A 62,637-nucleotide genomic window follows, 5' to 3' on the forward strand; every position below is an offset into this window, starting at 1 on the left:
TATTTTCATTCAAGAAATAATGCTAAATTGAAGTTGGCAAAAATTAGGAGTTTGTCGTACGAATAAAACACAACAACGATTGTTGGTTGCATTGGAAGGTCATTACAATATTACTTGATCTAAAGAAGGCTTGGGTCATGTGTTCAAATCTTACAAAAACATATCAGTTGAGTGAATATTGGACATTGATATGCGAGCCAATTTACGGCTTGTAATTTTTTGGGCGAAATTTCACTTGATTTCTGTTAATTTCCGAATACATCTCCTATACGACGTGCGACCGAACTATCATAAGAGACCAAATCAAATTCAATGAATCAAATCACAGTTTTAAACCCACTCAAACCACACGTGGTGTTATGTTCTGCTACGTTGTGTTATGTGTACTTATATTAAATCTTCTTCTACTACTTGCACTGACAGACCGATTTACGATTCAGTATGTTGTATTGCAGGAAATTGTATTTGTTTATCAAAACATTTGACACAGATTACTAAACATAGCAACTATAGTCAACACTAGGATGACATTTTACCCTAACTGATAGTTGCCATACATTACACGTGGCGGTGGACGTGTTGAATGCATAACCACATATTTAATTTACTTATTTCTTGCTGAAAACCCGAAAAAAAAATTAACAGATTGCAACAATCAATATATTGCTCTCAGATATCAAAAATCAATCATTCCAGTGAATATTTTGATCTGATCACTTTACTACACATTTGTAATCACTGTGACATTACTTAGTTCCTATAAGTTATTCTCTCAATTGCAGGAACTTATCATGATAGAAGAGTATGGTTTAGAGTTTAAATGGCTTCATCAGTAATAAAAAAACTTCCTAAATTTAGGGATGGTTTTCCTCATTGTGCAAGAAGAAATAAAGTTGAAATTTGGCGAATTGTCACCAATATTGATAAGAAATAGCAAGCTATAGTAGCTGTCGTATGTTCTTTTGGAGGAAATCAGAGAGCTGAAAAGGCTGTATCTGAGTTGACAGCTGGTCAGCTTCATAGCAACGATCATATTGCAAAGTTGTCGGAGATCTTGGACAGGGTTTCCAAATCTGATAAAATAGGTGATGCGTATAATACATATACTGTTTCTTCGGATTGAATAAACTTTTCGATATGAATTGACAAGACTACATGATAAAATGTCTGAATTTGATATGAAATTACTTGATGCTATATTAACATTCAAAATATTAGATATTGCAACTCAATCAAAAACACAATTAGCTTCAATTTTGGCGAGGGAGCTGAAATTTGAAAGAACGAAATTGGCTCAAAAAGTTTTTTTTTTATAATAAATATTCAGATGGTGGTGTCATGGATTGAAATGTATTCACTCCAGACTCCAGTTTTAAGCAGAATTGACAAAATTTCGTCGAAGAAAATTTGCTCAAAAGCATCAAGATTCCACAAATACCTTAAATCGCTTTGTCAAATTATGACAGATCTCAAGGCGACCATATGTGATTCTAAGTTGCACTGATAAATGCCCCCATAACACAACAATTGGATCAGAAATAATTAACACAACATGAACCAAAACTGTATGCAGATGGAAGTAGTTGAATAACTATATTGTCAGGTTAAATGAACATTTGAGAAGATATTCAAATTTTCCCCAAGAAAGTACAGTAGACAAAATCTAATGATTCCTGCTAGTTCCTGGGAAAATTGTAGATTTGAACTAGGGTTGCTGAAGTCAATATACTCTTGTTGCCAAATATGTCATCAATTAAACAAGCAGTAACAGTTGTTGACATAGGTGATGTGGTAAATGTGATAAATGATGTGGTTACAATTTTCGCATTCCAAGAAAACTTGAAGAGATTGCTTGAAAATGCAAATATTAACGATGATAATTTTTTTTTATCGTGCAAGACGCTAATGAGAACATGTGAAGCTTATGTCATACTCAAAAAAGCTTTCACACGCCAAGGGCACGAATCTCTAGCTAGCAATTGGTTTTCACCAATTATAATCTAATCTTTGGTACATTTACACGGTCGATTAATTCCCCAATTCCCCAGACATATAGCAATGCTGTTATCGTGAGGTCTGAATCCTCATCCACAACTGCAAACAAGTTCATGCTTCACTAAGAAAATATTTTTGAATGTACACACGAAGCGTTCACAAAAGGGGGAAAATAATTTAATAACCGTGATTTTTTGGCGTGTGTGATATTTCCAATATCATTGTTAACACTTCACCTACATTCTCGAGTTACGGAGTTTGTGAAAGGCATACGTGTAACCAAGTGTTGAAAACACGCTGCACAAGATTAGAAATGATGTGTGTACTGATTGAGAAATCTTCATGTAGATTGCGGAAGATTAATTCAGGTGATGGTGAAAATTCTATCATGCAATGAATGTCGAGGAATGATGATTATTTAAAACATCAGGAGCATTTACCTGACATCGTCGAGCTTTAAAATGAACCTGAAACCATCAATGAAGATTCTACTGCAGATCTGATTAACACCAAATCCAGGCAAATGAATATAATCAATCACGTAGCTAAAGTGAATCATCAAGATCAGCGTTTCCCAAACTTTTTCGGCCACGGAACACTTACACTTTTTATCTTGCCTCGCGGAACACTAAAAAAGATAAAAGTGTAAAATTGATAAAGAAAAATGGAGTAACGCGGCGGTTCCCGAAGGGTGTTGCCAAATGCGCCACGAAAACTAACAAATTGTGTTAAACGTAACAAAAATATGATTGAATATTTTACATATTGCTTTTAACATAAATGTTTTATTGTTTCTCATTTTAAATGCTGTGTATATGAATCAACAAATTCATTTTACCTTTCTATGTCGTTTACTTTCCATTACGTAGTGTTTGCCACTAATTTTCGTTCAACAGAGATAGACGTACTGGCTGCAACGTCGCGAGCTGCAGTATATTTATCTGCTGAATCGAGTTTAGCGAACTTGAGTATATTTTCTCAGCATTTAAAGGTAACCCAGGCAGAGATGGTGGAAGAAGCATTGACCATTTTCCTTTGTTCTTTAGACATACTTGTTTGCCTATAGAAAAACCAAAAGGATGTCTGCAAACTTGATAATGAACTTAACAGTCAAAAAGCTAGGCCGACGGTTAACGAAAATGCCACTACCCCACCTCAGTTAGTTAGTCGCTTTAGGTCGACAGTGACGCGACATTGAACGGTCAGTTGGGCGACAACTTTGCGATCCCTAGATCGCCATGGCGACCCATTTAGACGTAATCTTTATTTATTTTCTACGGAACACTGAAGACGCTGTTATATATTATGTTTGAGCTCACTTCTTGAGCTCGTTTACTCTATCTGCTTTTGGGATGTATTGTTACGTCACAATACTGATTAGTGTCGTGAGTTGTTTTCCACTGTTTAGTGGTCTTTTGTTCTGAACTAAGTTGACGGACAGTCGTCCGAATAAATCGCGTGCAGTTTCGTAATGAGGCTGTGTTCATTACTTGTTATAAAGATATAACAGACGCTCGCGGGACAGTAGTGTTCCGCAGAACACAGTTTGGGAAACGCTGATCTAGATCATCTATTGCCTCTGATGCTGTTAATATTCTTAGCAGAACTGATTTTTTCCAGAATTTAGACAAACAACAACAGCTACTTAGTCTGATTAAACTCCAACGTTTTTTGGAGATTATGTAGATTTTTTCCTTGTGAAAAATAGAAAACTCCAAAGCTGGATACAAAATACGATTAATTAAATTCAAATTATGGCGCACTCGCACCTTGCACCGCAGTGTTAAAAGGCTGACACAGTGAGGCGTGTGTTTTGCCTTTTTCATATATTTTCATCAAACAATACATGCTTTTATTTACTTATTAACAGTGTGAAGGATGATGTTGTTTCGTTGTCCTGGCCAAAGCGGCACCCGCAGTACGTCGTCCAATCGACGATCTGACAAGTGAGTACGGAATTTAATTTTAGTGTAATACCTTTTAGATACACTGTCAGTGGCGCAGCCCGGGGTCTCGTGGTCGAATTTTGTTTTGCATTGACATGACACGTTTAACATTAAATATCTTAATAACAGCGATGCTTACCTGGCATATCAAGCAAATTGGTTTTGAAATGCGCGAGAAAAAAAATCTTTTCCCTTCCAAGCACTTTGGAATGTTCGGCCCTCGTCGCAAACTTCCCTTTGTTTCCCAGACATTCTTAAATTTTAAAAATAAACTTAACTTATAATTACAACCAACGATGGGAAGTTCATCAAGTAAACGACCTACAACTGACACTATTTGCTATAAAACAAGCGACGTACAGCGGCACTTGTTACCTCATAAATCCAAGTGGATACAATGCATTTAGAATCAATTTTTGTCTTATGAATTAAAAGTCATTCGAGGGCCGCAAAAAATCTCTTCGCGGGCCGCAGTTTGCCGACCCCTGTTGTGAAGATTCATTGCGTACTGTCAAAGCTATCGTGCAACAAAACGATGGCCATTAAAAGCATTGACATTAAAACTGGATTTCTACAGTGAGAGGAGCTTAAACGAAATTTTCATGTTATGCCGCCCAAGTAAATTGTAAAGTGAGAATCGGATGAAAATTGAAAAAATGTGCATGTGAACTGACTGATGCTCCATTGAAATGGTTCGACGAATTTCGAAATTTTATGTTGGAGAATGGATGCAAGACTACTCTTGCATATTCTGCAGTTTTTGATTGGCATAATGGCATTGAGTTTGTAGGATTTTTCACTGTATATTTTGATGTCTTTATGTGGTCTGAACGTCTAACTCTAACTCGAAAAGAAGATAATCACGAAAAAATCAGAAACACTCAAAGTAGGCAATGAAGAAAAATCGTATTTTAAGTAGAGGCGTTGGTCTTCAAATAGAAAGAAATAAGAATACAATATCATTGGACAAAATTTATACATGTCATTTGTGAAACATTCAATTGCGTCATCAGCGTAAGACTATACTTTGAACAAAGTGATTAGGAAACTAAAATCAAATTCATAGGATTTGAACTTCTATAATTTGGGCTCTAACGAGTATATCTGAAGCTGGTCTATTTTGTGGATGTCCGTTTTGTCGAAAGTATTCGGCCGCGAAAGCATTTGCTGTGTAAGCAGGTGTGGATATATATGATAAGCTTATTTAGCTCATACACTATACAGAAACCTTGTAGAAATATTGATCTTGAACATCTGCCTATCGAAATTGTCACTGATAACCGTTCTCTGAATATCTGATTTTATCAGTTTCCGAAAGTGAACTAAATTCTTCTGAACACCTAATGTCAAAAACGACAAGAGGATGTCTGAGCAACTGGGTATTAGCTGCGTATCGTCGAATAATTTCGTATCGGTTTATACTACGGGAAGGCCAAAACGAAGCAGGGGTGTGCACCAATCTTTCACAGCAGACATTGGTACGTGCGCCACTTCGTCTGACCGAAAACGCGGAACCGCCACAGAGAGTACAAATTTGGATAAAGTCATTGCATACAAAATACGAATCCCATATAGCCCAGACGAATGTTTAAAAATAAATAAAACTAAGAGCCTTCCAGCAAAAAATACAAAGAAACTGATCCGGTAGTTTATGAGAAAAGCGCACACAAGAACAAGAAATACTAACAAAAAGCGATGCTTAAATGACAAATACCTACATGATTACGGCCAAAACGAATGGACGGGGATGCAATCTGTCTAAGTAGACCACCGGTACGTACGGTTGTTTTCACCCCTACAGCGAAGGCGGAACCGCCACAGGGTGCGCGATATTTCATGACGTCAACTCACACGAAACGAATTTCATAGAGCCCACAGAATTTTTGTAAAGAAATAAAAGTAATAGCATTCTAGCGAAAAACACAACATTTGACCACTAAATATTTCAAAGTAATTGGTCCAGTGCTAACGAGAAAGGTGACTTTCTCATGACAATAAGCAGAAAGTACCAAAAAAATCCATATGTACATTTAGTGTCCAGAAAAGGGAGGAAGTGGATGCTTCAGATTAGAAGTATATCCCACCGAAACCACCATATGATCAAGTAGACTAAGTATTTTACTCATGACTTCATCACGCAAACCCTGAAAATGAGACCCAGCCTAGGGTTACCATATCTGGAAAGACAAAATCCTTGACAAAATTTTGATGAGCTACGTTGATAAATTGTGCAACCAAAACACTTATATTATTGTATAAATTCACGATGTAGCCAAAGGCACAAGATGTCGTCACTTTCTCGTGAGAATAGAATAAATAAAGAACAAAACGAAAGAAGAAGCAAAAGTGTTGCCTAATCTTTAGCACTAGTGACTAAATCCTAGCACGGAATAAAGTAAGTTACAGGTAGTGCAACCAAAATACCGATTACAAAATACTGGCAATTCAGGTCATATGTGACATCACAAGTATCTGAATGTGACGCAATCCGTATTGCACAAAAAAGCTTCCATGTGACATATCTCTGAAAAAATAGGATTTTGTGGATGCGCAATATCTGAAAACTCAAGAATTTGTGGCAGGATTTTTCTGTATTCGAAAATCCCTGGCATTCAAGAACTTTTCAACATTTCTCCCTGACGCAAATTTGACCACTAAAATCCTGGACATGTTAGGGAAAAATCTGGCGTGTGGCAACCCTAACCTAGTCTGAATTACAAAAAATGATTTCAATATAAGTACTCCCATTAAATCGATAGCATGAAATCTCTCTCACACGTTTTAAGAGATTAATCTAAAACAGTAGTTCTTCGACTAACTGCGGACCCCATATTATTCTCTGAAGTAACCGCGCACCCCCACAATTTTCAAACCGAAAAACACAATAAAAAAACATAGAATAGAGCTATTCAGACAACATTTAACCTAGCAGCCACTCCTCACGTACGCAATGGAAATTATAGCTTACCGATTTATTTCATGTGATCTGTTCCTTGCTTTCTTCTTGATTTGAACAAGTGTAGAAAAACCCATGTACACATAAGTAGACCTACCATACGTCCCGGTTTGGCCGGGACAGTCCCGGTTTAAACGTCTGTCCCGGTGTCCCGTCCTGGTTAGCAAAATGTCCCGGAATTTTACTTTAGTGAAATTTTCAATATTAACTCCAACCTGATGCAAAATTATGAAATAATTCCGTTTCAAAAGGCATAACTTTGCTTTAACTCGAGGCTTATTTTAATATCTTAATTTTTTTTAGCTTATTAGGTTGAGTAAAATATCGTGCATAGCTTGAGAAACCCTTTAGTTAGGGAATGATGAGTGACGTTTATTGCGTCATTATCCTATTGACTTCAATGAAACTACAGCAATTGCTGCATTAGAAGCCATTTTAGGTATGCTTGGAGTTGGAGAAGGCATAATAACTTCCATTTGGTTTTGTTTAAGTCATATTATGCTGCAAGTAATCTAGAACTTGAGATTCTGTAGAGTAATGTAGTAGGCTAACAGTACGGTGAATAGATTCTTTTCACAAATAAGCGCTAATTAAAGTGGTTTAGAAAGGCTACTTTGATTAGCCTATAAAAACTCAACTCGTTTAAGTGTTTCGCAACAAATTTTATGCGTCGCAAAGAGTGCACCAATTTCACACAAAGTACTACAGATATCCGTTCGATTTTTTGGGACTTTAGAATTGGAACACAATTAGTAAAATTAGTGAAAACATAAATCTCACGATTTCAAAAGATTGCATAGGATCAGAGAAGGGGCGCGCGTGCATAACAACGCTGACTGAACAGGGGTCGCGGGCTTGGTCAATTCAAACTGATTCAAACCAAGCTAAAAAACCAAACTACTGGGGGGAAAAATGTTTAAAGAATAAGTTGAAACAAAAGTAGAAATTTTGCTTGTTTTAAAAAAATAAACCGTTACCCTTTCGTCCAGTTATTTCATTCATAGTTTTGAGTTTGACCCGGATTATGCCCAAGAAATTATGGTAAGTCTACACATAAGTAGCCTATGTGGAGACGAAGATGATAATGATTTTATTTGTAGTGGAGTTAACAACTACTTCTTTTTGTGCTATATATGTTCATGAATATGATATCAAACTGATTTTTTGTTTTGCACTACTTTAAAAGCTACTACAAAAAGTGCAGATGTAATGGAAAAAATGTCAACATTTTTTTATACGGAAGGCCTAAATTAAGATAAGTCGTTGTCGTGTTCTGGCTGTTTAGCCATTTTTCTGCTAATAGAATGAATGTGAAACTTTACAGTACCGGTAGTCTGACGAGATCGCTGAAATGCGGTCACGTAACCACGGCATGGTGCAGATTTTTTAATTTTTTTAGCGACAACAACAATTTTTAAACATTTTTTTCACAACAAGAAGAAGAAAATGCAAAATGACAACGTTAGCTTATAACGCAAACACTAAAGGCTCTTGCGCCCCCCTTTTATTCCCCAGTTTGGAAACCACTGATCTAGAACGTGTGAAAGAGGAAAACGTGTTATTTTGCATAATCGAAAATTACGAAATTATCAATTTTGTTTTTGATGAATGAAAATAAAAGATATCCCCCGAAAATAAGCCCTAGTGGTATTTTTCGGAAGAAAACTGATATATCACCCAGTCTTATTTTCGGGGAAACACTGTATGTCACAGGATGACATTGTCAAGGTAGTAAGTACTCTTACGTCTCATGTTCTAAAAAACTAATGGACTAATCGTTCGTGACCGCCACCAACGCTTTATTAGTTACTGGTACCGATGAGCATGCGACAAGGGATGTCCCTGCGCCATCCTCATTTGCCAAACTCTACAAAAATTGGGCAGTACCATGTATATGGCAAAACACGAATATTTATATATAACAACGAAAATTAGAGTGTAACCGAAGCAATTTTGACTCCTATTGCCGTCAAATCGAATAATTTCGAACGCCTACCAACCTCGGATAGAAATTTTAATTTATCATTTCTAAAATGCGACATAGTTTACTCACTTCTATTGGACCTTAATTTCCAAGTACCTCAAATTTGACCTAGCAAAGAACAGATCAGAAATATCACACTGCACTACTGCACATTTCTCCGATTCCAATATTGTTTGATATTTATAAACATGAAATAATGTGTGTATTTCATGTATCTATTATATATGTCTGTATAACGCGATATAATCATGAAGTTTCAAGAAAAATTTGATTTACAATAACTATATTTATGAAACATAATATCAACAACATATATAGTAAAGACTTACTCACCAATCATTTTTTGATTCTTTTTAAGATCCCGACTGTAGTGATTGTTGCGTTCTCACATATTCCAAATGCTGCGCCACTGCAGAGATGTTTTCTTTTATACAGGACGTAACACATTGCATCGAATTTAGGCTCATTAACCCTCTGTGTAGCGATAGACAACGTTAATATTATCTGCTTTGATGTAAAATTCTGTTAGGTCCTAATCGAAAAGCCTGATGGCACTCATGCATAACCTACCTCAAATGGCATAGGGAGGAATTGAGAAGACATATCCGGCTGACTGGATTTTGTTAATGAATCAGGAGAATTTGATAGATGGTGCCGCTTCTTTATTTAGTAGTAAAAGAGAGGTTTAAAATAAAATATATATTTTCTTTCCCTGATTTATTTATTCAAGGAATATATAAATACCGGTACATATAAAACACAAATCTGATCATTTCACTCGAGCGAACCACTGTCACGGACCATAATGTCCGTGTTTGTATTGTGTTGAATTTTTGTATTTCTCTGTATGGTATTTACCAGACTTTTGGTTGGGGCAGTTTTGACCAGGTCTGGACTCCTACCGCCCAATACACGTGTGAGAGAAAATATATCTCTTGCATCTTTCTCCAATTCGGAACTCTTGAGTCATTTGACTTATTTACAACCACAGTAGCAAAAACCATCTGTGACACGTACGAATTTAGAAGTAAAATTTGCCACTTCGCTTTTAGAGACGTTTTTATTGAACTCACGCTAAAACCTTTAAAGTTTAGACGAAGTTTTGAGTATTTTTTTTTTTTTTTTGAAAATATTAATAGGTTCGAAATTTATCAATTCTATAAAGTGATGATAAATAAGATATGTCAATTTCTTGGCTTGCTTTTTCTCGCCTGGTGATTTTTTTCATGCAATTTTTCCAGAGCCCCAACTAGAACACAGTAGCTTACTAATAACAGATTTGCAAGCCATCGCCGAGACGCAATGAGCAGTGAATAGGTTTTGTCGTTCGGAAAAGCCAATAATGACATAAAATTTGGCTATGATAACAAAACCATTAAGAAAGCCACTAAGTAAATATTAACTGAAGAGCTACTAAAGAAAATGTATACAACAATTATCGAAATGAATGTTAGCTCTTGAAGTCTTCGAAGTGTACTTAGAAAAATGGACGCTGGAGGCACATCATACTTACGGTACTTGAAAAAAAAATTAGGACGACGGTTAGCACGGGAGTGAATATCAACAACAACAAAGTTCAATGCAATAATATAAAATCAAGCAAGGCTTCAACTTAATCCATTAAATCATGTGCATCACTGGAATATATTTAAAATCGTATCACATCGGAACGGTTCTAGTGCGAGGGCTTTGAAATCGAGTGAAATTCACACCAGATTCCATGCGGTAATCATAGGGTTGCCAACTTCGTGTTAAAACATTTTGGGACACCCTAACGACTAGAATTTGAAAATTGATGAAACAAAAGCTTGTGAATCAGGAAAGACATCAAAAGAAACAGTGTGCGCTGTGCCTCGAAGAGTGATCATCCCGCGGCGTTATTTTCATAAACTCGAGCCTCTAAATAATTTTAACTTGGTCAAAAAACTTGAATGTTGATTCTTTGAGGCATAAATACAAACTAATCAATCTAATCCAGTAGATCTCAAACTTTCTGAGCCGCGACCCATTTCTATAATTTAGCACGTCTCGCGCCCCACCTCAAAAATAACTAGCTCACAATAAGATACAAATAACACAGTACACACACCCCAGCTTTTCATTTTAGGGGGGTGTTTTGAAATTTAGGGGTGGTAAATAAGTTGCTATTAGCTATAAAACTATATGTATCGTTAAAAATTGGTATGTTTTTAAGAAACGATATACATGAGGGTTCCCCCAAGTTGATTGACCGCGAGCCAAAATACACAGCAGAATAAAATTGGAGGGCCAGAAATAGGAGCGACAAAAAGTGCGCGAATACACGGCTGGGGTTCAGGGCGTGCTGACGCGGCCTGAGAAAATTTTGAGAAATTGGCACCAAAATAGGCTCTAAGCTTGATTTTAGATACATCTAGCATCGCAGTTTGTTATGTAATAAAATTAATATTTATAATAGTTAGCTGATGGAATTCCCGAAAATAAATAACAAGCACGGCTTTCAACAAGTAATTTGCAACTGATAGTGACTAATGAAGTTTCTTCCTCATCTGGCATTGTATGAATGGCTACTTATGGCTTGTTTTGTTACACAAAAAACATCCCAATGTATATATATGAACGAAAGGCCATAATTCAGTTTAATTAAAACGCGGCTCCAATTCATTACATTGTATTCCAAATAACGCAGTAAAGTAATTGTCTGTCAGTCTCGACCAAAGTTTTGATTTGTCAAGGTTCATAATTGTGTTGTTAGAAAGACTGATGCTTGAAAATTACCTTTAATATCAGGAGAAATGAGGTGTTTGAAATTTGAGGGGGGGGGGGTGTCCACTCCCTAAATGGGGGGGGGGGGGAGGGAAATCACTGAAATAACAGATAGTAAGGCGAAAGTATGTTTTATTCAAAGAATACGTTGAAAATGCGCGGACGGAACGTAAATAATTGTTTTTGGCTGACAAAATAGTAAATGTAAATATCCAAAATAAGGCGGGCAAGATCAAATAATCTAAGGAATATTTTTATTGTTAATCAGCTTCACGTCCTCTCAAAAATTGTCTACGTCCCCCTTGTAGGGCGCGCCTCGCCGTTTGAGAACTACTGATCTAATCCTATGTTCACCTTTACTTTAACCTTCTTTCTCTACTTGTCTTTAACTAGGGTTATCCTATTTTTTTGATTCCAAAGCGGGACGCCTTCTGTAACTTTACAGTTTCCGATTTTACTACATAGGTCTACATTTAAGCCATCCCGGCTGTCTTCATTGACCATATTGTCATCGAGAGTTCATGCGCATATTCTCTGTCTAAATATCGAGTTCAGTTCGAAAAATAGAAAGGAATAGACGCTAACGATACAAATGATCCGAATTTAGGTTTTGTTTATGTACAGCAAAAGAAATATTAAATGTTGAAATAGCCTGCCGTTTTCGAGCATTGAGAATGTTGAATGTTGCATTCACGCGAACGTCCGAACAGGATCTATTAGAATTGATTTTACATGTGATACGTTCGCTAACAATGTTAGCGGGAAACAACGAAACAAACAAAATAACGCATTCACCTTCAGTAAGTACGCCAGCGTTGCGCTACAAAGCAACAACAGTAATGAGAACATGTTCGTGTATTATGCTGGATGGCTGAACGCAAAAGCGGGACTTTTGGCTGACTTGTCGGGACAAGAGGCTAAAAAGCGGGACTGTCCCGCCTAGAGCGGAACGTATGGTAAGCCTACCCTTAACCGACTTACAGCTACAGAACCGCTTTCTTCAAGCCGTTTTTGTCACCATGCACATCACATTTTGTCTGATGTCAACGTCTAAGATTCAATCTAACCAATCTTGGCAAACATCCTACTTACAATTAGAAAAAAGGACATAAGCAAATCAAATGACTTTAATAATTTACTGGATATTACAAAAGCAACAAATATTAGCTATCAATGGCATTCATACACAAATTCGTAATCTGCCCTATCTTGGTGCGATTCGCATTCAAATTCCTTTGACCACACAAGGAAAATCCCACATGAATCAGCAACATCAACCAGAGATATCCCTTTTCACGTAAAATGAATAACACATGTTTTCTAATTAATTGTTCTAGTTAGTCTCATACAAAACTTAATATCTGTTATGTGCTAGCCAACCAAGAGTAACTGAAGTGATGTGAAGGTATGCCTAAGCGATGTAGAAAAATGGCCATTAGCATTTCTCATTCAATCAAGTTTATCTGTATTATTTTAATTTATGAGCTGTATCCTATTGGTACAGCGCAGAACAATCTGGATGCGTTCAAAATTACAGTGCAATTTATCCCTTTGAAATCAAATTGAAAAACAATTTAATCCATAATCAAACCCCAAAGTTTGTGATTTGATGAAACATAGAAATTTTGATTTCTTACAGATGCAAGATTGAAATAAATTTTAATTGCCCCGTTTCCGACTTACATAAGCAGCATTGAACACACACTGAACAAGTCTTATTTAACTGGAAATTTAACAATTTAAAAACAATACGCTGAGTATATGATATTATAGAGCCTATGTCATTCCCATTCTGTTGTGCCTGGTGGCTTCGATGTCAGATCAAGCATGACTCGAGAAATTCCAGTCACATTTTCAAGTTGCTTTACCATTTCCAGTATAATTTCCTCTGGTAGATGTATTCCGGGAGTAACAGCAACGCCTGTCATGAAGTCATTTGAGACGAATGGCCGCAAAACAACAGATCTCTGACAAGATGGCGATCTTATCATCATGTCTCGATCAAAATGCAAAGGTACCAGAACCACAGGCATCTGTAAATAAAGGGGAACTACCTTCAAAATACCAAAGCAAAACTTCTATCGCAGCGTTTCCCAGCCAACAAGGAATTTCTTCCTAGACTAGAATTTTATTGCTTTTGGAAGGAAATTTTACTTTTCATTTGTCCGTGGTATCACTATATTTTAAATTTATTCAGTGTTATTATAATTGCTATTTCTGCACAGTTCATAAATAAGGTATTATAATAATATATTTGAAATAGAAGTACTACTGATAGTTTAGGTTTATTTAGAATTAGTATAATACTTATTAATGAACTATTCAAACTGTACAAAAGTCTGATTGCTATTTTTTTCACACATAGTTCATAAATAAATATTATATTAATACTAAATAATTAGGTTAAAAATAGTGGTATCTATATATTAGACTTATTTAGTATGGTTATAAATTATAATATTTATTCATGAACTATTCAAACTGTACAAAAGTCGGGTTGCTGTTTTCCCAAATGGTTTTTGTGCAGCGGTTAAGGGTGGAATAAAGAGGTTCAAAATAGGCCAAGTGAGGTATTAAGTATCAAAAATGTTTGAAACTTATGTTATTGAAAAAACTGAAATTTAACCACGAGTTTCATTTTCAAGATGATCAGACTCTCTTCCAAATTAGAGGCCTTTTCATGAGAATCTTTCTCCATTTTCATCAAATAATGAGAATATAGATTACCTGAGCAACTTTTTCTAGCAGCAAGTTTTCTTGAAGAACTCGGTGAGCCAAGAAATCACATTGTCTAAGTGTCGATAGTACAGGAGATGACAAAACAGTTGGTGTTATATCCTGAAAAACAAAGACAGTAACATCAGTAAAGTGATTGGAGTCATCTGCATTCGATTTAAAAAAAAAATTCAAAAAACAACTTTTTATGAATTAAAATTTTTTTTCGTGTAAATTTCCTCCACCTAGTGGTTTCGTGATAGTATTACAAGTTCAGAGAAATCTGGTATTCAGTGACATATTATTAACAACACTAAATCTATATGAAGCCTTAAGCATGTTAGAGGTCGCTTTTGACTCCATTATTACCACATTGTTGACAATTTTTTGATATTGGAGTAATCATAGACTGCAGTCGGTCATATATATTTGGAAATGCATATTCTGAGAATTCAGATGAAGAAAAAAACTATCGGTTTCTAAGCATGATTCGCGAGTGTTGCAGGTAAATTTGATTATCAGTGCAAAAAATTCCTTCCTAAATAATAGTAGCATCAGCAGATGTTTATATTATCTTGTTCAGAGTGAAGGCAAGAAAACAGAGTAAAAAAAGAATATCACTAACAGAAAAAACAAATGAATTATATCAGAAGAAATTGTAACAGACCTGAAGTGGATCCTTTATTGCTTCACCAAATATGAAAACAACTCTATTTATATTGTGACAAATTCTTGGTATGATTTTTGCAAAATACATAACTATTTTCCAATCGATTGGTTGTTGAGATGAAGACAATCCAGCTACATAACTATATGTTCGACCATCACCCTAAAATAAAACAAATGTACGGTCATTTGAATCACTTTTGATACAGGAGGGCCAGATACAAAAGACTGGTAGAAACTGCGGGTAACACCTTTATTTAACAAAGGATTTCTAGTAGTTGCAGGCATAAAAATTTTGTTAATTGATCTTATGACATGGATTGTTCGCTTCGCACAAGCTAGCTGTTAAGGGCATCGTAACATCACAGGCATAGATAATAAATTATTAAATTATTAAATAATTAGATAATAAAACCCAGGTATAGACTTTGCGAAGCAAAGGGACTGGAATTACTAGCACACGCACAGACAAGTTCAAACTAAATTAAAAACTTGTTTCGCGGGCTGCACACAATTCAAAATTGGCAATACGCCACGGGCCACACAATTTTCTCCTTATGGATACAGGCTGCACACCCTGATTTAAAGAATAGGACCAAAGATCAATCTTGAGTATGAAAGGGTTTATATAGTGCAAAATCTCCAGTAGATTCTTGGAATAATTTTAATTAAATACAATCAAAAAAGTGTGGGTAATAAATCTTAATCTTATTATTTCAACAACTTCGACTTTGTGAATGATTAAAATGATCGAAATGGTCAAAAATCGATCAAAATTGTAAAAATGTCATATATAAGTAAAAGTACTATATGGAATAAAATTTATAAAATCATCCAAATAAAATTTCCATAGCCATAACATTACTTTACCTGGACTCCAACTGTTTTTATTGGCAGTAAAATAGCTCTGATTGGATATTGTGATGAATAAACGGCTAAATTTTCTCTGTCCTCTTCGCTTGTGGCAGAATGCACATGCTAGCAAAATGTCGTGAAAAACAAAATGATGTTATAGAGTCCATGAAAATATAATTTGGCTGATCTTACTCGACAGTTTCTCCCTTCTATTTCATTAAAATATTATACTATTTTTCTAAAATTAGCCTCCAGAATAGATAATTTTGTAAGAAAATATGAGCAGAAATATATTCTGGCATAGATTAGATTTGTAAAAATAAATGCTAGTACCACACCAGCATGAGTCCACTATTCTCACAAATGAACTCCCAGCAAAATATGTAGGCTATCACCCCAAAACACAAAAACTCCAATGGACAAAATTAGATCGCTACGAAAAAATGAGATCTAAATAGCTATTTAATATGTTGAAATTCATTTTACTAGTCGCAACTCACCTGTAATAAAGCATGAGGCTTCTTCACACTATTGCTATAATCAACTATAAGTCGAATCAATGTTTGTGTTTGTGAAAAATCAGGACAAATGAAAGGATCTTCTGCACAAATGACACGAATTGCAAGACCTGGACCAGGGAATGGATGTCTGGGAGAAAAAAAAAACTTTTGATCAAAACCTGATTTAAATTTCTATTTTGTCTCTCTTAGTAATCTCGTTATCTATGATAAGAGGAATATCAGCGGCTCCAACTGATAATCAAAATATTTTCATTGGAATATCAAAATAGTATTATTTGGGTTAATTTCACACTTGGAATGGAAAATGAAACAATCTTGGAATGAAGAAAGAAGTCAACATCAAAAAGAACTCAGATATTACAACAATAAAGCATAAAAAACATTTATTTCTAATTTATTTCGATGCAAAATGTTTCATGATCTAAATGAAAAGAATTAAGTATGCCTCGAGCATATTCATAATAACATTAACACATAGTACCGTGTACATAAAGAATCTGCTAAACCGAGTTGAGATCCAAGTTTCCTGACTTCATCTTTGTGAAAATCTTTCAAAGGTTCAATAATTCTACCTCGTTCTCTCAATAATCTCACAAGATGAGTGTCATTATGATGTGTTTTGATAACATCTGCCCGATCACTCGCCAAACGTGATGCCGATTCAATTAAATCTGGTCGCAGTGTACCTGCAGATAAAATTCAAATGCAGTATAAAAAATAAATAAAAAGTTTCAAACATATGCAAAATATACCACAGTTCACAACTTCACATGCCATCAAATGAGTGTAAAAACGATCTGTGATGAAATTCCTGGTGGAAATAGCTTGTGGTTCCAATGTAGCTATAAGGAAAATACAATAAGTACTTTCATACCTTGAGCAAGAAAGCATTTATCAATGGTTAGTCCTATTTTTTCAGCTTCTTCGTCAACAATTTTCATGAAAGTATCACCGATTATATTTCGTTTTTCTTCTGGTTCAAGAGTTTGAGATAGAACTCTGGATGTGAACCTTAAACAAAAAAAATATAGCAAGATAGTATTTGGTATTATCTCAATTCTCAACCAGTTTGATGAACTTTTTACCGGAGTAATGATCATCATTTTTCAATTTCTATTAAGTATTTAACATTAAACCATACAACAAAATATGGGAAGCTACTTGAAGGAATATTTTTTTCATTGAACTCTAATAGGTTAATAGGTGACGGATCATAAAATGGAGGTTTGAGAACTTGGTCACAAAGCATTCCACCACGCCCAATCAAATATCGTACAAAAATATAAATCTGAGGATCTGAATATTATTCAACCCGTTTTACAAATCTGATATTCAATATATGAATAAAAACAAAACAAGAATATCGATCGAAACTGCGGTTTCAATTCATGACTCTATAGTGACACTGCGTGTCCCATCACTAATTAATTAATAACTCGCTAATTATACAACATGATTCATCTAAAATCAATAGGCTTCTGGTTCGAGATATGATGAATGCACATGCAAACTTTGGAGCAGATTCAACCTCTCCTTCTTGAGATATCGCGTTCATCTAACAGACAAACAAACAGACAAATACCAATTAACATACTTACCGATCTTAAGATCGATAAGTAATAAGTAATCTGAAATGTTAAATAATCACAATTAATAATATATCCTAGACAAATGCGCCGCTTCAAATCACACATATTCCAAGTGATACAGACTTATTATCACTCACTTCCGTCCCTTGCCACCATTTCTGTTGTCTGTGAGTTCCATACTTGAATTATAAAAAGTATGAGCAGCTTTGACAAGTTTTGCATTGATACCAGCTTGTCTGAGAGATTCAATCACCATTGTTGACTCATTTTTTCTCATGAAACCATTATCAACATGAATTGCTACAATCTGATAAATAAAGGAAAATTGATGATAAAGTTTACTAGTTCTAGCATATTTAAATTTTGGAAACATGTCCAAATAATGATAAATAGCCACAATAATTGTGATTCATCCTCAAACAAATGTGTGAAGTTACTCACCTGTGAATGAGGAAGAGCTTTATAACAAAGCGCAGCAACGACAGCAGAATCAATTCCTCCACTAACTAATATAAGAACTTTAGTAGTACCAGCTATCCGACGAATTTCCTCCATACATGCTTCTTCTCTGTCTTGCACAGTGTAATTACAAGATAACCCTGTAACAGATGATGATTTCATTTAAACAGAAAGCAACACTCACGAAGAATTATAAAAAAGGCACATGCATGAAGTTTAAAAAATTTACTCACATAACAAGGCTATGTTATGTTTTTATTGATACTAAAGTTTGAAACAGGGTTATACTGAGAAGCTTTTCAAGTTGACAAACATCCCAACAGAAAATTGAAAAAGACTTGTGTATGGTAAAGTTTTTGATATGATAGTTTGGAGTTGGCATCAAAGTCAAAATTTTTTCGACCTGCCATGGGTTACAATTTTTGTAAATTCAGAATGGGGAAGTCGTTTTTTTGAATGGCTCATAATTTGGAATCAATGCAAAATATATATAAAGATATATTCCAATACAATCAAAATCCCCTGCCAAGTACTTTCATAGGTCTATAGGCCCTATAATCTCAAGAATGATGGAACACAATCTATGTTGTATATGGGGTATAAGCAAACAACAATTTTCTTGGAAACAAACCTGCAATTTTTGTCAAAAAAGTAGATAGGATTTGAGTTCCATGTTTCGTCAATTCAACTTCAGGATGAAATTGAAGTCCGTACAAACCACGAGATTCATCGGCAATTCCAGCAACGAGGTTGTTAGATTTTGCAATTACTTTGAATCCTGGAGCAACTTGATCTATAGTGTCACCGTGTGTCAATAAAACTTCCTACAAAATAAACTAACATCAAACAATGGTAATAAGCAGTATTTCTTATCCATAGAAGATGATACACACTACATCCTGGAACTATTCATTCCAATTAATCTCTTCAAGATAGTTTTTGATGCCCGGTCGGCTCAGATAAATGCAGTTTAGAATGTTAACTGATATCGTTGTTCAATACGTCTGAGCAGCAGTCACTATGACAAAACTAATGATATTCTAAAAAACAATTTTTTTTTAAATAGAAACCTCCGCGTTAAAAATATGGAGATCAAGAAGCTTTGGAAATAAAATTACTGTGAAAGTCATGTGGAGTGTGTTTAGAGATGTGTGCCTTAACACTAAGCTTCAGGAAAGCTGCTTCAATATTTGGTTGGTTGTGTCAAATAGGATAGGATAGGATTTACATATATTTATCCCGGGGGAGAGGAAAGCCGATAAGATGGCTTATCCACAGCCTCTCGTCCGGTTACCATTCCAAGTCGGGTATGGGATTAGTTCTATTGATTGTTTTCGGAAGCATGGACTTGGTGGTGGAGGAAGCAGTAACCGACCAGCGGTTACGTGAACCACCCAACGACGGCGAGGAGTCCAGCAATCCTCTCGCACATAACCATCTCTGCCTGGGATTCGAACCTGCGAACCCACGCAGAGTAATTAGAGGTGCGGTGGCGAGCGTATTCCTAAGGCTTAGCCCGTTGAGCCACACCGCCGCGCGTTACAGGCTAATGTCAGTTTACCATGTCACAGAATTTTTGCGACCAAGTTGAGAGTTGTTTAAGAAAAATAATTCCTATATTTTAATGCAGTAATATTGGGAATAAATATTACATGTTTAACATCCCAATACACTGAATAATTTCATTACCAGTGAATGCATTATAAAAAGAACAATAATAATTTTATATTAATTTAATACATAATTCTTCGTTACTTGACATGACAAGTGATAAAGTATTCATTTCCTGTCTAAATGCTACTTCCTATCATGACAACCTGTGATCAATACAATGATGTCAAAAGCTATCTATTATGAGCATTCACTAGTTCGAATAATCCGACTAAACATTTCAAATTTAATTGATTTAAAAACAAAATTAATTTTTTAAAAAATTCTATATTTAAATTTCCTTTGAAGATTTCGCAAAATTTGTTCATAAGCAAAATCAAGCTAAAAAATTCCACAAGAGAGAAGACAACAAAAATGTAGTTCTCACTTCAGTTTCTGAGAGTCCAGTAAATAATTTACAAGAAACATCAATTTGAATGTCATATTGCCCATCTTCTCTCATTGCTTTTTTCTCCACTGTTCCACCATGGGCATGATTCATGAATTGCATCCCATAACAAACACCAAGAATTGGTAAGCCTAGGCTAAAGACTGCATGGTCAATGTGATATGGTTCAGCATCCTTCACCTTCAAAAGTTCAGATAATATTGAACAGTTATATTATATCGATAAACTATAGTGGGGTATGTGTATATATATTATTATTATCATACATAGCAATAAAATGAGAAAACAGGCAATAATTAAACATAAGTACTGAAAGACTGGGGAATATGTTTAAAATCAGAATACAGCTCATAATATCGTAGTCATGAGACTCACACCAATTGTGTTCTAGTTGCTGAACTGTGAATCGGATTAAATTGCGTCTAACTGTAACAGGATAAAATTGATCAAGAAAACCTAATTCTGTAATATTGTATAAAATTTCAAAAATCATTACAGCACTGATTTTAAGCACTAGAGTACTCACATACCTGCATACTGATCGGATAATACTGTGATAATTTGGCTAAAAGTCATTACAATGAGTGATGTGAACTTGTGGTAGAATTTACCAATAACTTCTTACTTACAGAACTTGGACTTCCAGATATAATGATTGCTTTGTAGCCCGCATCTTTGAGATCCGCTGCAGGAGTTCCCAGTGGTTTCAGGTCTGAACATACAGATAATTCACGCATTCGACGGTCGATAAGTTTTCCGTACTGTGAACCCCCATCCAGTATAACAACTTTTTCAGGAATCATTGCGTTAACATTAATCTAGATTAGCCACTGTACTAGGAGAACTAGGCCTTCTATGGCAAAAGAAATGTAGGCAGCACTTCGGAATCAACAGGGTATATATATGGACTTTGGGAACCAAACGACCGCAGCGACGCCTTGCGTCTGTCAATCAGGATCATTTCCTAACGGCTGATCAATATGAACTGTAGAATTGATATTACAAATGTGCTTTGAAAAGTTCCATTATTATTATTACTTGGAGCCCCATGATCAATATGAAGAAAGCTTATTCTAGCCATGTTTTAACAATATTCATATTTCGCACGAGATACATAATTAAGCGGGAAACGCATTTTCACAAGTGCAGGAATATGGATAGGATTCACATATTATTTCAAGTGAAGAAAGCGATAAGACGGCTTAATCATATGGCGAACCGCGTCCTTTCGTTCGGTTACCAGTGCATGTCGGGTATGGGATCAGGTACGGTAACAAGTTATTTATTTCAGATACATGAACTTGATAGTGGAGGAAGCCGTGACCACCGACCAGCGGTTACGTGGACCACCCTACGACGGCGAGGAGTCCAGCTACTCTTGCACGTGATTACCCCCCACTGGATTCGAATCTGCGAATCCACGCCGGGTAATCAGAGAGGCGGGAGCAAGCGTATTCTTAACGCTTGCACGATGCGCCACACCGATGCTGAATGTTGCGCAGCAGTTCAGACCCCATTTCACTTTGTCAACTTTTAGTTGTATTTCCGGAGTTTAGGTAGGCCTATATATAAGCAAAGAACTAGTTGGTTATTTTGTAAATTTGTCCCGGAAAAGCTGCGATTAGCTATCAGTACTTTTAAGTGTCAGGTGAATAAATATTTTGAATTGAATTGATAGTCATGAACACATAATCCAGTTTGTAAGCACCAGTTTGTAAACTTGGATTTTTTGTGGAAAGCTCCCGCCACTAATGCAAAAATACGAGATTTGAGAAAAGCAACCCCGTCCCCGATAACCCCCGATAGCGTTTAATCGGGTTTGGCACGCCGGACTTCAGCACAAAATTTGATCTTATGGTATATCCTGTCAGGTTTTTGCCATCATTACTTATCGATTTTAATCGGTAAGTATGTTGATAGGTATTTGTCTGTCTGTGTGTCTGTTAGATGCACGCGATATCTCACGAAAGCGAGATTGAATCTGCTCCATATTTTGCATGTGCATTCATCATATGTCGCACCAGAAGGTTATTGATTTTGGATGAATTATGTCGTATAATTAGCGAGTTATTAATTAATTAGGGATGGGACACAGGGTGTCACTATGAAGTAAGAGAGCTTTTTGGGGGAATTCCCTAACTTTCGATCGACAAGTCTTCGGTTTCTGACCGATATTCTCGTTATATCATTTTTTTCTGGTTGAAAAATCAACGTCGTTTTGGATCGCTATGACTCTTAAACATACTCAAATCCTTCTAGAGTTTCTTGGCATCAATTCTTGAAACTACATTGTTTTAATATTTATCAATGACCTTCTGAGCAATCTTGTTTGTGATTTACTCATATGCTAACAGCACAACTCATTTTTTTTGTTGAATGTGAAGTTGAATCCGATTCAAGCACCGTTACTAAATATTTAGCAACAGACTTATAATCTTTATTCAGAACTGAAAAGAATTGAAATATTTGTATTTTATCATTTACTTAGTTCCACCAGGAAGGATGTTATCTTTAAATTACTACTGAATGAGGTAGGTAAATAAATGTATTAGGAAAACAAGAACTCGGATTGAAATATTAATTTGATGCTGAGTTTTGCATTCATTCGGAACAAAAGTTATTATAGCCATCAAAGCAAATAAATTGTTAGCTAATATTTCTGATAATTTACCTTTGAGTCAACCTTCATCTTTCATTGAATCATCAGCTGGAATGGAAAGAAATGGAAGTAAAAATACATGGAAAAAGTTTCTCACTTTTATTTGATATAAATGTCCTATCGTTTCTCGCGTTTTTGATTCTTTAGTTTTCTAGTATTTTTGAATAATGGATTGAAACAAGGTCAATTTTTGATCAGTAATGAAATCCATGAAGGATTTTAAAAAATGCTATTGTTTGGTCTATTATGGAGCCTTTAGGAAAAAACGAAACTGTGAAATTTCATGGTAATGGTGACACCCATTCATAACAGACAATTAGACAGTTTCCCTTTGTTGCTAGGGTGGTATTTTCGAATTTTAAACGTCGTTCAGAGTAAAATGAAATGGTAATTTTACATTGTTCATTGCTTTTGCTAACAACATCGAGTAATCGAAGCTCCAACGATCATAAAACAAACAAAAAAATACATGATGTTAAAATGCCACCTTCGAATATAATTGATTCGATCTGCTTTCATTTTTGTTACCATTGCCCAGTGGTGTTTCTGGTGGTATAATTTCCATCGTGTAAATAAAAGGCGGAAGTCTACTGAAGGTTTCAAAACATAACATTGCTTGGAGTTTTTCGATATTAAATCCACCATTCATCAAATTTCACAAGAACCTGTTGATTCATGAAAATAGCGTCATCATTTATCAATAAATCCAAGAATTGAATTAATAATATATTGTTGCTTGGATCATACTGCTCGAGGACGAGGGATTTAGTTGTCTATACATAGATTTTTAACAAAATAATAGTGCTTTACCCCATCTAAAAATTTAAAAAAATACTCTGTTTATTATCAAAAAACACGGAGTTATACATTGGAATCAATAATCGTCGGAACAAAACACATGTTACTTCTTTTATCTATAAATTGTAAAGTTATTGTCTGGTCCATACATTGTCCATTTGAAATCACTCATTTTTGACGCGGCGCAGATAAGCGTTGTAAAAAATATTAAATCGCCATTTCAGGCTTATGAATATTCCAAGTAAAACGGGACAACGTCGCAAACTATACTATTCAATGTTGAAATGCAAAAATTTATACTTTTGAAACGACCGCCGAAAGAATTTTAAGTTTTGTTATAATCTTGCTGAGATTACAAAGTTGTCATCAACAAGGCTGTGACAAGCGTGTTGTGATGGAATGCCTGATCAGTACCTCAGGCGACTACGTGGGAGTGTCAATTGCATTGAAAACATTTTCCTACAGTGCACTTACATTCGATTAAACGGTTTACGGGATATTTACTGGTTAAGTTTATACTTCTAGTGTCAAATGAAGTGGAATAACTGTGAAGCGTAAACAATTATTTATAAGGTTTGAATTGGAATGAATAGTAATGGTACTCTGGTTGTTGAGTATTTTTGATCAGAGTTTTCAGCAATATATTGTGAGCAAATAAATAAATATCTAGTAATATGGAACCGTCATCACGCGAAGGTAAGAAATCTATGTTCTCAACTATCTGCTATGTGTTTCTAAGTATGGCTAAAACTTCATATATATGTGTCATACACATCAAGGCTATCAAGTTAATTGTTAGTGACAACTGACAAGTATACCATTTCTGAAATTGACTTCCTCATGCGTATCACTGATATCACTGTGGCAAATAAAGTATTAAATAAAAAGTATGCTTGATAGCATTTTTAAAAATTAAGGAAACAACGAGAAAACGGTAGGAAAATATGTCATAACCATATCATTAACTAACTTATACCACCGATCCCGGTTGTCTCAGAATGTGCTATATCATTGATAGGTTTACACAATAAATAAATATATATACCAGATAAAATGTGCTGAAAGTTTTTATATGAATTTCAAATTTCTACTGCAGTCAATTCCTCTTTTATGAAATCAAATACACGGTTGAATCTAGATGAAGGACTAATATTGCACCGTACCTGATGTTTTTGCTATAAATAAACATTTTTAGATGTCGCTTTAAAATCAGCTGAAATAAAAAGCAATGAAGAACGGAAGAAACTTTTGAGACGAATCTTTCTTTTTAGCATAATTGGATTTTCGTTGGACATCAGTGGATTTACAGGTATTTATTTCTTTTATTCAAGCTAAAAAAGCACACAATTTTAAGCCAAATGTTATATTCATTACATTCCAATATTGTTACATTACATTTATATTGTTGTTTTGACACATAGCGTTGTAAATTCTACTTGTTGGGCAACTAATTTCATTTGAATTCCTGTATATAGGCTGCTTAATATTTTGTCCCATAGACCCACAGTTTTCCGGTCTTGACGATAGGAGGAATTATTGAAAATACAAGATCAAAAAGTATTACGTGTAAATTAACCTTGGAAATGTAGTTATCAGTACCTTGTTCTCATGCTGCCTTGATTTCATGCTGCTTGTCGTCTGCAAAATAGTCACTACACGTCTCGTTTCTCGTGTCCGGTGTTCAATTTGTAGTCTATTTAGTTAAATCAACGCGTATTATCAAATTAATGTGGTTTTCAGCACTGCGAGATCTTCAAACCAGCATCAATGCGGAAGAAGGCTTAGGAAGTATGTCCTTGATGACAGCGATGGGTTCGAGCATATTCTGCAGCATCTTCGTGGCGCCAATAATAATTAATTTTTATGGCGTTAAAGCTGCGTTAGTAGCGTGCGATATAAATCATTTTATATTTGTACTTGCTAATTTGTATCCAAGTAAGATTAAATATTTTTAATTATTGACTAGATGTTACTTTATTTTTGATTCTAATGCATTCTAATTTTTTTTTCATCGTATCTGATATTGGGTATGTACTCATATAAATAGAAACAAGAGATTATTGCTCAAATGTATGGATACGAAGGTCAAGTGAGTAATCGCCAGGCTTGTCCATGGGACATATTTTTCTGTCCCATTCCCATCCCATAGCAATCATGCCCATTGTTAAATTTAGGTTTAGCGTCTACTAAATAGGACTACATGTACGAAGAGGCATGCAAAACAACAAAATTCACGGACTTTGTTAACTTTATATTCATAACTATATGTCCATCAGCCCCTTCACGTATATTTTTGATTGCTGAATATATTTTGCTCTTCATAACTAACATGAGAGCTATGCTTAAATATATGGACACGAAGTCTATAACGAAAGGTTCAACCATCATTTCCCTGAAAATCATACGGTTTTCGTATCCCACGTGTCCCATGAGAAATATAAATGTGTGCTGTCCCATCCCGTGGGGCGTTTTCCATAGACAAGTTGGTAACCGCAGAGTAGCAGTACCGTTTGACAGTTAATTATATATACGTACGATCATTATTAATATGTAGCAGAGGTCAGTTTGGGTACTTCTATTCCTAACTACTCGACCTATTACGAAAACAACCCTAAGAGTAACAACAATATCTATTTTGCCAACTATTCTAAGTCACAATTCGCGTCCAAAAGTGCAATTTAATCTTCAAAATATATTTATTTTAGCCTGGTATACAATGATACCGGCATCATTTTTGACTGGAATCGGGATATCTCTTATGTTTATATCGATGCAAACTATGTGCGTTTATGTCGCAAAAGAAATGTCTCTTCTTTCGCCGATATCAAAGAAGAAAAATTACCATGGAGTATACTTTGGAAAATATTACGCTGCAATGGGAATATCTCGGGTGAATATTTATTTAAAACGGGGGTCGACAACCTTTTGTCGCCCGCGGGCCAAAATTAGGGCTTGCAAGTCTTGGAGGGCCGCACATATTTTCAGAAAGTTAAAAACCGAACGGATGGCCGATGTATCACAATTTTTTCACACAGATCAGAAGTTGAAAGGTCAAATTTTTAGAACAACTCTTGAACTCAACTTAGTCGTCTTAATTGAAGAAAAAAAAATACAAATGACATTTAATGTGACACTTTCTGTTCCATCACGCTTGATACATTTTCGACATCAGGCGGCACACTGTATGAATTCAAGATTAAAGCATTTTCTAAATATAGGAATTACTAATCCGAGTTCGCAGCTTGTTCTTAGTAATGTTCATTTTTGAAAAGAATTGTTCGCACGCATACGTATACTTCCAAAAACATCGATGCGAATTTTTGCGCATGGATTGTAAAATTTGAATAGAGTTTTCTCTCAGGTAGATAATTTTTATAACAATCAAGGAGTGATACATCTTTTCAATAGAATGTAGATTTATTTCTTCATTGCATTGCATCTAAAAAAAATTGAATATTTTCTGCGCCATTGAACCCTTGGCACTTAGAATCAACTTATCTGCGTTTTGTCGCCTTTTGTCTAATTATATTTAAATTATAGGCTCAATAAACGAGTAATTGTGAATTATAACTTGTTAGGTTATATTTAATTTAGTCTACATGTGCCTTACAATAAATTCTGTTACTTAAAAATGTAATTGTTGAAATAGCTGTTTTGTTATTATAATTCTGTGAAGCGTCGCGGCCGGATTATTTCACTCCGCGGGCTGTATAGGTTGCCGACCTCCGATTTAAAAATTAGGATTTTATGTTTTAGAAGTGTACCATGAGAAATCTCTCCACAAGACAATTTTTGAAGTGAAAGTTAATCAATTTTGTTGCTAAGTAACCCTTCAGCATTAGGAATTAGAATACCAAGTCCTGGCGTGAATTAAAAAAAGTACAACTGAGTAAAATACGATGTTTAACATCAGCTATTTGGAAGCGCGCTCGTTTATGCTATATTGCACGGAATGAAAGGATTGTTTGATCTTGAAGAGGAAGGAAGACAAAATGGTTTTAGCAATGATACAACATCCCAAAAAAATTATTCCTCGGGCGAGGACTGGTCAAAATGTGTCGCAAACGACTGCCAGGTACTATTTTTGATAATAATATTTTATCTGGCATTGTGATTTTTGAAAATAAGTGTCTTGCTGTGTACCGTACTGTCATTACGCTTGCGCGTGAAATATATATATAGAAAAACCTTCTTCGAACTATTTATATCTGAGGTACAACACATAGTGATTAAAATGGCGATTCATTTTATCAGCCAAGATTGAATGAAATTTTGCTTCTTAGTAATTTTTTCGTAATAAAACTGCAAAACTAAAACAGACAATAACTTCTACCTTATCTCTTATGGAAACAAATTATATATTTTTATAACTACAGAATATAGTATATTCTGTTCAGTACGTCGCTAATTGAGTGAACACTGTTGAATTCCAAGGAAATACGTTTGTTATTTTTGCACAGCTGGATTATATTCACGACAAAACAAACGAAAAATTAGACAAGTTCAAACCGAAGGGATTTTCCCTTCAAGTACTGTTGTCTATATTTGGTGTAATGCATATTCTAGCCGTTATAGTTCACGGGATTCTGGTGCCACAAATTCCATCATCATATGTTGAAGGTATTGAACAAAAATAATATATATGCAAACTTATATAATATTTAATAAACTACTTCGTATAATTCGATTATCCATGTTTATTTTATTTTTGCCTTCATATTTACTTTTAGTCGAGACAAATACTGGATAAATTTTTCGATTATAAAATGAGTTAAACGGCTATTCAGAATGCGCTAAATCGAAAAAAATGGAAGTTGGTATAACAGCTATAAAATGATAGTAAATTTTTTTTATTTCTTCTAACAGGAATCAATTACAAATGAATTCTCACGATCGCATGTAATATAGTTTTGATACGTATGCTAATTTGCTTTTCAGGTCACAGAAAGCCGTCATTTTTCAACGCTTTGAAAGTTCAACTGCGGGACACATTTCATCGCTGGACATCGTTATCCATTTTGCTCATATTCCCTGTTAATATTACAGCTGGCCTAATGATATCCTACGCGGCATCGGAGTTAACTCGCGCGTACGTGTCTTGTACTTTAGGAGTGGAAAAAGTAAGTATATTCAATCATAGCAATGATTCCTGTATAGTCTTGAAAACAAGAAGCTTTAATTAAGAATTTAAACGTTTTCCGTAAATGTCAACAGGAAAATACTTCTACCGACTAACTTTTTATTGTATTCACAAATTGTAAAGTCCTGTGCCAACATAAATCAAAACTTATATATGTAATCGTCATTAACGTAAATTGTCGCACAACTCAGATGGCAAGAAATTATTACTACCAAAGTACTATGCCTTACTTGATCAACACTTTTGAATCACCCAAAGGTTGGAATCGCAATGGTTTCATACGGAATAGCAGCGTCGCTAGCATCTGCTGTATTCTCTCGGATTTCTAGGAAGATAACTCGGGCTATTCTACTCATTGGTGCTCTAGTTATTGATGCTGTAAATTTTGTGGTTGCTCTTATGTGGTATCCGACTCCTTCTACAGCCTTTGTGATCTATATCCTGGCGGCTATGTTTGGAATTACATTCTCAATGATCATGAACGGCATAACAAGTAACTATTATTTTATTTAATTTTATAATTATTATTGTGTAGAAAGCCCCAGTTTTCACTGATGGTAGGACACAATCACTATTAGTTTGACAACGTCATCAGGTTTATAAACGGTTACAGAAAAGGGCACTTTTTATCATGCATTCGTTATTTCGTGTTGAATAGGTAGTTGAACAAAGAAATATATTGTCCGAAATAGCGCGCAAGTTCATTAAAATAATAAATTTATTCACGACTGAGTTCGAAGAACTGTTTGATTTCTTAACATTCAGACGCTTTATTCTTTCAATCTCAGGAACCACAGCAGTTCATCAGAAAGACTCGGTAGCAATCGGCTACTCCGGGCAAACATTAATGATTAGTATTGGATCAGTTATAGGATTTGCATGGAGTGTTCCCCTTTGTGTGAAAACCAAAATTTATATTCTTATTCCGTACTACATACTCGCCATTGCTTCATGGGGTTTAGCTGATTTCAAACTGAGACCTCAAAAAGTGTCCACGGAACAAGAAGCAGAAATATAATATTTGATCCAAAAGTGTATCGAGCAATATATTGCTAATATCAAGTTATAATGCAACTCTTTCGAAGATACCTCGATTTATTTAGTTGGAGAGTAACAATTGTGTGCGATATTTCTATATAAATAAAATATAAGTAAAAATACTGAGGAATTTAATGATAAAACTACGAACAGAAAAACAACTATTAAATCTTGATTCGCCCTTAGTATTTGGGTATTGAATGTCGACATCATGAAATTATACTTGATTGTTCGACTTGTCAAGCCACAGTCAAGACTTCACACTTTATGGGACGTGTTTTATCATAGTATTAAGACGTTTAGTAGGCGTATCTTCGGATAAACGATAAAGTAATGAAATATCGTAAAATAGATAAGGCTGTTTCGTTGAAATACCCAAAACGACAATGTTTATTCGCTGTAATTATCTCTGAATGGATAATATTTATGCTTCTTGTCCCAAACTAAATCAAGAGCTCTCCAGTTTTGATTCAATTTCAGTATGCTATCCATATCTTCCTCGTTCAACGTGAAATTGAATATATCGAAATTGCTCTCGATTCTGGAGGGCGTCACACTTTTCGGTATGACAGTCACACCACGTTGAATGTTAAACCGCGAGATGACCTGGGCGGTGGTTTTTCCATGTCTGAAGTAAACATTTCGCATGTTATATCGAAAATACATAAACAACCTACTGTAGTTAATGCAGATATCGGGATCTTACTGGATATGTAAAATGTTTAAAAATATGTATCATAATTTTCGGTTTGTAAACGAATGAAATGCGAAAGATTTTATTACTTTTGTTAGTTATAGGGTTATATAAAGTTCGATAATTTTGCAGACTACTGAAGAATAATTTAACGCAAATTTTAAATTTCGTAATACCGTAGACTGACAAATCCACCAAAACAATATAAAGCTATGGGAATCAAAAATTAATAAGCTATAATATACGCAGAAGTTTTTCTGCAACGGTAAAAAAAGTGTTGCCAAGCATCAAAATACCTTTTAGCTATGTCAACAATCGTCGGCTCGTCGGGTAAGCTTGGTTCATCAGGAGATGCCCAGTAACGATCGGGTGATCCAAAAGAAGTGTATCCAACAACAGCGATGTTGTGTGACTTACAGAATTCAATCATTTTATCGTGACATAGATATGAATGACATTCAACTCGATTTACTGCCGGCACAATGGAATCTCCATTTAGTATCCTATTCAGCTGATATTCATTAAAATTCGACACCCCGATGGATCGTACTTTCCCTGTAGACAAGATTTTCTCGAGTTCTTTTCCATGTGCTCATTCAACCTGTATCGTCGTATATGTGATCCCCATTTTCATATTTTGGGTGATAAACATTCGGTCTACTGCTTTTGTAGCCACAAGGAATATGAATCATATACAAATCAATATAATTCAATCCAAGATTGTTGAGAGACGTGTTGATTGCCGGTAGCACGTCAGCCGGTTTGTGGAAGGTATTCCATAACTTCGTTGTGATAAAAATATCTTCTCGTTTTATAACATTTTGATTTAACTTTTCTTCTAAAGCTGCGCCAACTTCGTGCTCATTTTCATATAAATATGCACAATCGATATGCCTATATATATCCAGCATCGATGGCTGTCTCAACGGCTTCTTTAACCTTGTTTGGCGCATACTTCCAAGTTCCCAGCCCTATCGATGGCATTCTTTTTCCCGAATTAGGAATAATTTACATTAATAATTCGACTTACTGCTTGCTTCTAAACACTGCATAAATATTAAGGTTTTATAATTTTATTTTGTTTTTTTTTCAAATAATAATGAAATGAATAATTTGCATCGTATTCAAACGAATTAGCCTCTTTTTACATTGGAACAACATAGTAGAATGAATAGACTATTGGACCGTATATATATCGTCACGCTAATAACCGAATTGCGTGAGTCATTTTTAGCAATTTTGAGAAAAACGTAAAAAACTTCCTAATGATATTGTTATGCCATTGAGAGTCAATAATTTGCCATGGTTCAATTTTTTGATCGTAGCCGGATTTAAGTTAATTTGTATGACGCAGTTAAGTGACGTCATAATGGCGCACTGTGAGGCAGAAATGTGTCTATGACTTGGGGACATACGCAATTTTGCAACTTTACTATATGCACCAGTCCTGAAAACTAAACATTCCAAAAACGAATGTAATTCTCAGTATCTACAATGTCTAATCCAGAAAATAGCTATTCAGTTTCAATTACATTATTTTTAAGTTTAAAAATATATATTTCATCAATATAACACGTTCTGCACACCCACCGAAATAAGACTAAGATTGAATATAAAGAATAAAACAGCAATGCACCCAATATAAAAGCCAACCAAGGTGAATTGGACTCGGACAGTGAATATCACAAGTGCACGTTCTCCTATACTGTAGTGTAAATTTAAATTAATACGCGCTAAGCTAAAATCCGAGATGCAAAAACTCGAAAATACTTCGCCGAGGTTATTTTGCCTTTGTGACGTCACAATAGTCCTGCGGTAACAATGATAATTCATTATGACGAAACAATTGCACAAATGTGCATGTCATACTAAATCTCCATTTTTATGGGTTTCGGAATTCTTAAAATAAAATCTGAGTTAACAGACAGGTGCGCAGCATTACATAAATACCTATTTTATAAAAAACTCAAAATCGCCAAAAATGACTTACGCAATTCGGTTATTAGCGTGACGATATATATTATATAAGCTTCGTGGGTGATCAACATTGAAGAAGCACCTTGATTGCCGTGTGGTCTAATTTTCACCTTCTAAATCTTCAAGGTACTACTGAAATATATTTTGCTTTTGTCATAGTCGGTACATGATCAATATACGGTAATACCAGACGCACATGTAATGCTTAATGATGCTAGACCAGGGTGCTCCGAGGTTGCGAGGTGGAAGAGCCGCAGTCGGAGAAAACCCAAAAGTGATCAAAACATCGCGAGTTTACTCAATTCACATATATTTAAGAATGAGAGGTTATCGTTCTAATCAGTTTTTCAAGAAAACTATATAAAGCCTTTAGTTATTTTAAAATTGCTTCCCGAGAAATATCGCACTGTAGTTTAATGTTGTTGTGTGTAAGAAAATACGTTTACTCTCAATTCACTCCGGTCACCTTTTTTCTACACTCATTGTATGATGAATGTATTACTTGTGGCGTGAGCAGGCCTGGTGCTACCGTCAACAACCAAATCCGTCTGAGTTGGAACCTCTATGGTGGCCCATCGTTGTCACGCTTAAAATTGAAAATAAAAAATAAAATAAAAAACTTAAAATAAAAGTGAAATAAAAAAATAGTTGTGAAAAAACATTAAAAAAAAAATAAAAACGAAAATAAAACAGAAAAAATTATAAAAAAAAAATTAAAAAAAAAAACGTGAATAAAAAAAACAAAAACAAGGGTTGACAACGATGGGCCGCCTCGTGACCCATCGTTGTCATGCGTTTTTATTTTGAGAAATATTGCTTCGGCTTGGGACCAACGTTGTCATGCATAATCCTACGCGCCCGAAAGGTGTTCCCTGGGTTTGTCATTGACATGGTAGTCAATATAATATATTTTGAAATATCGCAGACATCGATCCAAAGTACTCAAGCTCCAACCATATCACGCATTATCTCTTAGAAAATTGAGCATTTCTTGTCTTTTTAATCCGTCTTTAACGTAACTCTTCACCGCAGCTTCCCACTGCTCATCATGTTTCCACTCGTCAGACATTTTTAGATATGATCTCAAATGTACCGGTACCGGAATATCTGTAAGTCTTTTAATTAAATAAACAATCAACATGTTATTAATGTAGTATATTCACTCTTGATATGAAACCATTAGGCCTTGGACGTTGCCATAAGACATGCAGACATGTAACACAAGAGTGAGTTTGTTGGTTAATTTGAATATTGATGTTCAAACATTCAACTATTACAGTACTTGAATTTATTTAGTCTCACGCACGGTAGGTAGTCTATCTGTCTATAACAGGGCTTCCCAAACTAGGGGCCGCGGCTCTGGAAGAGGCCGTGAAACGAATTTTAGGGGCCGCAAAGAGAACACCAATTTTACACACAGTACCATATATATTGTACTTTTTTCAGACTCTTGATTCAAAATACAATTATTATACAAATAGTGTAAAACAAAGATTTCAAGATTCCGAGTGAATACACCATCATAATACCGTGTTTTCCCGAAAATAAGACACTGTCTTCAATTTTCTTTCGAAAATAACAATAGGGCTTATTTTTGAAATAGAGAATAATGAGATTTTATATTATACAAAATATGAATACCAATTTCCGTTTACTTATAAATAGCACGTTTATATTTAAAATAACTGCTACATATAAATTATTAACCATTTAAAAAAAGAAGAAAATATTTTTTGCTATCGACTGGGACGCAGTGGTTCTCGAACTTCATCGTATTGTGACGCCCTTCAAAATTATGCTCAAGTTGCGACCGTGAAAATACGTATTGATACCTTTTAAAAGACCTTTTTCGCAATGAGTTTCATATGAACATACAAGTAAAACTTAACGACAGTCAGTAAAATCGCATTTAATGGGCCTTGGTAGGGAAGCCTGCTTTATATAAATAATAAATCTCAAAGAAGATGGGAGTGCGTTGCGCAAATAATTTTTATCTACAGAAAACTGAATTTTCAGAAATTTTTCTATTATAGCAACATCACAGGTAAGATCGATTTTCTCTTTCTTTTTTCCTGTGAAAGTAGAAGATATGGGTTGTTTGAAAGGTTCACGAATCACGAAATTTTGCGACGTCCTAGCAAAATTGAAACGACGCACTTCCACGAGATTGAGTCAAAAAAAAAGTTGCGCTATCGACTAAGTCTTTTTTAAAAGCGAGCGCTTATATGGAAAACTTTTTTAAAATTCAGGCTTGGTCTAATATTCGGGGAGAATGGTAGAATGATCGCGCTTGCATAACTATGCATATTCTGATCGTGAAACCCGATTTGCGGTTTGCATAACAATGACGGCTTTAATCGTTAAGCTAGCGCTTTCCGAGGACGATTTGCTGAGTGCGCCTCGAAACATATTACACGTCATATTTATTCTAAATGTTTTATTGTTTCAAATGACGTGTTATGAATCAAAGTCATTTTGCCGTTATATGTGTTTACTTTCTGTACGTAGGGTCTATTGTTACGTAATATAAGAGATAAACCCTACATGCTGCAATTTCGTATAGGCTGCAGTTTATTCATGTGCTGAACATAGTTCATCAAACGTGAGTGATTTCTTTAGCATTTGGAAGATAAACCAGGCAGAGATAAAAAAAAAAAAACGTTAATTTTTTGCCTTTATTCCTCGGGCATACATAATTAAAACCCTCAAAAGACATTTAGTACATATTAACGATGACAAAATTGTGTTTTGTTTCGAGGCCTTATGCTAAGTTTGATCAATAAGAGTGAACAGTTCGAGATAAGGACCATGCCGTCGGTAGCCAGACATCGTAATTCATCATTTAGGCCTGTATAAACAAACATACATTGAACCTTGCTATGCAGAAAAAAGCATTCGTACCCATTACATTACACGAATAATTGAGAAACGTTAATCTGAATAAATATGGGCTTGTTTTTGTTATGTTATTGAGTAGACATGTTAGAGTTGAGAATTAGCTGTGCCAATAAAACATCAAAAATGCATAATTCGAACTGTTTGGCATTATTTATCGTGAACAAGGGCCGCGAAAAATTTTAATATATTAAAAGGAGCCGCGAGCTCAAACGTTTGGGAAGCCCTGGTCTATAACAACATCTAACTTATAATTTATTTATCCCCAAAAATTTATTTTGAAGTTAGGTTTAAGGAGCACCATTATCAGCAAAAAAAGTTTAACGCACCATTGGCTGTATCCTCATGACAACCGGTACCATGCTGGTAATTAATATTACGCACAACCTGTAACTCGCTACGCTCAGTCCATCCCTCGATTCATTATATTCTACTAGCTAGACCAGGGTCGGCCAACCTTTTTGGCCGACGGGACACATTTAGTTTACTAATAATTGCGCGGGCCACTTAACATGGCAATTATGTTCTAGTTTTGCTACACTGACCAAAAGTTAATGAAAAAACAAACAAAACCCTCGCACCAAACTTTCTCAATAATAGAAACAATAAAAAAAAAAGATACAGTGAAGTCAACAAAGTTTTTTCTACACGTAGACATTTTAGTGTGAAATTTGGCACTGTTTTTCGCTAACAAGTGTTACGTCACGATCCACAAGATCCAAGTATTATTGTTTGGCAATAATATTGTTGCCACATGTGGGCGCTGTTAAGTCGAGTTCGCCGCCATTAATGGATATTGCACCATACTTTGCTGCTGTTTTGCTGCCAAGTCAAGTTTTTAAAGTTTCTTTGTGTTGGTATTATTGTGATTTAATTATTGCTGTTTATTGTGTTTATCTTGTAGATGACTTAGACATCTAAATAAGTTAGTTACTGGATTTTATTGGGTTGTTGCCCTTGGTGTTAAGATATTGTGCCGTACATTTGTTACTGTGAAGAAAGTGTACTGATGTTTCCAGAATGTATTATGCAATGATTTTTGGGTAAGAATGCTAGTACTTTAAGTTGCATAATTTGAAGTTCACTGATGTATGTGTATTAAATATTGTCATTGTTAACAGATTGTGAAGTATTCTCGTGGATTCACAAAGTTTTCTTACCCGGTGTCATAAATATTATCGGTATGTTATTTATATTTGGATCATTGCTGAATTTGGTATTATTTAGTTTTATAAGTGTTCTAAGACATGTTATTTTGTTTTAGAAAACCGTCTTCCATCTTTCATTTCCGTCTATTGTGATGTTTGTGTATTGCTGAGCATTTCATGTTATGCTATCAATTCTTCGAATTACAATTTCATTACAAGTTTTCAACAATTGGTTGTGTTTGGACAAGGATTTGGTAGATGCGTTTTCGATTTGTTAGTTTTCTCTATGTGACACCTTGTGCTACCGGGTCACGTTGAAAGGGAGGTTACATAAAGTTTTCGATAATATAGGATTATCGATATTGCAAAGCTTTGATAAGATAAAGCTTGAAGAATAATATAATTCTGGATACAATCTATTTAATGAACAAAGCAACAACATAACTTTTGAAGATGTCAAGTTCAGACTCCAGTCAACGTTTGATTTTTGAAATATTGGAAGGTCGACTGAAAGACTTGTATTTAAGGGTCGAATCCCTTATGATGGATCGCAAAAATGCTGTTTCTGTTCAGGAATTGTCGAAGCACATTTCTGAAACATTTCAGGCACTCATGAAATTCTGTAGTGAGAATCCATCTGCAATTTTTGAGCACAATGCAAATTGGATGGAAAGTATTGAACAGAATCAGGCAGAATTTGATAGTAGAGTGCAGCAATGGCTGCTGGCTGTAGTCAAAGCAGCAGCAGATCAGTTTTCTCAATTGGAGAAATCAACACAGTCTAGTCATCCTTCAAGTGCAAGTTCACGATCAAGTTATCGAAGAGCAGAAGCTAAAGTAAAAGCTAAATTGGCTCGATTGGAACTTGAAAAGATTAAACGTAAACATGAGCTCCAAAACAGAATAAATCAAATCCACCAGTCAATAGAAATGTTGGATTCGGAACACAAAGTTCAAACGGCTGATGCCGAAGAAGAGTTTTGGGAGCAGTCCACTAGTTCAGATCGAATGAATGTTGATGTCACGGATAATCGTTTTTCGAAGGATGTGAGACATGTGGGTTCAGAGAAGGCCAATAGAAAAGTGCTAGAAGTTGGCATGGTAGCCAACAAAACCACATGTGAAAGCTTACATCTTGTGCAGAGTACACCTGTTTATGCACAGTCTAACGTTGGCTGTGCTGTGGGCAAAATTGATGCCGGTACTCTGGCAATGGCTGTTGAAGATTATCCTGTCAATACTGAATCAAAATCTGTACTAGATGATAAACCGAGTGCTGGGGTAAATGGCCCTGTAGTGCCTCGAGTGTTGGATTTACTTGTTCCAAGCAAATTTGAAGATGGAAATCAGGACAATAGAATTCCTGCTATGTATATTCCAAATCAGTCAGTGGTTACAAATAACCCTGATCAGGCAAGTGTTAATAAGACTTGTCAACCGGCCAGTGGTAGGCCTCCGGATTCTTCTCAATCATTGTCAAATGATGTTATGACATTGATCAAGCATTTGAATAGACCAAAACCCGAAGTTTTATATTTTTCTGGTGATTCCACGAATTATCATATGTTCAGGCGTAATTTTGCTGCTCAAATTGATGAAAATGTTGATAGTTATGCTGCCAGCAGGGATGGCCATTTCCGAATACTAAACTATTCCGAATACATTCTAAAATAATGTTTTCGAATCTGGAATTCCGAATACATTCTAAAATCGAAAACAACACATTTTTGTTTAGTTTATTAAAACCCAGTAAATTAGGAAATAAGCTTCAATAAAAATATCAGAATAAAGCCACAAACCAACAATATATGTACACAAGATAATTGATAGTTTATAGCTATCAATATAAAATAATATCAATTTGTGACACAGTCAGTTTATTAAAATTATTCACTTTGTACAAATGACCATATGAAAAGATAGCCAAGGAGTTGTCTGACGCTTTCTATCATTGGTACCATGATATTATGATAATAGTCAAGTCTGTTGACAAAAATACTACTTGTATTCAGATAATTGTGTATATTTTTTGAGAGTAATAAAATTTATTGGCAATACAGGCAACTGGAACAAGCAACAACAATCGAAAATCCATTATGTCTTTAAAAATTCTACTATTTAAGCATAGAGTATTCTACTACCTACCAGTATATTTGTATATTAATTTATGTGAACCATATTGTTATTATGTGTGACATATTGTTGTGTTTGAAATTAGAAATAAATTAGTAGAGGATAAATGACCACCACTGCCAGCCGCGCAGCCAGGATTTCCGAAATCGGAAATTCCCATTGCCGCCTGTAACACCCAAAGTGACTTTGGTAACACCCACCGCGATTCCGCGCTCGTTAATAAAAGAGCCGTCTTTTCAGCGTATAATGATCATCCTGTTACGTAAAATATTCAATCCATGACAACTACGAGTTTCTGAAATATCTTTATATATTAATTTAATGTGTCCAACTTAACTCGCGGTTGCTTCTTCTTACGTCAAAAAAAACATTTCTATTCGGTCCACGGCGATCTGTGACCTAAAAGTACGAGATAAACTGCCTGATGTATTTAATTTTAATACGTATTTTTGCAATCTTGCCAATTCGTTATCGCCGTTAGAAAAATCTCAAATAATGATATAAAATCCCGTTAAGTGTAGAGTATAATTCATTTCATACAAAGAATATAAATATAAAGTTTAGCAGTAAATTGAAAATACGTATTCATCGCCGCGACTATGCCACCTGTTAAAAGAGTCGACTTTTACAACAAATAATATAACAATATATTTTTCTGTTGTGCAAAGTGATGAATTCGTGACCGATACGGGCATTTTTAAAATGTCTTGCTTCATTATTAATTTAATTGTCTTCAATTTAACCTGCGGTTGCGTCGACAAAATAAAATCCTCACCACTCTTATATACCATTGCAATCCGCGGTCATAAAAATAAAAACGTGTGGTAAACTGCCCGATTAAATAATGTTTTGATCCGTATTTAGATGTACTTGTTAACAGTGTCTCCGCTCAATCGAAATGCTGCCACTCTGATTATTTTTAGATAAAACCGTTCGAAAAATCCGTAAATCTTCTGTAACATCTCGGAGTGAAATTTATTTCATCAAAATAAAATTGATTAAATATACTTTGAAAATATTCGACGGCAATTTAAAGTAATGGATAATCAGGCAAATCCCGCCCTCAACTCGTGACGATATGTTTCTAAACGACGACCAAACATAATGTGTGCCAGAGGCACACGAAATTCTGCGATTTTCACTGCCTAGAAAAGCGTTTTTCAAATTTTCCCGGGCCTCAATAAAACTTATATTGTTTACGGTTTTATTTTCAGTATTTTAAATTGCCGCTTTTCAATCAAAAAGTTGCGTTGTCTTTAGAAACTCGCCGCCGATGAACGTATTTACCAGATTCACAATTCCGTGCGCGTACAAAAATAAAATAATTGTCTTCGTTACGTGGAACAAATTTGTGGAAAATTTTCGTTTTAGAGAAAATAACGCAAACGTAAAGGCGTTTACAGCCTAAATAACACGTTACGCTGATGAGTGATGAAAACAATCACGCGCAAGTTTCTATCGAGAATATTTTCATTCAACGGAAACGTCTTGAGAGCGGCGTCGAAAATGTGTGACGTCACACAAATATCCGATATTCTTATGAACGCTAATTCCGATATTCGAATGACGAGATATTCGAATACATTCGAATACTTTATTCGAATTGGCCATCCCTGGCTGCCAGATTGTCATATCTACTCCAGCATTGTACCGGAGAAGCACGAAAGCTCATTCAGTCATGTGCCAAGCTTGATCCAGAGGAAGGATACCAAAAAGCAATTAAACTGCTTGAGAAAAATTATGGTAGAACACATGAGGTAGTTCATTCATGTGTGAAAAAGGTGGTTGATGGACCACAGATAAAATTCAATGACCATGAAAAGCTTAAAGAATTTGTTCGCACATTGGAAGATTGCAAACTCACTTTGAAAGGCATAAACAAAGAGAATGAAATGGACAATCTACAAATTTTGGCTAGAGCATCAAATCGCCTATTTCCTAGTATGAGAATGGCTTGGAAACGTAGAGTGGGGAAGATAATAGCGAGAGATGAAGAACCATCTTTCCAAGATTTCATTGAGTTTGTGACTGAAGAAGAAACTGCAGTCAATTCATCCTTTAGTCAAATGATGGATGATTATGTGAGTGTTGTTGAGAAACCAATGAAAACTTCTCGAATTAGAACAATGGCACACAATGTCACCGAAACTGTATCAGAGAAAAAGATGCAGTTGTCATCTTCAGGTGAGCATACAAGAACTAAATGCATGTATTGTTCGATGCCTCATGATCTGTCAAAATGTGAAAAGTTCAAGAAGAAGCCGATTGTGGAACGAATTAAATTTATGAGGGCACGTCGACTTTGCTATATTTGTCTGAAATATGGACATGTTGCCAGTATGTGCAGATCTAAGCTTTCATGTGGAGTGGATGGATGCACTGCAAAGCATAACAGACTTATTCATCGTTCATTTCAGGAAAATAATGAACCTGATCAAGAACAGTCTACTATTGGTGAGAAAGAAAACATTTCTCCAGCTTCCATGCCAGAATCAAGCTTGTGTCAGGCCACAGAAAGTAATAGGTCCGTGTATTTTTGTATTGTGCCTGTGAAGGTATCCGGTAATGACCGAGAAGTGGAGACATATGCATTTTTAGATGTTGGCTCAGCAATAACATTGTGCTCAGACAAACTGATTGACATGCTTGGATTACATCGGGAGCCAGCTGATATTTCATTAACAACTGTGAATGGTGAGTCAAAGATACACGGGGGGTCAAAAGTTCAATTGCGGGTTGAATCTTGTGATGGCAAGGAAGTTATGGATTTGCCTGAAGTGTTTTCAATTGACAAATTACCTGTGAAAGCAAATGCTCCGTTATCAATGAATGACAAGAACAGAATGGCACATCTAAGAGGGTTGAATTTATCTAACATTGACAATGCTGAAGTACTACTAATGATTGGTGCCAATGTACCAGAAGCTTTTTGTGTACAAGAAGTGAGACGAGGTCGTCCAAGACAGCCTATAGCTTGGAAAACTCCATTTGGTTGGTCATTGATTGGTCCAAAAATTGAAAGGTCAGAATTGTTATCTTTCAATGTCAATTTTATAAAAAATGATCAAAATGACTTACTGCAAATGCAACTTGAGAGAATGTGGAAAACAGATTTCATTGATTCACAAAAAATGTCAGATACTGCTATGTCTCGAGAAGATAGGTATGCTCTTAATTTGATGCATGAGGCAATTAAATTTGAAAATGGTCACTATCAATTACCTCTATTGTGGCGTCCTCATGCGAGAACTTTGCCAAATAATCGTGATTTGGCTATGTCTCGATTGTCAAGCCTTAAGCGAAAACTGGTTCGCGATGATGATCTACGTATGAAATATGTAGAAATAGTTCAAGATTACATAGCGAAAGGCTATGCAGAAAAGGTGACAAAATGCAATTTGAAAGAGTGCAATCAGATATGGTATATTCCTCATTTTTGTGTTGTACATCCACAAAAACTAAAACCAAGAGTTGTATTTGATGGAGCATGTCAGTATCGTGGCTACTCATTAAATGAGTCTTTGTTGAGTGGACCAGATTTGGCAAACTCATTAACCGGTGTTCTTATGAGATTCCGCCAGGAGCGGATTGCTCTAGTAGCAGACATAGAGGCGATGTTTCATCAGATTAATGTTGATCCGAAAGACAGAGATGCTCTCAGATTCTTGTGGTGGCCTGGTGGAGATATGTCAAAAGAGCCTATTGATCATGGAATGACTGTACATTTGTTTGGCTCTAAGAGTTCACCCACTGTTGCTAACTTTTGTCTGAAAAGAGTCGCCCAGGACTTTGGAGGGGAGTTTGACACTGATGTTATCGAAGCCATTGAACAAGATTTTTATGTGGATGATTTGTTAAAATCTGTGTGTTCTGAAAATGATGGCCTACGAATGAAACAACAGCTTACTGAAATATTGAAAAAAGGTGGATTCAAACTAACGAAGTGGCTTAGCAACAGTGAAAAAATACTGAATAGTATTCCTGAGGATGAGAAGGCCAAGTCTATATTGAATTTGAAGTTTGATGAAACACTGTCTGATCGTGTTCTTGGTGTGTATTGGAAAGTCAGTTTTGACTCATTTGGTTTCAATATAGATATGACATCACCTGATGTGATGACCAAAAGAACTACTCTATCGCTTGTTAGTTCGTTATACGATCCACTAGGCTTTGTAGCAGTGGTGGTGATAGTTGCAAAAATCATGCAACAGGATTTATGTAGAAAACGTCTTGGATGGGATGAGCCCATTCCTGATTGTGACGTTGCAAAATGGACGAAGTGGCTTGAGCAGCTGAGTGCTTTAAAAGATATTACTATCAATCGATGTGTAAAGCCCAATGGATTTGGAAGAGTTGTAGTGATGCAAATACATCATTTTGCAGATGCTTCCTCGGTTGCTTATGGTGCAGTGGCTTATTTACGCCTGGTTAATGAAAATCAAGATATACATTGTGCATTTATTTTTGGTAAAGCAAGAGTGACACCATTGAAAGCAATTTCCATACCAAGACTTGAACTGACTGCTGCAGTTTTATCAGTGAAAATAGATCAGATGTTGAGACGGGAACTTCATCTAGGTAATGAATGTGAATCTTTTTTCTGGACAGATTCGACTGCAGTTTTGCAAAGTATAAGAAATTGCAATAAGCGTTTTCCGGTTTTTGTGGCAAACCGCTTAGCCAAGATTGATGGAGGATCAGAAGTGTCACAATGGCGTTACGTAGCTACAAAGCAGAATCCAGCTGATGAAGCATCGCGGGGCATCAGTGTAAAAAAGATGGCCACGAAAAGCAGATGGCTCGGTGGGCCTGAATTTTTGTGGAAAGATGCTGAGCAATGGCCTCAGCCTGTGTCATTGCCTCCACTGCCTAATGAATTTCAGCTTGTAAAACAATTGCAAGAACCGGTTTGCATGTTAACAGATCAAAGTGCTACTAATCGACTTGTGGAGCAGTTTTCTGATTTGCATTCGCTGAAAAAGGCGACTGCTTGGATTTTGCGATTCATTTCATTTTTAAGAAGTAAGAAAAGTGGGGAAAACCTACACAAAGGACCACTGTATGTTGATGAACTGAGGAGAAGTGAATTTGCTCTAATTAAATATGTACAAAGGCAGTCCTTTGGTGAAATCATAGATAAATTGTCAAAATCTTCTGATGGATGTATTGATGCTGGAAAAAGGCTGTCATCCAGAAACATCTTGCGGAAATTAACGCCAATGTTGGTGAATGGAATTTTACGTGCTGGAGGACGTATTGAGAAAGCTCCAGTTGAATTTGATGTCAAACATCCCATTATACTGCCTTATGACCATCATTTCACCAATTTGGTGATACTCCAACATCACAAGGAGGTTGGACACTCTGGAATGGGACATACTTGGACATCACTGCGACAAAAATATTGGATTATCAAAGGCGGGGTTGCTGTCAGAAAAGTTTTGGGGAACTGCATATCATGTCGTAAACGAAATGCACCTCTTGGACAGCAAATTATGGCTGATTTGCCAGATGCTAGATTGGCAGTGAACAAACCTGTTTTTTCTGAAGTTGGATGTGATTTTTTTGGACCCTTCTTAGTCAAACAAGGCAGATCAAATGTGAAACGATATGGATGTATTTTTACTTGTATGTGCACGCGTGCAGTGCATATTGAAGTGGCTTACTCTTTGTCAACGGACTCATTTATCAATGTTTTACGAAAATTCATTGGACGACGTAGTAAGCCAAGAGCTATATATTCTGACAATGCTGGAAATTTTCAAGCCACAAATAAAGTTCTTCGTGATGAAATAAAGAAGTGGAATCAGCATTATATCAATGATTTCTTGAGTCAAAGGAACATAGAATGGAACTGGAATTGTCCCACTGACAGTAAAGCAGGTGGATGCTGGGAACGACTCATCCGGTCAATAAGAAAAATACTTGGAGGATTGCTGAATGATCAAATTCTAACAGATGAAAAATTACATGTTCTTTTTGTTGAAGTCGAATCAATCCTAAATTCAAGACCTCTTTGTCCGGTGACTTTTGACGTGAATGATGAAGAACCACTAACTCCTAATCATCTGCTGCTATTGAGAGGATCACGAAACGAATCGCCAGGTGTGTTCACTGAAAAGGATTGTTACCGCTTCAAATGGAAGCAAGTTCAATACATGGCTGATCAATTTTGGAGAAGATTCAATAAAGAGTATCTTCCAACACTTATTGGAAGACAAAAATGGACTGTTCAAAAACCAAATTTAAAAATTGGTGATATAGTTATGATTTCTGAAGATGCACCTCGTTGCCAGTGGCTCATGGGGCGAGTTGTTGAAGTGTTTCCTGATAAAAATGGGACTGTGCGCCAAGTTAAAGTTAAAACAAAAAATGGCTTTCTTAAAAGACCAATAAACAAATTGTGTTTTATTATTCACACTTCACAGTGATGCTTAAATTGTGAACTTGGATATTGTGATTTGTGAGGTGACGTAATTGAATTTGAATTTTTTAAAATGGCTCATATCTAATTATCCATTTTGGAGGGGAGAATGTTACGTCACGATCCACAAGATCCAAGTATTATTGTTTGGCAATAATATTGTTGCCACATGTGGGCGCTGTTAAGTCGAGTTCGCCGCCATTAATGGATATTGCACCATACTTTGCTGCTGTTTTGCTGCCAAGTCAAGTTTTTAAAGTTTCTTTGTGTTGGTATTATTGTGATTTAATTATTGCTGTTTATTGTGTTTATCTTGTAGATGACTTAGACATCTAAATAAGTTAGTTACTGGATTTTATTGGGTTGTTGCCCTTGGTGTTAAGATATTGTGCCGTACATTTGTTACTGTGAAGAAAGTGTACTGATGTTTCCAGAATGTATTATGCAATGATTTTTGGGTAAGAATGCTAGTACTTTAAGTTGCATAATTTGAAGTTCACTGATGTATGTGTATTAAATATTGTCATTGTTAACAGATTGTGAAGTATTCTCGTGGATTCACAAAGTTTTCTTACCCGGTGTCATAAATATTATCGGTATGTTATTTATATTTGGATCATTGCTGAATTTGGTATTATTTAGTTTTATAAGTGTTCTAAGACATGTTATTTTGTTTTAGAAAACCGTCTTCCATCTTTCATTTCCGTCTATTGTGATGTTTGTGTATTGCTGAGCATTTCATGTTATGCTATCAATTCTTCGAATTACAATTTCATTACAAGTTTTCAACAATTGGTTGTGTTTGGACAAGGATTTGGGAGATGCGTTTTCGATTTGTTAGTTTTCTCTATGTGACACCTTGTGCTACCGGGTCACGTTGAAAGGGAGGTTACAACAAGTTTGTCAATATTCGCTGAAAAAGACGATGTAGCAATGCGAAGCGAATTTTTCACGTGACTGTCAGAAATTAGTGATCACACAGGGGATTTGACATGGTTCATCTGTGAAAAAACTTGCTTGTACGAGTACGTGCTGCTAAATAATGAGGTCATTAAAACTGCCATTCTGCCCAAGTGTGTAAGCTACTATTTATGTATCGATATCTTCCCGTTGGTGATGGCACTCGTGGCTCGTTTGAAAGAGCTAGCAGAGCGCATTTCAGGAAAATGAACAAATTGTTTGTATCAAATCTTCATTCATATTAACTACATCACTCGAAAAACAGAAGTTTTACTCAATTTTTTTTTATTTAATTACGAAAATATAGCGCGGGCCACTCGAAACTCCTCGGCGGGACACATGTGACCCGCGGGCCACTGGTTGGACGACCCTGAGCTAGACTATCCGTATCTCCCATTCGTTTCATGAGTGATTGCATGGGTGCAGGTACGGTCAGACGGTACAGGTATCGCAAGAGTGTCCGGGCAGCTGAGCAGCATTCTCCAGTTCAATTACCTTCTACACGTAAAAACAAATTTCTCGAATTTTCGTACTCAATTCTATATTCTCTTATCATTGTTATAAATATATTAATTCTAGTTGAACTTGTAGCATGAAGAATTTATAGAACATTTTCGTTTTGAATTTATTGAATATTGCTCAAGAAAATCAGTAGTGAGTTAGAAACCCAGCAAACACCGTTTGTGCGCGTAGGAATATGCATGACAACGTTGGTCCCAAGCCGAAGCAAATTTTTTTCAAAATAAAAACGCGTATTTTTGGAAAAAAAAAATAATGTGTATTTTTACGTTTTTTTTTTTAGTTTTTTTTTGTTTTATAATTTCGTTTTTATTTTATTTTCGTTTTTATTTTTAATTTTTTTTTGTATTACATTTTTATTTTTTTTTTCATTTTTTTTTATGTTTTTTCACAACTATTTTTTTATTTTACTTTTATTTTGAGTTTTTTATTTTATTTTCTATTTTTTTCTTCAATTTTAAGCGTGACAACGATGGGCCACCATAGGACCTCGGACCCAGATAATAAAACAACTGGGTCGCTTTCGAAAACCTGACGTCATAAAACAAAAAAAACATAGTGTCATCTTCGAATAAATGATTTAATTAATTAAAAAAGATAATATTCTGCTTTCATTTTTTATTACCATTGCTCATTGATGTTTCTGGTGGTATAATTTTCCTTGTGTAAATAAAAAGAGGAATTTCAGTAAAGGCTTCAAAATATAACACTACTTTCAATAGTTTTTCTATAATAAATCCACATAGAAAACACGGAGATGTATATTGGAATCAATAATTGCGCATATAAGCATTGTGAAGCAAATATTTAGTCGCCATTCCAGGTTTATGAATATTGCAAATAAAACTATGCTATATAATGTCGGAATGCAAAAATTTCTACTTTTGAGACGACTGCTGTAATTTCAAATTTATGGTTTTGTTTTAATCCTGCTGCGATTACAAAGTTGTCATCAACAAGGCTGTGACAAGCGTGTTGTGATGGAATGCCTGACCATTCACATAGGAAACGTTTTCCGACATCTCACTTATATACGATTTAACGGCTTACGGGACATTCATTGGTTTAGTTTATACTTCTGGTGAATGAAGTGGAATGTCTGTAACTGAATATTTATGAGGTTCGGAATTAGAATGAATAACACAATTCTGATTCCTAAGTATTTTTGATCAACATTTCCAGCAATCTATTGTAAGCAAATCAATCAATCAATCTAGTGAAATGAAAACATTCATCACGGGAAGGTAAGAAATTTATGTTCTCAACTATCTTGAATGTGCTTCTAAGTATGGCTAAAACTTGATATATGTATTACACTTCAAGGCTATTAAGTTAATTGCTAGTGAGAAGTATATCATTTCTGATTTTTACCTCCTTATGCGTAACACTAATGTCACTAAGGTAAATAAAGGAGGAAATAAGAAGTATGCTTGATCGCGTTTTTATTAATTAAGGAAACAACGAGAAAGTGGTGAGAAAAAATGTCATCGTCATATCATTAAGTAACTTTTACCACCGATCCTGGTTGTATCAGAATGTGCTGTATCATTGATAGGTTCACACAGTAGATATATGACTTTAGAAATAATATGCTGAAAGTTTTCTTAATAATTTCTAATGCAGTCAATGACTGAATCTTGATGAAGGATTAATATCGAAACGTACTTGATTTACTATATAAATAAAAAAAAATTTAGATGTCGTTTTAAAATCATCTGAATTAAAAAGCAATGAAAAACGGAAGAAACGTTTGAGACGAATCTTTCTTTTTTGCATAATTGGATTTTCGTTGGACATCAGTGGACTTACAGGTATTTATTTCTTTTATTCATATTTAAAAAACAAATTTTTTTAAGCCAAATGTTAAATCCATTACGTTTCATTAGATATCATAGTGTTCTTTTAATACATTGTGAATTGTATTTGTTGGACAATCACCTTCTTTTTAATAAATCTACAAAGGGGATTCCTTCTGTATCCATCTATATATTCAATACCATATCACATGGATCCACATTTTTTCAATCTGGGCGATAGAAGAAAGTATCACGTTCAAATTAACCTTGGAAACGCAGTTATGAGTAACTTGTAACCGGTTTTATATTAATATTTTATATTAATTTGTGTTCTATTTAGTTCAGTTAAATCAACGCGTATTATCAAATTAATGTGGTTTTCAGCACTGAGAGATCTTCAAACCAGCATCAATGCGGAAGAAGGCTTAGAAAGTATGTCTTTGATGACAACGATGGGTTCGAGCATATTCTGCAGCATCTTCGTGGCGCCGATAATAATTAATTTTTATGGCGTTAAAGCTGCGTTAGTAGCGTGCGATATAAATCATTTTATATTTGTACTTGCTACTTGCTACTCATATAAACAGAAACAAGAGAATATTGCTCAAATGTATGGATACGGAGGTCAAATGAGTAACCACCGAATAGTAGTAACGTATGACTGTTAATTATATATATGTACGATTATTAATAATATGTAGCAAAGGTCAAATTGAGTACTTTTCCAATCTTTACTACTACACGACTTTTTACGACAGCAACCTCAACAATAACAACAATATCAATTTTGCCAACGGTTTTTGGATACAGTTTGTGTCCGAAAGTGCATTTTAATCTTTAAATAAGTAGTTGAACAAAGAAATATATGGTCCGAAATAGCTCGCAAGTTCGTCAAATAATAAATTTATTCACGACTGAGGTCGAAGAGCTAACTTCCTATGTTTGCTTTGATTATACAATCTAGCCATGACATATTTTAACTGTTTGATTTCGTAACATTCAGACGCTTTATTCTTTCAATTTCAGGAACCACAGCAGTTCATCAGAAAGACTCAGTAGCCATCGGCTACTCCGGGCAAACATTGATGATTAGTATCGGTTCAGTCATTGGATTTGCATGGGGTGTTCCCCTTTGTGTGAAAACAAAGATTTATATTATTATTCCGTACTACATACTCGCCATTACTCGATGGGGTTTAGCTGATTTGAGACTGAGAACTTAAAATATTTGCATGGAACATGAAGCAGAAATATAATATTTGATTCAAAAATGTATCAAGCAATAAATTGCTAATATCACGTTATAATGCAACTCTTTCAAAGATACCTCGATTTATTTAGTTAGAGAGTAACAATTGTGTGCGATATTTCTATATACAATAAAATATAAGTAAAATACTAAGGAATTTAATGATACAACTACGAACAGAAAAACAACTATTAGATTTGGATTCGACCTTATTATTTGGGTATTGAATGCCAACATTATGATATCATACTTGATTGATTGTTCAACTTGTCAAGCCACAGTCAAGACTTCACACTTTATAAGCCGTGTTTTGTCATGATATTAGGAAGTTTAGTAGAAGTATCTTCGGATAAAGTAATGAAATATAGTGAAATGAATAAGGCTATTTCGTTGAAGTACTTAAACAGCAATGTTTATTCGCTGTAGTTATCTCTGAATGGATAATATTTGTGCTTCTTGTCCCAAACTAAATCAAGAGCTCTCCAGTTTCGATTCAATTTCAGTATGCTGTCCATATCTTCCTCGTTCAACGTGAAATTGAATATATCGAAATTGCTCTCGATTCTAGAGGGCGTCACACTCTTCGGTATGACGGTCACACCACGTTGAATGTTAAACCGCAAGATGACCTGGGCGGTGGTTTTTCCATGTCTGAAGTAAACATTTCGCATGTTATATCGAAAATACATAAACGAGAATATCGGTCGGAGACCGAAGACTTATCGATCTTAGATCGGTAATTAGTTAATAACTCGCTAATTATACGACATAATTAACCTAAAATCTATAGGCTTCTGGTCCGAGGTAAGATGCATGCACATGCGAAATTTGGAGCAGAATCAACCACGCGTTCGTGAGATATCGCGTTCATCTAACAGACACACACACAGACACACAGACATACAGACAAATACCTATCAATATACTTACCGATCTTAAGATCGATAAGTAACAACCTACTGTAGTTAATGCAAATATCGGAATCCCACTGAATATATAATGTTTAAAAATATGTATCATCATTTTCGGTTTGTAAACAAATGAAATGCGAAAGATTTTAATACATTTGTTAGTTATCTGCAGAGAAAGTTTGTGGTAATTTTGCAGACTTGTGAAGAATTAATTTAACGCAAATTTTTAATTTCGTAATACTGCAGACTGACAAATTTAAACAATCCACCAAAACAATATAAAGTTATGGGAATCAAAAATTAATAAGCTATATTGCTTAGAAGTTTTTGTGCCACGGTAAATAAAGTGTTGCCAAGCATCAAAATACCTTTTAGCTATGCCAACAATCGTCGGCTCTTCGAGTAAGCTTGTTTCATCAGGAGATGCCCAGTAACGATCAGGTGATCCAAATGGACTGTATCCAACAACAGCGATGCTGTGTGACTTACAGAATTCAATCATTTTATCTTGACATAGATATGGATGACATTCAACTTGATTTACTGCCGGCACAATAGAACCTTCATTCAGTATCCTATTCAGCTGATATTCATTAAAATTCGACACCCCGATAGATCGTACTTGTCCTGAAGACAAGAGTTTTTCGAGTTCTTTCCATGTGCTCATATAATCTGTATCATCGTATATGTGATCCCCATTTTCATCTTTTGGGTGATAAACATTCGGTCCACTGTTTTTGTAGCCACAAGGAAAATGAATCAAGTACAAATCAATGTAATTTAATCCAAGATTGTTGAGAGACGCGTTGAATGCCGGTAGCACGTCAGCCGGTTTGTGGAAAGTATTCCATAACTTCGTTGTGATAAAAATATCTTCTCGTTTTATAACATTTTGATTAAACTTTTCTTTTAAAGCTGCGCCAATTTCGTGCTCATTTTTATACAGATATGCACAATCGATATGTCTATATCCAACATCGATGGCTGTCCCAACGGCTTCTTTAACCTTGTTTGGCGCAGACTTCCAAGTTCCCAGCCCTATCGATGGCATTCTTTTTCCCGAATTGAGAATAATTTCCATTATTAATTCGACTTACTGCTTGCTTCTAGAAAACTGCATAAATATTAAGGTTTTATTTTAGTATTTTAAACAAAACTGAGATAATTTGCATCGTATTCGAACAAATCAGCCTTACTTTACATTGAAACAACATAGTAGAATGAACAGACTATTGCATCTTAATATTAGTCTCGTGGGAAAGTAGATTGAGAAAGTACCGTAATTCCCGTGTGATCTGATTCTCACCTTTTCAATCTTCAAGGAATAAAACTAGACTAAACTAAAACTAGAATATCGGTTAGAAACCGAAGACTTATCGATCGAAGGTTAGGGAATCCCCCAAAACAGTGGTCTTACTCCATAGTGACACCGTGTGTCCCATCACTAATTAATTAATAACTCGCTAAATATAAGACATAATCCATCCATCAATAGGCTTCTGATCCGAGCTATGATGAATGTACATGCAAAATTTGGAGCAGATTCAACCTCGCTTCCGTGAGATATCGCGTGCATCTAACACAGACACATACAGACAAACAGACATACAGACAAATACCTATCAACATACTTACCGATCTTAACCGCTTGAACCTGGCAAGCCGGTTTACCGGCTTGATTGAGTACGCTCTGTGCCCCGGCAAGCCGGTTTACCGGCTTGTTTTTCGTTTTGGAGGGAATCAACTTTATGATCTCGTATGAGTCGTATCTCAAGAACCACAATGAGTATTTAAATAAATTTTATATTGCATGAAAGCTTGTTATTGGGACTAATTATATTGTAATGATCGGTGCTCTAATATACGATGTTTCAGTAAAATTGGCAATTTGAAAGTGCGTATGAAATTATTGTATGATAACAAATATTTAATATAAAGAATTTCGACTTCTTGCCTAAATAGCCACATATTCAATCGGCAATATATGTGAAGAATTTGAATAGCTTTTTATATACGTATCCAAAACGACTTTACGATGAGCCATTCAAATTTTATGGCCAAATATATTAGATTATCTGTAGATTTAACAGCGACGCTGCGTCAAATTGATGTTCTCATTGAAGAGAGGCAACGACTCGTCACGCACAACTTTACGTATATTACGCAAATGCAACTAAACGTGACGATATCCGCAATAACTTTACGTCGAGATGTTATTATTTAAATGTCCGCAGGAAGTAATTAATTAACCCGATGCTACGCATTCAAAATTCGCACTACGCTTTGACTTTGACTGCCCGCTCAAGCCCCATTAAGTTGTGGTTACGTATACGCAATATGAACAAGATTGTGATTTTATTAGCGGATAACGGAACAATAAAGACCGTAAAAAATGTATGTACATAAAAGACTGCTTGCTAAAATTTTTAAATTGAATATTGCACTTTGTTGTGCCCGGAACAATGAAGAACATGAAAATATTATGCAGACTAAATCCAATATTGCACTTTGTTGTGCCAGTTATACCAATGGTTGTTGGTTTCGTTACCTATACATAGGTACTCATTACAGTATTTGTACTTATATACTGTCTCGCATCGTTTCAGCAACGCTTTGTCTTTAGCAGCTGGATTGATTTTTTGGCAATAATGTAAATTTTGCTGCATACGACGCATCTATTATTAGAACTGGCGTTTTGCGGTGGGGTATCTAGTTCTGGCGACGCATATGATCTTGTTGGAATAAGAGTTGCTCTTTCTGCATTATTAGTGCTCTCAGATATTGATCCATCCACTTGCTTCGCCTAACATTCGTACAATCAGATATTTTGATCTGCAGAGCAGGCAAGTACTTATTTTGGTTGATATTTGAACAAATACTTATGGGCGAATAAAACATTTTCCACGTGAAATTCTATATGACGATATTAACTTCCCTTCACTTCGCTATTACTGCACGCATTACTCGACGTCGGTACTTCAATCCATACAGGGTTAATATCATATCGAAACTCGGCGACCGATGTCCCGCTGAGAACGTCGTCGTGAAAGTTATCTTGCGCATTTTGCCACGCAATACGTTTCGAACATACTTATCAACATCTTCATGACGGTAGTCACGTGATCGGCTTTTGCGTAGCTGCGTAATCAGTGCGTCATGGCCGCTTATCGAAGTTGTTCACCCGACACAATGATACACAATTAAATATTTAAATATAAAATTGGTTATATGGCAGCCACAATAGTAATTCGAATATCAACAAAAAGCTTATAAAAAACTCTTTATGAACATCAAATATTGGCAGTATATTTTGTACCAAACTAACAAAATTTCAAGCCAAAACTCACATACATGCAGAAAAATGACTGTTAGATTAGGGTCAATTTTATTAATTTAGACAAAATGTATTTCAAAATGGAAAATACATTCTGAATGCACGATAAAATTTCCTTTCGATTGAAATGTCACACAACGTGCTACCTATAATTGGTAAAAAGTTATAAGCGTGCCAAATAGCCAGTATTTAGACTTATTTTATTGTTCTACCAATACGGCGCCGCGAACCTTCAGGGTGAGCGAGTAACTTCGCTCAGAGCCGTCAGAGTTCAAAGAGTTAAGATCGATAGGTAATAATATATTCAATTCCACAAACAACGCGTCACTAAAACGCGGAATAAAAACCTCCTGTCTATCTGACCTTCGCCATAGTCTGTGCATGATCAATATACGGTAATGTCAAACTCATATTTTAGTCCTAATGATGCTAGACAACCGAAAAACATGATAAAGCCTTTTCAGTAATAGAAATCAGAAAATTAGCAATTTTATAAGTAAGCGTGTATAGGCAATATTAGTGATTTGAACAAAAATTTTAATGGCAAAGATAAAACGATGATTCAGATGGATTCTAACTGGTTAAAAACGTCTTTTAATTCGAAAAATCTCCTATATACTACGTCGATGTAAATTATAACAGTTTGTACTAATTAGACCAAAACTTAAATTGTCCCTTTAGCAGAATTATCACTAATGTAACATATCATCGTGCGTGATTTGGTTTACGGTAGCGTCTAACTTCTATATAAGTCGTACGCTGTTTTGGTTGAAAGCAGTGAAGAAGAGACTTTATCAATATATATACAATATATTATATCCTATAAGTGATCTTACCTAAATTTGTAAACCAAATCCTGCAATATAGCATCTACGGCACAAATCTGATTTATACCACCACTCGCTCAAAAAGCGTTCTTCCTAACTGTCATTTGAGTTGCTCAGTCTTTTATTTGACGTGACGTTTCGATGACTAAGCATGAATTCTGTCTTATTCAAAAAGAAATAGCGCAACATACGCCACCACGAATAAAAGTATTTACCAAAAGATGTATTTACGTTTCAAACAGAACCCAAAGTTAGAGATATTTCTGAATAAAAACTATCTTTGCATTGACAATCCACTGTATTGATTCGACGAAGAAATTTTTGCATCCCCTAAATTATACACTATAAACGAAGATGGGCGAGGCGCAATTTTTTGGAAATGTTGGTGAAAAGCTGTAAGTTTACGCTATTCATGAAAAATTCTATTCGTCTAATTATTACAACTATGAGTGAATTGGCCCTCATTCCCTGGCCTAGAGCAGATAACTAATTTCAAACTGATCATTTGCATTTATTTGATTTTCTTACGCCATTAGCCGGACAGTTCTAATTTTACAACCCGTCGTAAAATACCTGTCACACAAACGCCTTGCACAAAAGCCGTGGTCAAAACTAATGTTTAAAGCTAGTCCCAAATGACTGAATGTAAAGATGTAACGTGAAGCCGTTATCATATTAGCAATTACGTCACCGGTTTACTAACCAATTTGAAATTTGAAGCACATATTTTCGTTATGTCATAACCTACTCTAATATCATGTTATCTCGTCAGTGGCAATTGTTTTCGATCAAATTATTGCTAAGCAATTCGTTTCAATTTCCAGTCTCAATTAGCGACAAATATTTTACTAAAATCATATACAGTCTCTCACATTAAGCCCACAACTAAATTTAATTTTAAAATATTAACGGAATGGATTTGATCATAGTAACAACTTATCCGACGCAAATGATGCTTTTGATGAAAAGAATTGGTGTAACTGAAGCCTTTCCGATTCACTATGCTATAGCGGGTTATCGCGACACCACGAGCGTTGGAATTAATAAAGGTGTGCTTTAAAACATACATCGAAGAAAAATATAGTGCAATTTGGCTTGAAACTTATTCTATGACTACATGCATTTCAAGCAAGATTAACATTCAAGAAATCGATGTCATCTTTAAATAAATAATCCTCTCGATCAGATAGCTATTTATACTGTTCTGTTTCATTTGCTTCCCAGCTTGTAATATTGACTAACAGTGCTGCGTACATGAACTTACTCAATGATTTATCGCATCAATTGAATTCGTCAGTATCCACTGATAAGCGAACGGATATTTCACGTAATGAGGTATACAATGGGGCCATGAGTTTCATCACGGTTCGTCGTAATGCGTATTAAAGCGAAACATTTTGTTTGAATACAATGTGCTAATTTCCGTTATGTATACGTTGTGCATGGTTGTATATGTGGCGGGGAATATGTTTAATTACAGACAATTAGTTACGTTATCATGACCAAGTGTATGGGTACAGTTTGTGTCCGAAAGTGCATTTTAATCTTTAAAATATATTTATTTTAGCCTGGTATACAATGATACCGGCATCATTTCTGACTGGAATCGGGATATCTCTTATGGTTATATCGATGCAAACTATGTGCGTTTATGTCGCAAAAGAAATGTGTCTTCTTACGCCGGTATCAAAGAAGAAAAATTATCATAGAGTGTTTTTTGGAAAGTATTACGCTGCAATGGAATATCTCGGGTGAATATTTATTTAAAAATTGTAAATTATGATTTGATGTTTCAAAAGTGTACAATTAGAAAAACCGCCAAGACGATTTTTAAAGTGAAAGCAAGTCATTTTGTTGTTTTGTAATCCATCAACATTAGGAATTCGCAGAATACCAATTCTTGGCGTGAATAAAAAAAAGTTAAGTACAATTGAGTAAAATACAATGTTTAACATTAGCTTTTTGGAAGCGCGCTCGTTTATGCTATATTGCACGGAATGAAAGGATTGTTTGATCACGAAAATGAAGGAAGACAAAATATTTTTAGCAATGATACAACATCCCAAAACAATTATTCCTCGGGCGAGGATTGGTCAAAATGTGTCGCAAACGACTGCCAGGTACTATTTTTGATGATAATATTTTATCTGGCATTGTGATTTTTGAAAATAAGTGTCTTTCTGTGTACCGTACTGTCATTACTGTCGTGAAATATATATATATATATAAACACCTTCTTTCAACTGTTTATATCTGAGGTACAACAAATGGTGATTAAAATGGCTTAAAATTAAAATTTTGATTCTTAGTATTTTTTTCGTAATGAAACTGCAAATCAAAACAGACAAGTTCAAACCGAAAGGATATATATTTGGTCTATATTTGGTGTAATGCATATTCTAGCCGTTATAGTTCACGGGATTCTGGTGCCACAAATTCCATCATCATATGTTGAAGGTATTGAACAAAAATATATATGCAAACTTATATAATATTTAATAAACTACTTCGTATAATTCGATTATCCATGTTTATTTTATTTTTGCCTTCATATTTTCATTTAGTCGAGACAAATACTGGATAAATTTTCCAATTATAAAATGAGTAAACGGCTATTCAGGGATGCGCTAAATCGAAAAAATGGAAGTTGGTATAACAGCTATGAAATGATAGTACATTTTTTTATTTCCTGTAACAGGAATCAATTACAAATGAATTCTCACCATCGCATGTAATATAGTTTTGATACGTATGCTAATTCGTCTTTTCAGGTCACAGAAAGCCGTCAACTGCGTGACACATTTCATCGCTGGACATCGTTATCCATTTTGCTCATATTCCCTGTTTATATTACAGCTGGCCTAATCATACGCGGCATCGGAGTTAACTCGCGCGTACGTGTCTTGTACTTTAGGAATGGAAAAAGTAAGTATATTCAATTATAGCAATGATTCCTGTATGGTCTTGAAAACAAGAAGCTTTAATTAAGAATTTAAATGTTTTCCGTAAATGTCAACAGCAAAATACTTCTCCCGTCTAAGTTTTTATTGTATTCACAAATTGTAAAGTCCTGTGCCAACATAAATCAAAATTTATAATAATAATATATAATTGTCATTAACATAAATTGTCGCACAACTCAGATGACAAGAAATTGTTACTACCAAAGTACTACGCCTTACTTAATCAACACTTTTGAATCACCCAAAGGTTGGAATCGCAATGGTTTCATACGGAATAGCAGCGTCGCTAGCATCTGCCGTATTCTCTCGGATTTCTAGGAAGATGACTCGTGCTATTATACTCATTGGTGCTCTAGTTATTGATGCTGTAAATTTTGTGGTTGCTCTTATGTGGTATCCGACTACTTCTACAGCCTTTGTGATCTATATCCTGGCGGCTATGTTTGGAATTACATTCTCAATGATCATGTACGGCATAACAAGTAACTATTATTTTATTTAATTTTATATTTATTATTGTGTAGAAAGCCCCAGTTTTCACTGATGGTAGGACACAATCACTATTAGTTTGACAACGTCATCAGGTTTATAGACGGTTACGGAAAAGTGCACTTTTTTCATGCACACGTTGTTTTGTGTTGAATAGGTAGTCGAACAAAGAAATGTATGGTCCGAAATAGCGCGCAAGTTCATTAACTATTAAATTTATTCACCACTGAGGTCGAAGAACTAACTGTTCGATTTCGTAACATTCAGACGCTTTATTTTTTCAATCTCAGGAACCACAGCAGTTCATCAGAAAGATTCAGTAGCAATCGGCTACTCCGGGCAAACACTGATGATTAGTATCGGTTCAGTCATTGGATTTGCATGAAGTGTTCCCCTTTGTGTGTAAACCAAAATTTATATTTTTATTCCGTACTACTATGGTACTACATACCATTGCTTCATGGGGCTTAGCTGATTTCAAACTGAGATCTCAAAAAATGTCCACGGAAGATGAAGCAGAATTATAATATTTGATCCAAAGATGTATCGAGCAATATATTGCTAATATCACGTTATAATGCAACTCTTTCGAAGACACCTCGATTTATTTAGTTAGAGAGTAACAATTGTATGCGATATTTCTATATAAAATAGAATATAAGTAAAAATACTAAGAAATTTAATGATAAAACTACGAACAGAAAAACAACTATTAAATCTTAATTCGCCCTTAGTATTTGGGTATTGAATGTCGACATCATAAAAGTATACTTGATTGTTCAACTTCTCAAGCCACAGTCAAGACTTCACACTTTATGGGACGTGTTTTATCATAGTATTAAGACGTTTAGTAGAAGTATCTTCGGATAAAGTAAGGAAATATCGTAAAATAGATAAGGCTGTTTCGTTGAAATACCCAAAACGGCAATGTTTATTCGCTGTAGTTATCTCTGAATGGATAATATTTGTGCTTCTTGTCCCAAACTAAATCAAGAGCTCTCCAGTTTCGATTCAATTTCAGTATGCTATCCATATCTTCCTCGTTCAACGTGAAATTGAATATATCGAAATTGCTCTCGATTCTAGAGGACGTCACACTCTTCGGTATGACGGTCACACCACGTTGAATGTTAAACCGCAAGATGACCTGGGCGGTAGTTTTTCCGTGTCTGAAGTAAACATTTCGCATGTTATATCGAAAATACATAAACAACCTACTGTAGTTAATGCAAATATTGGGATCTTACTGGATATATAATGTTTAAAAATATGTATCATCATTTTCGATTTGTAAACAAATGAAATGCGAAAGATTTTAATACATTTGTTAGTTATCTGCAGATAAAATATGTGGTAATTTTGCAGACTAGTGAAGAATTAATTTAACGCAAATTTTTAATTTTGTAATACTGCAGACTGACAAATTTAAACAATCCACCAAAACAATATAAAGTTATGGAAATCAAAAATTAATAAGCTATAATGCTTAGAAGTTTTTGTGCCACGGTAAATAAAGTGTTGCCAAGCATCAAAATACCTTTTAGCTATGCCAACAATCGTCGGCTCGTCGAGTAAGCTTGTTTCATCAGGAGATGCCCAGTAACGATCGGGTGATCCAAATGGACTGTATCCAACAACAGCGATGCTGTGTGACTTACAGAATTCAATCATTTTATCTTGACATAGATATGGATGACATTCAACTTGATTCACTGCCGGCACAATGGAACCTTCATTCAGTATCCTATTCAGCTGATATTCATTGAAATTCGACACCCCGATAGATCGCACTTTTCCTGTAGACAAGATTTTTTCGAGTTCTTTCCATGTGCTCATATAATCTGTATCGTCGTATATGTGATCCCCATTTTCATCTTTTGGGTGATAAACATTCGGTCCACTGTTTTTGTAGCCACAAGGAAAATGAATCAAATACAAATCAATATAATTTAATCCAAGATTGTTGAGAGACGCGTTGAATGCCGGTAGCACGTCAGCCGGTTTGTGGAAAGTATTCCATAACTTCGTTGTGATAAAAATATCTTCTCGTTTTATAACATTTTGATTTAACTTTTCTTTTAAAGCTGCGCCAACTTCGTGCTCATTTTTATATAAATATGCACAATCGATATGTCTATATATAACATCGATGGCTGTCTCAACGGCTTCTTTAACCTTGTTTGGCGCAGACTTCCAAGTTCCCAGCCCTATCGATGGCATTCTTTTTCCCGAATTAAGAATAATTTACATTATTAATTCGACTTACTGCTTGCTTCTAAACACTGCATAAATATTAGGGTTTTATCATTTTATTTTTTTTCTTCAAACAATAATGAAATAAATAATTTGCATCGTATTCAAACAAATTAGCCTCTTTTTACATTGGAACAACATAGTAGAATGAATAGACTATTAGGTCGTAGTATATATATTATATAAGCTTCGTGGGTGAGCAACATTGACAAAGCACCTCGATTGCCGTGAATATATTTTGCTTTTGTCGTAGTCGGTGCATGATCAATATACGGTAATATCAAACGCACATGTGACGCTAGACCAGGGTGGTCCAAGGTTGCGAGGTTGAAGTGCCGCAGTCGGAAAAAACCCAAAAGTGATCAAAACATCGCGAGTTTAGTCAATCCACATATTATATTTAAGAATGAGAGGTTACCGTTCTAATCAGTTTTTCACAAAAACTATATAAAGCCTTTAGTTATTTTAAAATTGCTCCCCGAAAAATATCGTGGTATTTTCGGTATCTTCTCTCGTGTTTGGTTTTGTAATAGCGCTCAAAATGATATTCTTTCGTGACAGATATTACTTGAAACACACACCAGGCACTGTGGTTTAATGTTGTTGTGGGTAAGAAAATACGTTTACTCTCAGTTTACTTAAGTCAATTTTTTTCTACACTCATTGTATGATGAATGTATTACTTGTGGCGTGAGCAGGCCTGGTGCTACCGTCAAAAAACAACCAAATTCGTCTAAGTTGGGACCTCGGACCCAGATAATAAAACAACTGGATCGCTTTCGCTAATAGCTACGAGTTATAGAAGTTTCGAAAATCTGACGTCATAAAACAAAAAAAAACACGATGTCATCTTCGAATAAATGATTTTATTAAATAAAAAATATAATATTCTGCTTTCGTTTTTGATTACCATTGCTCAATGGTGTTTCTGGTGGTATAATTTTTCTTGTATAATGAGGAATTTCAGTAAAGGTCCCAAAATATAACACTACATTTTTATAGTTTTTCTATAATAAATCCACATAGAAAACACGGATTGGAATCAATAATTGCGCATATGAGCATTTTAAAGCAAATATTTAATCGCCATTCCGGGCTTATGAATTTTGCAAATTAAACTATGCTATATAATGTCGGAATGCAAAAATTTCTACTTTTGAGACGACTGCTGTAATTTCAAATTTATGGTTTTGTTATAATCCTGCTGCGATTACAAAGTTGTCATCAACAAGGCTGTGACAAGATTGTTGTGATGGAATGCCTGATCAGTACCTCAGGCGTCTGCATGAAAATTTCCATTCACATAGGAAACGTTTTTCGACATCTCACTTATATACGATTTAACGGCTTACGGGACATTCATGGGTTTAGTTTATACTTCTGGTGAATGAAGTGGAATGTCTGTAACTGAATATTTATGAGGTTCGAAATTAGAATGAATAATACAATTCTGATTCCTAAGTATTTTTGATCAACATTTCCAGCAATCTATTGTTAGCAAATCAATCAATCAATCTAGTGAAATGAAACATCCATCACGGGAAGGTAAGAAATTTATGCTCTCAAGTATGGCTAAAACTTCATATATGTATTACACTTCAAGGCTATTAAGTTAATTGCTAGTGAGAAGTATACCATTTCTGAATTTTACCTCCTTATGCGTATCACTAATGTCACTGAGGTAAATAAAGGAGGAAATAAGAAGTATGCTTGATCGCGTTTTTATTAATTAAGGAAACGAGAAAGTGGTGAGAAAAAATGTCATCGTCATATCATTAAATAACTTTTACCACCGATCCTGGTTGTATCAGAATGTGCTGTATCATTGATAGGTTCACACAGTAGATATATGACTTTAGAAATAATATGCTGAAAGTTTTCTTAATAATTTCTAATGCAGTCAATGACTGAATCTTGATGAAGGACTAATATCGAAACGT

General features: G+C 35.1%; 4 protein-coding genes and 1 pseudogene across 7 annotated transcripts; 2 read left to right on the top strand and 3 right to left on the bottom strand.

Annotated features, from left to right (window-relative positions):
• Nucleotides 1-12,735: 12,735 nt before the first annotated feature.
• Nucleotides 12,736-21,482, bottom strand: LOC120326697 (GMP synthase [glutamine-hydrolyzing]-like). The gene is made up of 12 exons (XM_039393031.2): nt 21,120-21,482; nt 20,470-20,670; nt 19,063-19,255; nt 18,414-18,571; nt 18,110-18,279; nt 17,258-17,394; nt 16,865-17,069; nt 16,363-16,510; nt 15,878-15,985; nt 15,009-15,170; nt 14,354-14,464; nt 12,736-13,659 (listed from the first exon to the last, which is right to left on the bottom strand). Exons 1-12 carry the CDS (start codon nt 21,291-21,293, stop codon nt 13,408-13,410), a joined length of 2,019 nt encoding a protein of 672 aa, XP_039248965.2. The 5' UTR covers nt 21,294-21,482; the 3' UTR covers nt 12,736-13,407.
• Nucleotides 21,483-24,394: 2,912 nt separating this feature from the next.
• LOC120326998 (protein unc-93 homolog A-like) lies at nt 24,395-58,874 on the top strand. Of its 3 annotated transcripts, none has more exons than XM_078112171.1 (9): nt 24,395-24,643; nt 25,143-25,256; nt 25,688-25,882; nt 26,653-26,837; nt 27,861-28,022; nt 28,408-28,567; nt 28,886-29,067; nt 29,346-29,580; nt 58,735-58,874. In XM_078112171.1, exons 1-9 carry the CDS (start codon nt 24,622-24,624, stop codon nt 58,827-58,829), a joined length of 1,350 nt encoding a protein of 449 aa, XP_077968297.1. In that variant the 5' UTR covers nt 24,395-24,621; the 3' UTR covers nt 58,830-58,874. The 3 variants fall into 3 exon arrangements, with proteins under 3 accessions (XP_077968297.1, XP_077968296.1, XP_039249298.2); XM_078112170.1 differs by lacking the exon at nt 58,735-58,874 and adding an exon at nt 49,698-49,894; XM_039393364.2 differs by lacking the exon at nt 58,735-58,874 and adding an exon at nt 29,876-30,988 and having other exon boundaries at nt 24,398-24,643.
• On the top strand, nt 36,393-39,858 carry LOC120346373 (uncharacterized). Its single transcript, XM_078111833.1, has 3 exons — nt 36,393-36,734; nt 36,813-36,872; nt 36,956-39,858. The coding sequence occupies exon 3, from the start codon at nt 37,293-37,295 to the stop codon at nt 38,511-38,513; it is 1,221 nt and encodes a 406-aa protein (XP_077967959.1). The 5' UTR covers nt 36,393-36,734; nt 36,813-36,872; nt 36,956-37,292; the 3' UTR covers nt 38,514-39,858.
• On the bottom strand, nt 50,123-51,949 carry LOC144422219 (aldo-keto reductase family 1 member B1-like). Its single transcript, XM_078112172.1, has 2 exons — nt 51,200-51,949; nt 50,123-50,571 (listed from the first exon to the last, which is right to left on the bottom strand). The coding sequence occupies exons 1-2, from the start codon at nt 51,910-51,912 to the stop codon at nt 50,334-50,336; spliced, it is 951 nt and encodes a 316-aa protein (XP_077968298.1). The 5' UTR covers nt 51,913-51,949; the 3' UTR covers nt 50,123-50,333.
• Nucleotides 58,875-59,375: 501 nt separating the features above from the next.
• On the bottom strand, nt 59,376-60,685 carry LOC144421970 (aldo-keto reductase family 1 member B1 pseudogene; annotated as a pseudogene). The gene is made up of 2 exons (XR_013475071.1): nt 59,982-60,685; nt 59,376-59,613 (listed from the first exon to the last, which is right to left on the bottom strand). The product of XR_013475071.1 is annotated as an aldo-keto reductase family 1 member B1 pseudogene (transcript).
• Nucleotides 60,686-62,637: the final 1,952 nt, after the last annotated feature.

Source organism: Styela clava, chromosome 4 (genome assembly GCF_964204865.1).
Source record: "Styela clava chromosome 4, kaStyClav1.hap1.2, whole genome shotgun sequence".
Taxonomy (NCBI): Eukaryota; Metazoa; Chordata; class Ascidiacea; order Stolidobranchia; family Styelidae; genus Styela; species Styela clava.

Bases quoted from the DNA above. Each gene is read 5' to 3' on its own strand.
- LOC120326697 (XM_039393031.2), bottom strand. From the start codon at position 21,293: ATGATTCCTGAAAAAGTTGTTATACTGGATGGGGGTTCACAGTACGGA. The intron at 15,171-15,877 runs GTAAAGTAATGT...GTTTTATTTTAG, and splicing joins TAAAAACAGTTGGAGTCCAG to GGTGATGGTCGAACATATAG. The intron at 14,465-15,008 runs GTCTGTTACAAT...TTTGTTTTTCAG, and splicing joins CAATAAAGGATCCACTTCAG to GATATAACACCAACTGTTTT.
- LOC144422219 (XM_078112172.1), bottom strand. From the start codon at position 51,912: ATGGAAATTATTCTCAATTCGGGAAAAAGAATGCCATCGATAGGGCTG. The intron at 50,572-51,199 runs GTATTTTGATGC...TGTTTACTTCAG, and splicing joins ATTGTTGGCATAGCTAAAAG to ACATGGAAAAACCACCGCCC.
- LOC120346373 (XM_078111833.1), top strand. From the start codon at position 37,293: ATGTCAAGTTCAGACTCCAGTCAACGTTTGATTTTTGAAATATTGGAA.
- LOC120326998 (XM_039393364.2), top strand. From the start codon at position 24,622: ATGGAACCGTCATCACGCGAAG. The intron at 24,644-25,142 runs GTAAGAAATCTA...AAACATTTTTAG, and splicing joins GGAACCGTCATCACGCGAAG to ATGTCGCTTTAAAATCAGCT. The intron at 25,257-25,687 runs GTATTTATTTCT...TGTGGTTTTCAG, and splicing joins GGACATCAGTGGATTTACAG to CACTGCGAGATCTTCAAACC.